This window comes from Mesoplodon densirostris, chromosome 3 (genome assembly GCF_025265405.1).
Source record: "Mesoplodon densirostris isolate mMesDen1 chromosome 3, mMesDen1 primary haplotype, whole genome shotgun sequence".
In the NCBI taxonomy this organism is placed as follows: Eukaryota; Metazoa; Chordata; class Mammalia; order Artiodactyla; family Ziphiidae; genus Mesoplodon; species Mesoplodon densirostris.
Genome location: NC_082663.1, coordinates 131542630 through 131613921, shown reverse-complemented (window position 1 = coordinate 131613921; position 71292 = coordinate 131542630). Strand labels below are relative to the sequence as shown.

Here is a 71292-nt window from a genome sequence, read left to right as displayed (position 1 = left end):
CTTAGGTATCATATCAGCTGCACTGGTCTCATCACCAGGGCTGTAATCCCTTCTACAGCATCCTGATTGTCTGGTCGCTTCTTGAACACTTACCCCAGCCCAGGTAGTCTCATCAGTTGTGGAACATCATTCACAGTTAGGAAGTCCTTCCTTCGTTGTGTCTCCCCGTGACGCCGACATGCTGATTCAAATCAGCCCAACCCGTGTAGTCACCAAAATGCAGAAGGTGTGCATCCCTTGACCCAGGAACCCCACTTCTAGGAGTCTGTCCTGCAGAGAGAGAAGCACAAGGGTATAAAATTAAAGTGTATATCATGGAGAATTGTATCAGTGCTTTCCCTGACCCTGGGACTGTTCAAGTAAAATGGAGTGGCCGTTTGACAGTGGTGCAGTAGATGGGATCTTGCATCCAATGGGAGCTTAGACTGGGTGATTTCAAAGGTTATTCTAAGTATAAGCCCTTGAGTTGCTCAGCTCCAGGAGGAGAGAGGAGCAGACAGTTCAGATCTCACTTTCTGTCATCTCTATCTTACCTGATTCTCCTCCCCTTGGCTCAGACCACAGAGCTCCACAGAGAAAGGGATCAGGATGAGGCTGGGATTCACAAGCTTCGTGACGTGACTGGACCCACAAAAAGCGCCGAAGGATCAGCAGGAGGGATGACCGTGGGCCTGGCGGGAGCCACCATCAAGGATCCAGGAGAAATCGGATCCGGCGAGGCCATTGCAGGTGCCCCCATAGATCAAGTGCAGCCGTGAAAAGCGCCGAAGTATTCAGCGGCAGGAATAACCATGGGCCTGGAGGGAGCCATTATCAAGGATCCAGGAGAAAGCGGAGCCGGCGAGGCCATTGCAGGTGCCCCCCAAGGATCAACTGCAGCCGTGAAAAGCGCCGAAGGATCAGCGGCAGGGATGACCACCGGTCTGGCGGGAGCCACCATCAAGGATCCAGGAGAAAGTGGATCCGGAGAGGCCATTGCAGGTGCCCCCCATGGATCAACTGCAGCCGTGAAAAGCACCGAAGGATCAGCGGCAGGGTTGACCATGGGCCTGGCGGGAGCCACCATCAAGGAGCCACCATCAAGGATCCTGGAGAAAGCGGATCCGGCGAGGCCATTGCAGGTGCCCACATAGTTCAAGTGCAGCCGTGAAAAGCGACGAAGTATCAGCGGCAGGAATGACCACGGGCCTGGCAGGAGCCATTATCAACGATCCAGGAGAAAGCAGATCCGGCGAGGCTATTGCAGGTTTTCCGCATGGATCAAATGCAGCCGTGAAAAGCGCCGAAGTATCAGCGGCAGAAATGACCATGGGCCTGGCTGGAGCCACCATCAAGGATCCAGGAGAAAGCGGATCTGGCAAGGCCATTGCAGGTGCCCCCCATGGATCAACTGCAGCCGTGAAAAGCGCCAAAGGATCAGCGGCAGGGTTAACCATGGGCCTGGGGGGAGCCATTATCAAGGATCCAGGAGAAAGCGGATTCGGCGAGGCCATTGCAGGTGCCCCCATAGATCAAGTGCAGCCGTGAAAAGTGCAGAAGGATCAGCGGCAGGAATGGCCATGGGCCTGGCTGGAGCCACCATCAAGGATCCAGGAGAAAGTGGATCTGGCGAGGTATTGCAGGTGCCCCCCATGGATCAACTGCAGCCGTGAAAAGCGCCGAAGTATCAGCGGCAGGGTTGACCATGGGCCTGGCGGGAGCCACCATCAAGGAGCCACCATCAAGGATCCTGGAGAAAGCAGATCCGGCGAGGCCAGTGCAGGTGCCCACATAGTTCAAGTGCAGCCGTGAAAAGTGCCGAAGTATTCAGCGGCAGGAATGACCATGGGCCTGGCAGAAGCCATTATCAAGGATCCAGGAGAAAGCGGATCCGGTGAGACCACTGCAGGTGCCCCCCATGGATTAAATGCAGCCGTGGAAAGCGCCGAAGGATCAGCGGCAGGAATGGCCATTGGCCTGGCTGGAGCCACCATCAAGGATCCAGGAGAAAGCGGATCTGGCGAGGCCATTGCAGGTGCCCCCCATGGATCAACTGGAGCCGTGACAAGTGCCAAAGGATCAGCGGCAGGGTTGACCATGGGCCTGGCGGGAGCCACCATCAAGGATCCAGGAGAAAGCGGATCCGGCGAGGACATTAGAGGTGCTGCCAGTTTATCCTTGCAGGACATGAACCTGGTCTTGGCGGATGATGCCAGCACATCCTCGACGGTGGGAGATGGTCCAGAGAGCAGCATGAGCATGGTGTTGCCAGTTGCAGTCACAACCAGCAAGCGTGCTGCTGGAAGAGCTGAAGGGAAGGTCGCAGACCCCGTGGTCTCCACCTTGCAGACTGAAGGCTACATGTCTGAACGGGATGGAAGCCAGAAGGGCTTCCACCCCAGGGATGAAGCCTGGAGAGAAAAAAAGAAAAGAAGGACACGTCTTCATCGAGGAAAAGTTCCCATCACCGCAGGACACGTGAAGGTCACCACAGGTCAGGAGGGGACAAGACCCAGAAATCATCCTCCCACTGGTCCTCATCTGGCCATGGAAACTCCAAAGTTGACAAAGGACGGGAGGACAGCTCGCAAACTGAGGAACAGCCAGTCCGCCACCAGTTCAGGGACTCTAAGTAAGACATCCAGTAAGATCCTCTCCTTCTTTAGGAGCTTCAGAGTCATTCCTGGTTCAGAAACAAGGCTCACACATGACCATTGAGAGGCAGACAAAGCCCCGGTTGGCTTCCATGTTTAGCACACATTTGCTAAAAGGGGAGAAAAAAACAAGGACATGATAAACACAAAATTCACAATACTGGATTTCTGTAGGGTAAAAAGAAGGGAGGGATGGTCTGGGAGGAAAAGCTCTTATGCAAAGCCGTATGTCCATGGGAATGTATTATCGTTTCCATTTTATTTTAACATCTCTGACATCAGGATGATTTTTATACTGCTGTCAGCCAAGTGGCAGTCACTGCCTTAGAAATATCTCAACCAATTTGTTTCACTGTTGTTTTCCTTTCAATATATGCACAAGAGATGGATGACAAAGTCTGAAAGAGATCTTTCAAGAACTATAAGATAAAGAAACTAAGGGACATAAATACTCACTATCCAGGAACACAAGAAAGGTTTAGAGATATTGTTAAGGAATAACAGAATAATCCAAAATGCTCTGTACTGATGAACTATGCAAATTATGTATGCATGTGGAAAGCGATTCTAAAAATAAAAAAAAAATCATAAATGAGATTAGGAAATCTCATTTCATACTGAGATTATGCATTTTTAAATGTCCATCATAAAAAAGTCTTTCCAATTTAAAAAAAAGTTGTAAATAAATTTCATGAGTCCATGAAAATCATTCAATTGTTAACAACAGTTGATAACAGTTGGATTAGAGTAACTGTTGATAACAGTTAACCACCGTTGGATTTGAGAAGAATGCCTCTGAGAACCATGTGTGTTTTTTGTTTTTGGGGTTTCTTTTTTTGCGGTATGCGGGCCTCTCGCTGCTGTGGCCTCTCCCATTGCGGAGCACAGGCTCCGGACGCACAGGCTCAGCGGCCACGGCTCACGGGCCCAGCGGCTCCACGGCATGTAGGATCTTCCCGGACAGGGACACGAACCCGTGTCCCCTGCATCGGCACGTGGACTCCCAACCACTGCGCCACCAGGGAAGCCCCATGTGTCTTTGTATGAACCGGGGAGTCAACTGCTAGCCTTGCAATTCTCTGCTCATTCCCTTCTGTGACAACAGGGTCTACTAGGATGGAAGTTGGGTTTCCAGTAAAACTTAGGGACTTTCTCTGCAGAGCAAATTAAGTGGTAGAGGTGGAGGAGGTGAGAAATAAGATACAGATTCTGGGAGGAGTGGTAGCTTGGGAGGATGAGAGGAAGCCCTTCTCAGTTGCTCTGGTGGGTGGCTGGAAAATCCCATCTTGTGATTTCCGATACACAAAGACCAATAGATTGTGGGGATCAATGTGTCCTTGGAGTTCACTCTTGAAGCAGTGGGTCTTGGTAAGAGGAGAGAAAGAGCCATGTTCTCTAAGACCTGAGAGGGATTTGGGGGAAGCCTTCCGGAAATGTGAAGAGTTACGGGGTAGAGGAGGGAGATAAAGGGGAACTCTTTCCCAAGCCTTTGACTCAGAGCCCCAGATTTTCACTATGCCAGAGGCTGAATCAGCCTACTTAAAACAGCTTCATCTTAGGATTCTGTACCCTTGGCTTTACCTTTTGTCTTTCTTAGCGTGTATTAGGCATTCTCACTCCCTCACCCCCAAGGACTTCTTTAACGTGAACCTAGTTAGTCCACTATGCAGGGCGTTAGCTGAGCAGACCCATAGTTGACACAGTTTACACCTCCAGTGCAGTAGTAAAGTGGAGGTGGGGACTTGCCCACCGCAACGTGCCCTGCCTGGCACTTTCTCTGGATTTCCTTTTCCATCTTGACAGTTCATCAAGAGACACGTGCACAGATACCTACGTATTTCAAAGCAACAGGCATCTTCCTCTGGAGGGAGACATCAATTTGGGTAGCAAGTCAGTACACCCTATCAGATCAAGGCCAATATTTTGGACAGCAATATTCATCACCATGGTAGCAATTCTGCAGCTGCAAGTGCAATAAGGCAATGGATGGTTGATTACAGACTGACCAATGTCCCAAACTTCAAGTCTGGCAACACACATACATACTAGAAAGGGTTTTTTTTCCCTACAGCAAAATAAGGTCCTTCACAGGATTGTTGAAGACGTGCTATGGTGGGAGGCATATTGAAGGCAGTGTCGTGGCTGGCACAGCAAGCGTGATGTGATGCTGGGGAACACAGCAGGGGCCACGCCATGCAAGGCTTTGAGGTCCATTTAAAGGATTTTGATTTCTGACCTTGGAGGGATGCAAAGCCATGATATGTTTTCAATAGGGGAGTGGCCTGATCAAATGTGCACTTTGTGGAGGGTACTGTGGTTTCTGTGAAAAGAAGTATTTGGCTGGGGGGGTTGTTAATATGGGACTTTATGTGACTTCCTATTTTTGGCCACAGGATCTATATAATGAGGAGATTGGAGAGTATGTTTTGAAAGACACCGTTCCATTTGAAATATCCACGTGGGGTGCATTTCTTCAACGAAGGACTTGTGGCCCCAGCTGCTGGGGGTGCATCCCACAGAAAGCCTTCAGCTGGCAGTGAGTTTGGAAATTGCCTGGGTTCCTCACCCGAGGTGCACGGCAAGAAATGATTGACGTGGAGTGTGAAGGTCAGGCCATCGTAGCCCAACACAGACCCTCTCGGAAGGGTCACTCCAGTTCAAGAGCTCAGCTTCGGGCTTCCCTGGTGGCGCAGTGGTTGGGAGTCCGCCTGCCGACACAGGGGACACGGGTTCGTGCCCCGGTCCGGGAGGACCCCACATGCCGCGGAGCGGCTGGGCCCGTGAGCCATGGCTCCGGAGCCTGTGCTCCGCAACGAGAGAGGCCACAACAGTGAGAGGCCCGCGTACCGCCAAAAAAAAAAAAAAAAAGCAGGGGTCAAGGAGGGAAGGATTGGGAGTTTGGGATTAGCAGATACAAACTACAGGATGGATAAACAGCACGGTCCTACTGTAGAGCACAGAGAACTATATTCAGTATCCTGTGATAAACCATAATGGAAAAGAATATGAAAAAGAATGTATGTATACAAAAAACTGAATCAGAAATTAACAGAAGAAATTAACACAACACAAATTAACACAACATTGTAAATCAACTATACATCAATAAAAAAGAAGAAGGAAAAGAAAAAAAATACAAACCAAGTTTGGGTTCCCTTTGTGGGGAGGGAGCATGCAGAAGAGGGGCTGGCAGGGTTCTATTTCTTGCTCTGGGTGGCAGCTACAAGGGTGTTCACTTTCTTGTTACTCATTAAGCTATATTTATGGTTTCTGCACTTTCATGAATGTGTGTTATATTTCACAATAAAAAGTTTCTAAAACTGTAAAAAATATAAATATAAATGTAAATATAAACAAAAGTTAGCCTCCTTGAAAAGAGAAAATGGGTGAGAAAATTCTCCATATCCTGGAAATGACAGTACCAATGGGACTCTGACAGGTAGCACTCTTTCTAAGTTCCTGCCAGCACTGTGTTATATACGCTGGGGGCACAGAGAACAGCAATTCCCATAGGATGCCTGCCCTTAGCAAGGACACAGTCCACTTCCAGGATTTTATCCCCAGGACATCATTCAGCAGAAGCACGAAGATGATCCCTGCAGGGAGATTTGTAACAACAACAAGACTGGAAACCACCCAGATATTTACAAAAGCAGGAGGGTTTTCTCAACCTTTTGATTACAAAGACTATCCAGCCTACCCACACCTATACCCTGGCAGGGTCAGCCTGTTCCCTATGGACATGGTGGTTGGTTTAGGGGGAGGCTGGTGAGCCTGCCCCAAGGGGGTGGGGACTTGGAGGCTCAACCAAGGGGTGTGCGATGTGATGGTGACGGGTCACAAAGGACTTGCGGTATAAATATGGTCGGGCCAAGAGACTCTGGCAGAGTCCTGCAGGGAGGTGACGAGTTGCTTTCGTTCCCTCTCTCTCTCCGAGACTCAATTTGTGGCTGGTGGCTCTGTCTTGAACGAAGAGAGCCATGAGCAGTGGGAGTTCACCTCATTACATGGCCAATAGCTACTGTTCAGTGGGGGTGTTGAGGACCTCCATGGGGGTCCTGCAACGACAACTGTACGAGGGAGGAGAGTATGACATTTTCAAGTACGCTCCCATGTTTGAGAGCGACTTTATCCAGGTCAGCAAGGAAGGAGAACTGATTGACCTAGACAACCGCGTCCGAAGGGTGACTGTGGGCGTCGCATCCACCAGCCCCCTCTTCCCACTACCTGACGTCATGCTGCTGGCCCGAACAACGAAAGTCTGTGAAGAGCATGTCAGATGCGCCCGGATCACCAAGGGGAGAGGTTGCAAGCCCGTGAAGACCCTAGAGCTCACCAGGCTGCTTCCCTTGAAGTTTGTCAAGATCTCCATCCACAACCGTGAGAAACAGCAGCTGTGCCTGAATCTTGCTACCGGCCGTACTTTCTATCTGCAGCTGTGCCCCTCTTCCGATGCACAAAAAGACCTCTTTTCCCATTGGGAAAAGCTTGTCTATATCCTGAGACCACCGGTAGTCAGTTACAGCAGTACCCCGATGCTCCAAACTGGAGATGCAGCGACTACAGAGGATGCCAAAATCCTAGTGGGAAGCACCCACAGAGACTCAAGAACACGGGGCAGGGTGCTTTGGGAGAGCAGGGCAAAGCTGGTCCTTCATAGCCTTTGGTGCTCTCTGAGACTGGCCTGGGAAATACCTTCTATTGTTGAAAAGGGTCAGGGACAAACGAGCTATCACTATGGGATTCACCACACTGGAGAGGTTCCGAGTGCTTCTCCACCTTGTCCCACAGGGCTGAATTTCAGAGAGACCTTAGGTATCATATCAGCTGCACTGGTCTCATCACCAGGGCTGTAATCCCTTCTACAGCATCCTGATTGTCTGGTCGCTTCTTGAACACTTACCCCAGCCCAGGTAGTCTCATCAGTTGTGGAACATCATTCACAGTTAGGAAGTCCTTCCTTCGTTGTGTCTCCCCGTGACGCCGACATGCTGATTCAAATCAGCCCAACCCGTGTAGTCACCAAAATGCAGAAGGTGTGCATCCCTTGACCCAGGAACCCCACTTCTAGGAGTCTGTCCTGCAGAGAGAGAAGCACAAGGGTATAAAATTAAAGTGTATATCATGGAGAATTGTATCAGTGCTTTCCCTGACCCTGGGACTGTTCAAGTAAAATGGAGTGGCCGTTTGACAGTGGTGCAGTAGATGGGATCTTGCATCCAATGGGAGCTTAGACTGGGTGATTTCAAAGGTTATTCTAAGTATAAGCCCTTGAGTTGCTCAGCTCCAGGAGGAGAGAGGAGCAGACAGTTCAGATCTCACTTTCTGTCATCTCTATCTTACCTGATTCTCCTCCCCTTGGCTCAGACCACAGAGCTCCACAGAGAAAGGGATCAGGATGAGGCTGGGATTCACAAGCTTCGTGACGTGACTGGACCCACAAAAAGCGCCGAAGGATCAGCAGGAGGGATGACCGTGGGCCTGGCGGGAGCCACCATCAAGGATCCAGGAGAAATCGGATCCGGCGAGGCCATTGCAGGTGCCCCCATAGATCAAGTGCAGCCGTGAAAAGCGCCGAAGTATTCAGCGGCAGGAATAACCATGGGCCTGGAGGGAGCCATTATCAAGGATGCAGGAGAAAGCGGAGCCGGCGAGGCCATTGCAGGTGCCCCCCAAGGATCAACTGCAGCCGTGAAAAGCGCCGAAGGATCAGCGGCAGGGATGACCACCGGTCTGGCGGGAGCCACCATCAAGGATCCAGGAGAAAGTGGATCCGGAGAGGCCATTGCAGGTGCCCCCCATGGATCAACTGCAGCCGTGAAAAGCACCGAAGGATCAGCGGCAGGGTTGACCATGGGCCTGGCGGGAGCCACCATCAAGGAGCCACCATCAAGGATCCTGGAGAAAGCGGATCCGGCGAGGCCATTGCAGGTGCCCACATAGTTCAAGTGCAGCCGTGAAAAGCGACGAAGTATCAGCGGCAGGAATGACCACGGGCCTGGCAGGAGCCATTATCAACGATCCAGGAGAAAGCAGATCCGGCGAGGCTATTGCAGGTTTTCCGCATGGATCAAATGCAGCCGTGAAAAGCGCCGAAGTATCAGCGGCAGAAATGACCATGGGCCTGGCTGGAGCCACCATCAAGGATCCAGGAGAAAGCGGATCTGGCAAGGCCATTGCAGGTGCCCCCCATGGATCAACTGCAGCCGTGAAAAGCGCCAAAGGATCAGCGGCAGGGTTAACCATGGGCCTGGGGGGAGCCATTATCAAGGATCCAGGAGAAAGCGGATTCGGCGAGGCCATTGCAGGTGCCCCCATAGATCAAGTGCAGCCGTGAAAAGTGCAGAAGGATCAGCGGCAGGAATGGCCATGGGCCTGGCTGGAGCCACCATCAAGGATCCAGGAGAAAGTGGATCTGGCGAGGTATTGCAGGTGCCCCCCATGGATCAACTGCAGCCGTGAAAAGCGCCGAAGGATCAGCGGCAGGGTTGACCATGGGCCTGGCGGGAGCCACCATCAAGGAGCCACCATCAAGGATCCTGGAGAAAGCAGATCCGGCGAGGCCAGTGCAGGTGCCCACATAGTTCAAGTGCAGCCGTGAAAAGTGCCGAAGTATTCAGCGGCAGGAATGACCATGGGCCTGGCAGAAGCCATTATCAAGGATCCAGGAGAAAGCGGATCCGGTGAGACCACTGCAGGTGCCCCCCATGGATTAAATGCAGCCGTGGAAAGCGCCGAAGGATCAGCGGCAGGAATGGCCATTGGCCTGGCTGGAGCCACCATCAAGGATCCAGGAGAAAGCGGATCTGGCGAGGCCATTGCAGGTGCCCCCCATGGATTAAATGCAGCCGTGGAAAGCGCCGAAGGAGCAGCGGCAGGGTTGACCATGGGCCTGGCGGGAGCCACCATCAAGGATCCAGGAGAAAGCGGATCCGGCGAGGACATTACAGGTGCTGCCAGTTTATCCTTGCAGGACATGAACCTGGTCTTGGCGGATGATGCCAGCACATCCTCGACGGTGGGAGATGGTCCAGAGAGCAGCATGAGCATGGTGTTGCCAGTTGCAGTCACAACCAGCAAGCGTGCTGCTGGAAGAGCTGAAGGGAAGGTCGCAGACCCCGTGGTCTCCACCTTGCAGACTGAAGGCTACATGTCTGAACGGGATGGAAGCCAGAAGGGCTTCCACCCCAGGGATGAAGCCTGGAGAGAAAAAAAGAAAAGAAGGACACGTCTTCATCGAGGAAAAGTTCCCATCACCGCAGGACACGTGAAGGTCACCACAGGTCAGGAGGGGACAAGACCCAGAAATCATCCTCCCACTGGTCCTCATCTGGCCATGGAAACTCCAAAGTTGACAAAGGACGGGAGGACAGCTCGCAAACTGAGGAACAGCCAGTCCGCCACCAGTTCAGGGACTCTAAGTAAGACATCCAGTAAGATCCTCTCCTTCTTTAGGAGCTTCAGAGTCATTCCTGGTTCAGAAACAAGGCTCACACATGACCATTGAGAGGCAGACAAAGCCCCGGTTGGCTTCCATGTTTAGCACACATTTGCTAAAAGGGGAGAAAAAAACAAGGACATGATAAACACAAAATTCACAATACTGGATTTCTGTAGGGTAAAAAGAAGGGAGGGATGGTCTGGGAGGAAAAGCTCTTATGCAAAGCCGTATGTCCATGGGAATGTATTATCGTTTCCATTTTATTTTAACATCTCTGACATCAGGATGATTTTTATACTGCTGTCAGCCAAGTGGCAGTCACTGCCTTAGAAATATCTCAACCAATTTGTTTCACTGTTGTTTTCCTTTCAATATATGCACAAGAGATGGATGACAAAGTCTGAAACATATCTTTCAAGAACTATAAGATAAAGAAACTAAGGGACATAAATACTCACTATCCAGGAACACAAGAAAGGTTTAGAGATATTGTTAAGGAATAACAGAATAATCCAAAATGCTCTGTACTGATGAACTATGCAAATTATGTATGCATGTGGAAAGCGATTCTAAAAATAAAAAAAAAATCATAAATGAGATTAGGAAATCTCATTTCATACTGAGATTATGCATTTTTAAATGTCCATCATAAAAAAGTCTTTCCAATTTAAAAAAAAGTTGTAAATAAATTTCATGAGTCCATGAAAATCATTCAATTGTTAACAACAGTTGATAACAGTTGGATTAGAGTAACTGTTGATAACAGTTAACCACCGTTGGATTTGAGAAGAATGCCTCTGAGAACCATGTGTGTTTTTTGTTTTTGGGGTTTCTTTTTTTGCGGTATGCGGGCCTCTCGCTGCTGTGGCCTCTCCCATTGCGGAGCACAGGCTCCGGACGCACAGGCTCAGCGGCCACGGCTCACGGGCCCAGCGGCTCCACGGCATGTAGGATCTTCCCGGACAGGGACACGAACCCGTGTCCCCTGCATCGGCACGTGGACTCCCAACCACTGCGCCACCAGGGAAGCCCCATGTGTCTTTGTATGAACCGGGGAGTCAACTGCTAGCCTTGCAATTCTCTGCTCATTCCCTTCTGTGACAACAGGGTCTACTAGGATGGAAGTTGGGTTTCCAGTAAAACTTAGGGACTTTCTCTGCAGAGCAAATTAAGTGGTAGAGGTGGAGGAGGTGAGAAATAAGATACAGATTCTGGGAGGAGTGGTAGCTTGGGAGGATGAGAGGAAGCCCTTCTCAGTTGCTCTGGTGGGTGGCTGGAAAATCCCATCTTGTGATTTCCGATACACAAAGACCAATAGATTGTGGGGATCAATGTGTCCTTGGAGTTCACTCTTGAAGCAGTGGGTCTTGGTAAGAGGAGAGAAAGAGCCATGTTCTCTAAGACCTGAGAGGGATTTGGGGGAAGCCTTCCGGAAATGTGAAGAGTTACGGGGTAGAGGAGGGAGATAAAGGGGAACTCTTTCCCAAGCCTTTGACTCAGAGCCCCAGATTTTCACTATGCCAGAGGCTGAATCAGCCTACTTAAAACAGCTTCATCTTAGGATTCTGTACCCTTGGCTTTACCTTTTGTCTTTCTTAGCGTGTATTAGGCATTCTCACTCCCTCACCCCCAAGGACTTCTTTAACGTGAACCTAGTTAGTCCACTATGCAGGGCGTTAGCTGAGCAGACCCATAGTTGACACAGTTTACACCTCCAGTGCAGTAGTAAAGTGGAGGTGGGGACTTGCCCACCGCAACGTGCCCTGCCTGGCACTTTCTCTGGATTTCCTTTTCCATCTTGACAGTTCATCAAGAGACACGTGCACAGATACCTACGTATTTCAAAGCAACAGGCATCTTCCTCTGGAGGGAGACATCAATTTGGGTAGCAAGTCAGTACACCCTATCAGATCAAGGCCAATATTTTGGACAGCAATATTCATCACCATGGTAGCAATTCTGCAGCTGCAAGTGCAATAAGGCAATGGATGGTTGATTACAGACTGACCAATGTCCCAAACTTCAAGTCTGGCAACACACATACATACTAGAAAGGGTTTTTTTTCCCTACAGCAAAATAAGGTCCTTCACAGGATTGTTGAAGACGTGCTATGGTGGGAGGCATATTGAAGGCAGTGTCGTGGCTGGCACAGCAAGCGTGATGTGATGCTGGGGAACACAGCAGGGGCCACGCCATGCAAGGCTTTGAGGTCCATTTAAAGGATTTTGATTTCTGACCTTGGAGGGATGCAAAGCCATGATATGTTTTCAATAGGGGAGTGGCCTGATCAAATGTGCACTTTGTGGAGGGTACTGTGGTTTCTGTGAAAAGAAGTATTTGGCTGGGGGGGTTGTTAATATGGGACTTTATGTGACTTCCTATTTTTGGCCACAGGATCTATATAATGAGGAGATTGGAGAGTATGTTTTGAAAGACACCGTTCCATTTGAAATATCCACGTGGGGTGCATTTCTTCAACGAAGGACTTGTGGCCCCAGCTGCTGGGGGTGCATCCCACAGAAAGCCTTCAGCTGGCAGTGAGTTTGGAAATTGCCTGGGTTCCTCACCCGAGGTGCACGGCAAGAAATGATTGACGTGGAGTGTGAAGGTCAGGCCATCGTAGCCCAACACAGACCCTCTCGGAAGGGTCACTCCAGTTCAAGAGCTCAGCTTCGGGCTTCCCTGGTGGCGCAGTGGTTGGGAGTCCGCCTGCCGACACAGGGGACACGGGTTCGTGCCCCGGTCCGGGAGGACCCCACATGCCGCGGAGCGGCTGGGCCCGTGAGCCATGGCTCCGGAGCCTGTGCTCCGCAACGAGAGAGGCCACAACAGTGAGAGGCCCGCGTACCGCCAAAAAAAAAAAAAAAAAGCAGGGGTCAAGGAGGGAAGGATTGGGAGTTTGGGATTAGCAGATACAAACTACAGGATGGATAAACAGCACGGTCCTACTGTAGAGCACAGAGAACTATATTCAGTATCCTGTGATAAACCATAATGGAAAAGAATATGAAAAAGAATGTATGTATACAAAAAACTGAATCAGAAATTAACAGAAGAAATTAACACAACACAAATTAACACAACATTGTAAATCAACTATACATCAATAAAAAAGAAGAAGGAAAAGAAAAAAAATACAAACCAAGTTTGGGTTCCCTTTGTGGGGAGGGAGCATGCAGAAGAGGGGCTGGCAGGGTTCTATTTCTTGCTCTGGGTGGCAGCTACAAGGGTGTTCACTTTCTTGTTACTCATTAAGCTATATTTATGGTTTCTGCACTTTCATGAATGTGTGTTATATTTCACAATAAAAAGTTTCTAAAACTGTAAAAAATATAAATATAAATGTAAATATAAACAAAAGTTAGCCTCCTTGAAAAGAGAAAATGGGTGAGAAAATTCTCCATATCCTGGAAATGACAGTACCAATGGGACTCTGACAGGTAGCACTCTTTCTAAGTTCCTGCCAGCACTGTGTTATATACGCTGGGGGCACAGAGAACAGCAATTCCCATAGGATGCCTGCCCTTAGCAAGGACACAGTCCACTTCCAGGATTTTATCCCCAGGACATCATTCAGCAGAAGCACGAAGATGATCCCTGCAGGGAGATTTGTAACAACAACAAGACTGGAAACCACCCAGATATTTACAAAAGCAGGAGGGTTTTCTCAACCTTTTGATTACAAAGACTATCCAGCCTACCCACACCTATACCCTGGCAGGGTCAGCCTGTTCCCTATGGACATGGTGGTTGGTTTAGGGGGAGGCTGGTGAGCCTGCCCCAAGGGGGTGGGGACTTGGAGGCTCAACCAAGGGGTGTGCGATGTGATGGTGACGGGTCACAAAGGACTTGCGGTATAAATATGGTCGGGCCAAGAGACTCTGGCAGAGTCCTGCAGGGAGGTGACGAGTTGCTTTCATTCCCTCTCTCTCTCCGAGACTCAATTTGTGGCTGGTGGCTCTGTCTTGAACGAAGAGAGCCATGAGCAGTGGGAGTTCACCTCATTACATGGCCAATAGCTACTGTTCAGTGGGGGTGTTGAGGACCTCCATGGGGGTCCTGCAACGACAACTGTACGAGGGAGGAGAGTATGACATTTTCAAGTACGCTCCCATGTTTGAGAGCGACTTTATCCAGGTCAGCAAGGAAGGAGAACTGATTGACCTAGACAACCGCGTCCGAAGGGTGACTGTGGGCGTCGCATCCACCAGCCCCCTCTTCCCACTACCTGACGTCATGCTGCTGGCCCGAACAACGAAAGTCTGTGAAGAGCATGTCAGATGCGCCCGGATCACCAAGGGGAGAGGTTGCAAGCCCGTGAAGACCCTAGAGCTCACCAGGCTGCTTCCCTTGAAGTTTGTCAAGATCTCCATCCACAACCGTGAGAAACAGCAGCTGTGCCTGAATCTTGCTACCGGCCGTACTTTCTATCTGCAGCTGTGCCCCTCTTCCGATGCACAAAAAGACCTCTTTTCCCATTGGGAAAAGCTTGTCTATATCCTGAGACCACCGGTAGTCAGTTACAGCAGTACCCCGATGCTCCAAACTGGAGATGCAGCGACTACAGAGGATGCCAAAATCCTAGTGGGAAGCACCCACAGAGACTCAAGAACACGGGGCAGGGTGCTTTGGGAGAGCAGGGCAAAGCTGGTCCTTCATAGCCTTTGGTGCTCTCTGAGACTGGCCTGGGAAATACCTTCTATTGTTGAAAAGGGTCAGGGACAAACGAGCTATCACTATGGGATTCACCACACTGGAGAGGTTCCGAGTGCTTCTCCACCTTGTCCCACAGGGCTGAATTTCAGAGAGACCTTAGGTATCATATCAGCTGCACTGGTCTCATCACCAGGGCTGTAATCCCTTCTACAGCATCCTGATTGTCTGGTCGCTTCTTGAACACTTACCCCAGCCCAGGTAGTCTCATCAGTTGTGGAACATCATTCACAGTTAGGAAGTCCTTCCTTCGTTGTGTCTCCCCGTGACGCCGACATGCTGATTCAAATCAGCCCAACCCGTGTAGTCACCAAAATGCAGAAGGTGTGCATCCCTTGACCCAGGAACCCCACTTCTAGGAGTCTGTCCTGCAGAGAGAGAAGCACAAGGGTATAAAATTAAAGTGTATATCATGGAGAATTGTATCAGTGCTTTCCCTGACCCTGGGACTGTTCAAGTAAAATGGAGTGGCCGTTTGACAGTGGTGCAGTAGATGGGATCTTGCATCCAATGGGAGCTTAGACTGGGTGATTTCAAAGGTTATTCTAAGTATAAGCCCTTGAGTTGCTCAGCTCCAGGAGGAGAGAGGAGCAGACAGTTCAGATCTCACTTTCTGTCATCTCTATCTTACCTGATTCTCCTCCCCTTGGCTCAGACCACAGAGCTCCACAGAGAAAGGGATCAGGATGAGGCTGGGATTCACAAGCTTCGTGACGTGACTGGACCCACAAAAAGCGCCGAAGGATCAGCAGGAGGGATGACCGTGGGCCTGGCGGGAGCCACCATCAAGGATCCAGGAGAAATCGGATCCGGCGAGGCCATTGCAGGTGCCCCCATAGATCAAGTGCAGCCGTGAAAAGCGCCGAAGTATTCAGCGGCAGGAATAACCATGGGCCTGGAGGGAGCCATTATCAAGGATGCAGGAGAAAGCGGAGCCGGCGAGGCCATTGCAGGTGCCCCCCAAGGATCAACTGCAGCCGTGAAAAGCGCCGAAGGATCAGCGGCAGGGATGACCACCGGTCTGGCGGGAGCCACCATCAAGGATCCAGGAGAAAGTGGATCCGGAGAGGCCATTGCAGGTGCCCCCCATGGATCAACTGCAGCCGTGAAAAGCACCGAAGGATCAGCGGCAGGGTTGACCATGGGCCTGGCGGGAGCCACCATCAAGGAGCCACCATCAAGGATCCTGGAGAAAGCGGATCCGGCGAGGCCATTGCAGGTGCCCACATAGTTCAAGTGCAGCCGTGAAAAGCGACGAAGTATCAGCGGCAGGAATGACCACGGGCCTGGCAGGAGCCATTATCAACGATCCAGGAGAAAGCAGATCCGGCGAGGCTATTGCAGGTTTTCCGCATGGATCAAATGCAGCCGTGAAAAGCGCCGAAGTATCAGCGGCAGAAATGACCATGGGCCTGGCTGGAGCCACCATCAAGGATCCAGGAGAAAGCGGATCTGGCAAGGCCATTGCAGGTGCCCCCCATGGATCAACTGCAGCCGTGAAAAGCGCCAAAGGATCAGCGGCAGGGTTAACCATGGGCCTGGGGGGAGCCATTATCAAGGATCCAGGAGAAAGCGGATTCGGCGAGGCCATTGCAGGTGCCCCCATAGATCAAGTGCAGCCGTGAAAAGTGCAGAAGGATCAGCGGCAGGAATGGCCATGGGCCTGGCTGGAGCCACCATCAAGGATCCAGGAGAAAGTGGATCTGGCGAGGTATTGCAGGTGCCCCCCATGGATCAACTGCAGCCGTGAAAAGCGCCGAAGGATCAGCGGCAGGGTTGACCATGGGCCTGGCGGGAGCCACCATCAAGGAGCCACCATCAAGGATCCTGGAGAAAGCAGATCCGGCGAGGCCAGTGCAGGTGCCCACATAGTTCAAGTGCAGCCGTGAAAAGTGCCGAAGTATTCAGCGGCAGGAATGACCATGGGCCTGGCAGAAGCCATTATCAAGGATCCAGGAGAAAGCGGATCCGGTGAGACCACTGCAGGTGCCCCCCATGGATTAAATGCAGCCGTGGAAAGCGCCGAAGGATCAGCGGCAGGAATGGCCATTGGCCTGGCTGGAGCCACCATCAAGGATCCAGGAGAAAGCGGATCTGGCGAGGCCATTGCAGGTGCCCCCCATGGATTAAATGCAGCCGTGGAAAGCGCCGAAGGAGCAGCGGCAGGGTTGACCATGGGCCTGGCGGGAGCCACCATCAAGGATCCAGGAGAAAGCGGATCCGGCGAGGACATTACAGGTGCTGCCAGTTTATCCTTGCAGGACATGAACCTGGTCTTGGCGGATGATGCCAGCACATCCTCGACGGTGGGAGATGGTCCAGAGAGCAGCATGAGCATGGTGTTGCCAGTTGCAGTCACAACCAGCAAGCGTGCTGCTGGAAGAGCTGAAGGGAAGGTCGCAGACCCCGTGGTCTCCACCTTGCAGACTGAAGGCTACATGTCTGAACGGGATGGAAGCCAGAAGGGCTTCCACCCCAGGGATGAAGCCTGGAGAGAAAAAAAGAAAAGAAGGACACGTCTTCATCGAGGAAAAGTTCCCATCACCGCAGGACACGTGAAGGTCACCACAGGTCAGGAGGGGACAAGACCCAGAAATCATCCTCCCACTGGTCCTCATCTGGCCATGGAAACTCCAAAGTTGACAAAGGACGGGAGGACAGCTCGCAAACTGAGGAACAGCCAGTCCGCCACCAGTTCAGGGACTCTAAGTAAGACATCCAGTAAGATCCTCTCCTTCTTTAGGAGCTTCAGAGTCATTCCTGGTTCAGAAACAAGGCTCACACATGACCATTGAGAGGCAGACAAAGCCCCGGTTGGCTTCCATGTTTAGCACACATTTGCTAAAAGGGGAGAAAAAAACAAGGACATGATAAACACAAAATTCACAATACTGGATTTCTGTAGGGTAAAAAGAAGGGAGGGATGGTCTGGGAGGAAAAGCTCTTATGCAAAGCCGTATGTCCATGGGAATGTATTATCGTTTCCATTTTATTTTAACATCTCTGACATCAGGATGATTTTTATACTGCTGTCAGCCAAGTGGCAGTCACTGCCTTAGAAATATCTCAACCAATTTGTTTCACTGTTGTTTTCCTTTCAATATATGCACAAGAGATGGATGACAAAGTCTGAAACATATCTTTCAAGAACTATAAGATAAAGAAACTAAGGGACATAAATACTCACTATCCAGGAACACAAGAAAGGTTTAGAGATATTGTTAAGGAATAACAGAATAATCCAAAATGCTCTGTACTGATGAACTATGCAAATTATGTATGCATGTGGAAAGCGATTCTAAAAATAAAAAAAAAATCATAAATGAGATTAGGAAATCTCATTTCATACTGAGATTATGCATTTTTAAATGTCCATCATAAAAAAGTCTTTCCAATTTAAAAAAAAGTTGTAAATAAATTTCATGAGTCCATGAAAATCATTCAATTGTTAACAACAGTTGATAACAGTTGGATTAGAGTAACTGTTGATAACAGTTAACCACCGTTGGATTTGAGAAGAATGCCTCTGAGAACCATGTGTGTTTTTTGTTTTTGGGGTTTCTTTTTTTGCGGTATGCGGGCCTCTCGCTGCTGTGGCCTCTCCCATTGCGGAGCACAGGCTCCGGACGCACAGGCTCAGCGGCCACGGCTCACGGGCCCAGCGGCTCCACGGCATGTAGGATCTTCCCGGACAGGGACACGAACCCGTGTCCCCTGCATCGGCACGTGGACTCCCAACCACTGCGCCACCAGGGAAGCCCCATGTGTCTTTGTATGAACCGGGGAGTCAACTGCTAGCCTTGCAATTCTCTGCTCATTCCCTTCTGTGACAACAGGGTCTACTAGGATGGAAGTTGGGTTTCCAGTAAAACTTAGGGACTTTCTCTGCAGAGCAAATTAAGTGGTAGAGGTGGAGGAGGTGAGAAATAAGATACAGATTCTGGGAGGAGTGGTAGCTTGGGAGGATGAGAGGAAGCCCTTCTCAGTTGCTCTGGTGGGTGGCTGGAAAATCCCATCTTGTGATTTCCGATACACAAAGACCAATAGATTGTGGGGATCAATGTGTCCTTGGAGTTCACTCTTGAAGCAGTGGGTCTTGGTAAGAGGAGAGAAAGAGCCATGTTCTCTAAGACCTGAGAGGGATTTGGGGGAAGCCTTCCGGAAATGTGAAGAGTTACGGGGTAGAGGAGGGAGATAAAGGGGAACTCTTTCCCAAGCCTTTGACTCAGAGCCCCAGATTTTCACTATGCCAGAGGCTGAATCAGCCTACTTAAAACAGCTTCATCTTAGGATTCTGTACCCTTGGCTTTACCTTTTGTCTTTCTTAGCGTGTATTAGGCATTCTCACTCCCTCACCCCCAAGGACTTCTTTAACGTGAACCTAGTTAGTCCACTATGCAGGGCGTTAGCTGAGCAGACCCATAGTTGACACAGTTTACACCTCCAGTGCAGTAGTAAAGTGGAGGTGGGGACTTGCCCACCGCAACGTGCCCTGCCTGGCACTTTCTCTGGATTTCCTTTTCCATCTTGACAGTTCATCAAGAGACACGTGCACAGATACCTACGTATTTCAAAGCAACAGGCATCTTCCTCTGGAGGGAGACATCAATTTGGGTAGCAAGTCAGTACACCCTATCAGATCAAGGCCAATATTTTGGACAGCAATATTCATCACCATGGTAGCAATTCTGCAGCTGCAAGTGCAATAAGGCAATGGATGGTTGATTACAGACTGACCAATGTCCCAAACTTCAAGTCTGGCAACACACATACATACTAGAAAGGGTTTTTTTTCCCTACAGCAAAATAAGGTCCTTCACAGGATTGTTGAAGACGTGCTATGGTGGGAGGCATATTGAAGGCAGTGTCGTGGCTGGCACAGCAAGCGTGATGTGATGCTGGGGAACACAGCAGGGGCCACGCCATGCAAGGCTTTGAGGTCCATTTAAAGGATTTTGATTTCTGACCTTGGAGGGATGCAAAGCCATGATATGTTTTCAATAGGGGAGTGGCCTGATCAAATGTGCACTTTGTGGAGGGTACTGTGGTTTCTGTGAAAAGAAGTATTTGGCTGGGGGGGTTGTTAATATGGGACTTTATGTGACTTCCTATTTTTGGCCACAGGATCTATATAATGAGGAGATTGGAGAGTATGTTTTGAAAGACACCGTTCCATTTGAAATATCCACGTGGGGTGCATTTCTTCAACGAAGGACTTGTGGCCCCAGCTGCTGGGGGTGCATCCCACAGAAAGCCTTCAGCTGGCAGTGAGTTTGGAAATTGCCTGGGTTCCTCACCCGAGGTGCACGGCAAGAAATGATTGACGTGGAGTGTGAAGGTCAGGCCATCGTAGCCCAACACAGACCCTCTCGGAAGGGTCACTCCAGTTCAAGAGCTCAGCTTCGGGCTTCCCTGGTGGCGCAGTGGTTGGGAGTCCGCCTGCCGACACAGGGGACACGGGTTCGTGCCCCGGTCCGGGAGGACCCCACATGCCGCGGAGCGGCTGGGCCCGTGAGCCATGGCTCCGGAGCCTGTGCTCCGCAACGAGAGAGGCCACAACAGTGAGAGGCCCGCGTACCGCCAAAAAAAAAAAAAAAAAGCAGGGGTCAAGGAGGGAAGGATTGGGAGTTTGGGATTAGCAGATACAAACTACAGGATGGATAAACAGCACGGTCCTACTGTAGAGCACAGAGAACTATATTCAGTATCCTGTGATAAACCATAATGGAAAAGAATATGAAAAAGAATGTATGTATACAAAAAACTGAATCAGAAATTAACAGAAGAAATTAACACAACACAAATTAACACAACATTGTAAATCAACTATACATCAATAAAAAAGAAGAAGGAAAAGAAAAAAAATACAAACCAAGTTTGGGTTCCCTTTGTGGGGAGGGAGCATGCAGAAGAGGGGCTGGCAGGGTTCTATTTCTTGCTCTGGGTGGCAGCTACAAGGGTGTTCACTTTCTTGTTACTCATTAAGCTATATTTATGGTTTCTGCACTTTCATGAATGTGTGTTATATTTCACAATAAAAAGTTTCTAAAACTGTAAAAAATATAAATATAAATGTAAATATAAACAAAAGTTAGCCTCCTTGAAAAGAGAAAATGGGTGAGAAAATTCTCCATATCCTGGAAATGACAGTACCAATGGGACTCTGACAGGTAGCACTCTTTCTAAGTTCCTGCCAGCACTGTGTTATATACGCTGGGGGCACAGAGAACAGCAATTCCCATAGGATGCCTGCCCTTAGCAAGGACACAGTCCACTTCCAGGATTTTATCCCCAGGACATCATTCAGCAGAAGCACGAAGATGATCCCTGCAGGGAGATTTGTAACAACAACAAGACTGGAAACCACCCAGATATTTACAAAAGCAGGAGGGTTTTCTCAACCTTTTGATTACAAAGACTATCCAGCCTACCCACACCTATACCCTGGCAGGGTCAGCCTGTTCCCTATGGACATGGTGGTTGGTTTAGGGGGAGGCTGGTGAGCCTGCCCCAAGGGGGTGGGGACTTGGAGGCTCAACCAAGGGGTGTGCGATGTGATGGTGACGGGTCACAAAGGACTTGCGGTATAAATATGGTCGGGCCAAGAGACTCTGGCAGAGTCCTGCAGGGAGGTGACGAGTTGCTTTCATTCCCTCTCTCTCTCCGAGACTCAATTTGTGGCTGGTGGCTCTGTCTTGAACGAAGAGAGCCATGAGCAGTGGGAGTTCACCTCATTACATGGCCAATAGCTACTGTTCAGTGGGGGTGTTGAGGACCTCCATGGGGGTCCTGCAACGACAACTGTACGAGGGAGGAGAGTATGACATTTTCAAGTACGCTCCCATGTTTGAGAGCGACTTTATCCAGGTCAGCAAGGAAGGAGAACTGATTGACCTAGACAACCGCGTCCGAAGGGTGACTGTGGGCGTCGCATCCACCAGCCCCCTCTTCCCACTACCTGACGTCATGCTGCTGGCCCGAACAACGAAAGTCTGTGAAGAGCATGTCAGATGCGCCCGGATCACCAAGGGGAGAGGTTGCAAGCCCGTGAAGACCCTAGAGCTCACCAGGCTGCTTCCCTTGAAGTTTGTCAAGATCTCCATCCACAACCGTGAGAAACAGCAGCTGTGCCTGAATCTTGCTACCGGCCGTACTTTCTATCTGCAGCTGTGCCCCTCTTCCGATGCACAAAAAGACCTCTTTTCCCATTGGGAAAAGCTTGTCTATATCCTGAGACCACCGGTAGTCAGTTACAGCAGTACCCCGATGCTCCAAACTGGAGATGCAGCGACTACAGAGGATGCCAAAATCCTAGTGGGAAGCACCCACAGAGACTCAAGAACACGGGGCAGGGTGCTTTGGGAGAGCAGGGCAAAGCTGGTCCTTCATAGCCTTTGGTGCTCTCTGAGACTCGCCTGGGAAATACCTTCTATTGTTGAAAAGGGTCAGGGACAAACGAGCTATCACTATGGGATTCACCACACTGGAGAGGTTCCGAGTGCTTCTCCACCTTGTCCCACAGGGCTGAATTTCAGAGAGACCTTAGGTATCATATCAGCTGCACTGGTCTCATCACCAGGGCTGTAATCCCTTCTACAGCATCCTGATTGTCTGGTCGCTTCTTGAACACTTACCCCAGCCCAGGTAGTCTCATCAGTTGTGGAACATCATTCACAGTTAGGAAGTCCTTCCTTCGTTGTGTCTCCCCGTGACGCCGACATGCTGATTCAAATCAGCCCAACCCGTGTAGTCACCAAAATGCAGAAGGTGTGCATCCCTTGACCCAGGAACCCCACTTCTAGGAGTCTGTCCTGCAGAGAGAGAAGCACAAGGGTATAAAATTAAAGTGTATATCATGGAGAATTGTATCAGTGCTTTCCCTGACCCTGGGACTGTTCAAGTAAAATGGAGTGGCCGTTTGACAGTGGTGCAGTAGATGGGATCTTGCATCCAATGGGAGCTTAGACTGGGTGATTTCAAAGGTTATTCTAAGTATAAGCCCTTGAGTTGCTCAGCTCCAGGAGGAGAGAGGAGCAGACAGTTCAGATCTCACTTTCTGTCATCTCTATCTTACCTGATTCTCCTCCCCTTGGCTCAGACCACAGAGCTCCACAGAGAAAGGGATCAGGATGAGGCTGGGATTCACAAGCTTCGTGACGTGACTGGACCCACAAAAAGCGCCGAAGGATCAGCAGGAGGGATGACCGTGGGCCTGGCGGGAGCCACCATCAAGGATCCAGGAGAAATCGGATCCGGCGAGGCCATTGCAGGTGCCCCCATAGATCAAGTGCAGCCGTGAAAAGCGCCGAAGTATTCAGCGGCAGGAATAACCATGGGCCTGGAGGGAGCCATTATCAAGGATGCAGGAGAAAGCGGAGCCGGCGAGGCCATTGCAGGTGCCCCCCAAGGATCAACTGCAGCCGTGAAAAGCGCCGAAGGATCAGCGGCAGGGATGACCACCGGTCTGGCGGGAGCCACCATCAAGGATCCAGGAGAAAGTGGATCCGGAGAGGCCATTGCAGGTGCCCCCCATGGATCAACTGCAGCCGTGAAAAGCACCGAAGGATCAGCGGCAGGGTTGACCATGGGCCTGGCGGGAGCCACCATCAAGGAGCCACCATCAAGGATCCTGGAGAAAGCGGATCCGGCGAGGCCATTGCAGGTGCCCACATAGTTCAAGTGCAGCCGTGAAAAGCGACGAAGTATCAGCGGCAGGAATGACCACGGGCCTGGCAGGAGCCATTATCAACGATCCAGGAGAAAGCAGATCCGGCGAGGCTATTGCAGGTTTTCCGCATGGATCAAATGCAGCCGTGAAAAGCGCCGAAGTATCAGCGGCAGAAATGACCATGGGCCTGGCTGGAGCCACCATCAAGGATCCAGGAGAAAGCGGATCTGGCAAGGCCATTGCAGGTGCCCCCCATGGATCAACTGCAGCCGTGAAAAGCGCCAAAGGATCAGTGGCAGGGTTAACCATGGGCCTGGGGGGAGCCATTATCAAGGATCCAGGAGAAAGCGGATTCGGCGAGGCCATTGCAGGTGCCCCCATAGATCAAGTGCAGCCGTGAAAAGTGCAGAAGGATCAGAGGCAGGAATGGCCATGGGCCTGGCTGGAGCCACCATCAAGGATCCAGGAGAAAGTGGATCTGGCGAGGTATTGCAGGTGCCCCCCATGGATCAACTGCAGCCGTGAAAAGCGCCGAAGGATCAGCGGCAGGGTTGACCATGGGCCTGGCGGGAGCCACCATCAAGGAGCCACCATCAAGGATCCTGGAGAAAGCAGATCCGGCGAGGCCATTGCAGGTGCCCACATAGTTCAAGTGCAGCCGTGAAAAGTGCCGAAGTATTCAGTGGCAGGAATGACCATGGGCCTGGCAGAAGCCATTATCAAGGATCCAGGAGAAAGCGGATCCGGTGAGACCACTGCAGGTGCCCCCCATGGATTAAATGCAGCCGTGGAAAGCGCCGAAGGATCAGCGGCAGGAATGGCCATTGGCCTGGCTGGAGCCACCATCAAGGATCCAGGAGAAAGCGGATCTGGCGAGGCCATTGCAGGTGCCCCCCATGGATCAACTGGAGCCGTGACAAGTGCCAAAGGATCAGCGGCAGGGTTGACCATGGGCCTGGCGGGAGCCACCATCAAGGATCCAGGAGAAAGCGGATCCGGCGAGGACATTAGAGGTGCTGCCAGTTTATCCTTGCAGGACATGAACCTGGTCTTGGCGGATGATGCCAGCACATCCTCGACGGTGGGAGATGGTCCAGAGAGCAGCATGAGCATGGTGTTGCCAGTTGCAGTCACAACCAGCAAGCGTGCTGCTGGAAGAGCTGAAGGGAAGGTCGCAGACCCCGTGGTCTCCACCTTGCAGACTGAAGGCTACATGTCTGAACGGGATGGAAGCCAGAAGGGCTTCCACCCCAGGGATGAAGCCTGGAGAGAAAAAAAGAAAAGAAGGACACGTCTTCATCGAGGAAAAGTTCCCATCACCGCAGGACACGTGAAGGTCACCACAGGTCAGGAGGGGACAAGACCCAGAAATCATCCTCCCACTGGTCCTCATCTGGCCATGGAAACTCCAAAGTTGACAAAGGACGGGAGGACAGCTCGCAAACTGAGGAACAGCCAGTCCGCCACCAGTTCAGGGACTCTAAGTAAGACATCCAGTAAGATCCTCTCCTTCTTTAGGAGCTTCAGAGTCATTCCTGGTTCAGAAACAAGGCTCACACATGACCATTGAGAGGCAGACAAAGCCCCGGTTGGCTTCCATGTTTAGCACACATTTGCTAAAAGGGGAGAAAAAAACAAGGACATGATAAACACAAAATTCACAATACTGGATTTCTGTAGGGTAAAAAGAAGGGAGGGATGGTCTGGGAGGAAAAGCTCTTATGCAAAGCCATATGTCCATGGGAATGTATTATCGTTTCCATTTTATTTTAACATCTCTGACATCAGGATGATTTTTATACTGCTGTCAGCCAAGTGGCAGTCACTGCCTTAGAAATATCTCAACCAATTTGTTTCACTGTTGTTTTCCTTTCAATATATGCACAAGAGATGGATGACAAAGTCTGAAACATATCTTTCAAGAACTATAAGATAAAGAAACTAAGGGACATAAATACTCACTATCCAGGAACACAAGAAAGGTTTAGAGATATTGTTAAGGAATAACAGAATAATCCAAAATGCTCTGTACTGATGAACTATGCAAATTATGTATGCATGTGGAAAGCGATTCTAAAAATAAAAAAAAAATCATAAATGAGATTAGGAAATCTCATTTCATACTGAGATTATGCATTTTTAAATGTCCATCATAAAAAAGTCTTTCCAATTTAAAAAAAAGTTGTAAATAAATTTCATGAGTCCATGAAAATCATTCAATTGTTAACAACAGTTGATAACAGTTGGATTAGAGTAACTGTTGATAACAGTTAACCACCGTTGGATTTGAGAAGAATGCCTCTGAGAACCATGTGTGTTTTTTGTTTTTGGGGTTTCTTTTTTTGCGGTATGCGGGCCTCTCGCTGCTGTGGCCTCTCCCATTGCGGAGCACAGGCTCCGGACGCACAGGCTCAGCGGCCACGGCTCACGGGCCCAGCGGCTCCACGGCATGTAGGATCTTCCCGGACAGGGACACGAACCCGTGTCCCCTGCATCGGCACGTGGACTCCCAACCACTGCGCCACCAGGGAAGCCCCATGTGTCTTTGTATGAACCGGGGAGTCAACTGCTAGCCTTGCAATTCTCTGCTCATTCCCTTCTGTGACAACAGGGTCTACTAGGATGGAAGTTGGGTTTCCAGTAAAACTTAGGGACTTTCTCTGCAGAGCAAATTAAGTGGTAGAGGTGGAGGAGGTGAGAAATAAGATACAGATTCTGGGAGGAGTGGTAGCTTGGGAGGATGAGAGGAAGCCCTTCTCAGTTGCTCTGGTGGGTGGCTGGAAAATCCCATCTTGTGATTTCCGATACACAAAGACCAATAGATTGTGGGGATCAATGTGTCCTTGGAGTTCACTCTTGAAGCAGTGGGTCTTGGTAAGAGGAGAGAAAGAGCCATGTTCTCTAAGACCTGAGAGGGATTTGGGGGAAGCCTTCCGGAAATGTGAAGAGTTACGGGGTAGAGGAGGGAGATAAAGGGGAACTCTTTCCCAAGCCTTTGACTCAGAGCCCCAGATTTTCACTATGCCAGAGGCTGAATCAGCCTACTTAAAACAGCTTCATCTTAGGATTCTGTACCCTTGGCTTTACCTTTTGTCTTTCTTAGCGTGTATTAGGCATTCTCACTCCCTCACCCCCAAGGACTTCTTTAACGTGAACCTAGTTAGTCCACTATGCAGGGCGTTAGCTGAGCAGACCCATAGTTGACACAGTTTACACCTCCAGTGCAGTAGTAAAGTGGAGGTGGGGACTTGCCCACCGCAACGTGCCCTGCCTGGCACTTTCTCTGGATTTCCTTTTCCATCTTGACAGTTCATCAAGAGACACGTGCACAGATACCTACGTATTTCAAAGCAACAGGCATCTTCCTCTGGAGGGAGACATCAATTTGGGTAGCAAGTCAGTACACCCTATCAGATCAAGGCCAATATTTTGGACAGCAATATTCATCACCATGGTAGCAATTCTGCAGCTGCAAGTGCAATAAGGCAATGGATGGTTGATTACAGACTGACCAATGTCCCAAACTTCAAGTCTGGCAACACACATACATACTAGAAAGGGTTTTTTTTCCCTACAGCAAAATAAGGTCCTTCACAGGATTGTTGAAGACGTGCTATGGTGGGAGGCATATTGAAGGCAGTGTCGTGGCTGGCACAGCAAGCGTGATGTGATGCTGGGGAACACAGCAGGGGCCACGCCATGCAAGGCTTTGAGGTCCATTTAAAGGATTTTGATTTCTGACCTTGGAGGGATGCAAAGCCATGATATGTTTTCAATAGGGGAGTGGCCTGATCAAATGTGCACTTTGTGGAGGGTACTGTGGTTTCTGTGAAAAGAAGTATTTGGCTGGGGGGGTTGTTAATATGGGACTTTATGTGACTTCCTATTTTTGGCCACAGGATCTATATAATGAGGAGATTGGAGAGTATGTTTTGAAAGACACCGTTCCATTTGAAATATCCACGTGGGGTGCATTTCTTCAACGAAGGACTTGTGGCCCCAGCTGCTGGGGGTGCATCCCACAGAAAGCCTTCAGCTGGCAGTGAGTTTGGAAATTGCCTGGGTTCCTCACCCGAGGTGCACGGCAAGAAATGATTGACGTGGAGTGTGAAGGTCAGGCCATCGTAGCCCAACACAGACCCTCTCGGAAGGGTCACTCCAGTTCAAGAGCTCAGCTTCGGGCTTCCCTGGTGGCGCAGTGGTTGGGAGTCCGCCTGCCGACACAGGGGACACGGGTTCGTGCCCCGGTCCGGGAGGACCCCACATGCCGCGGAGCGGCTGGGCCCGTGAGCCATGGCTCCGGAGCCTGTGCTCCGCAACGAGAGAGGCCACAACAGTGAGAGGCCCGCGTACCGCCAAAAAAAAAAAAAAAAAGCAGGGGTCAAGGAGGGAAGGATTGGGAGTTTGGGATTAGCAGATACAAACTACAGGATGGATAAACAGCACGGTCCTACTGTAGAGCACAGAGAACTATATTCAGTATCCTGTGATAAACCATAATGGAAAAGAATATGAAAAAGAATGTATGTATACAAAAAACTGAATCAGAAATTAACAGAAGAAATTAACACAACACAAATTAACACAACATTGTAAATCAACTATACATCAATAAAAAAGAAGAAGGAAAAGAAAAAAAATACAAACCAAGTTTGGGTTCCCTTTGTGGGGAGGGAGCATGCAGAAGAGGGGCTGGCAGGGTTCTATTTCTTGCTCTGGGTGGCAGCTACAAGGGTGTTCACTTTCTTGTTACTCATTAAGCTATATTTATGGTTTCTGCACTTTCATGAATGTGTGTTATATTTCACAATAAAAAGTTTCTAAAACTGTAAAAAATATAAATATAAATGTAAATATAAACAAAAGTTAGCCTCCTTGAAAAGAGAAAATGGGTGAGAAAATTCTCCATATCCTGGAAATGACAGTACCAATGGGACTCTGACAGGTAGCACTCTTTCTAAGTTCCTGCCAGCACTGTGTTATATACGCTGGGGGCACAGAGAACAGCAATTCCCATAGGATGCCTGCCCTTAGCAAGGACACAGTCCACTTCCAGGATTTTATCCCCAGGACATCATTCAGCAGAAGCACGAAGATGATCCCTGCAGGGAGATTTGTAACAACAACAAGACTGGAAACCACCCAGATATTTACAAAAGCAGGAGGGTTTTCTCAACCTTTTGATTACAAAGACTATCCAGCCTACCCACACCTATACCCTGGCAGGGTCAGCCTGTTCCCTATGGACATGGTGGTTGGTTTAGGGGGAGGCTGGTGAGCCTGCCCCAAGGGGGTGGGGACTTGGAGGCTCAACCAAGGGGTGTGCGATGTGATGGTGACGGGTCACAAAGGACTTGCGGTATAAATATGGTCGGGCCAAGAGACTCTGGCAGAGTCCTGCAGGGAGGTGACGAGTTGCTTTCGTTCCCTCTCTCTCTCCGAGACTCAATTTGTGGCTGGTGGCTCTGTCTTGAACGAAGAGAGCCATGAGCAGTGGGAGTTCACCTCATTACATGGCCAATAGCTACTGTTCAGTGGGGGTGTTGAGGACCTCCAAGGGGGTCCTGCAACGACAACTGTACGAGGGAGGAGAGTATGACATTTTCAAGTACGCTCCCATGTTTGAGAGCGACTTTATCCAGGTCAGCAAGGAAGGAGAACTGATTGACCTAGACAACCGCGTCCGAAGGGTGACTGTGGGCGTCGCATCCACCAGCCCCCTCTTCCCACTACCTGACGTCATGCTGCTGGCCCGAACAACGAAAGTCTCTGAAGAGCATGTCAGATGCGCCGGGATCACCAAGGGGAGAGGTTGCAAGCCCGTGAAGACCCTAGAGCTCACCAGGCTGCTTCCCTTGAAGTTTGTCAAGATCTCCATCCACAACCGTGAGAAACAGCAGCTGTGCCTGAATCTTGCTACCGGCCGTACTTTCTATCTGCAGCTGTGCCCCTCTTCCGATGCACAAAAAGACCTCTTTTCCCATTGGGAAAAGCTTGTCTATATCCTGAGAACACCGGTAGACAGTTACAGCAGTACCCCGATGCTCCAAACTGGAGATGCAGCGACTACAGAGGATGCCAAAATCCTAGTGGGAAGCACCCACAGAGACTCAAGAACACGGGGCAGGGTGCTTTGGGAGAGCAGGGCAAAGCTGGTCCTTCATAGCCTTTGGTGCTCTCTGAGACTCGCCTGGGAAATACCTTCTATTGTTGAAAAGGGTCAGGGACAAACGAGCTATCACTATGGGATTCACCACACTGGAGAGGTTCCGAGTGCTTCTCCACCTTGTCCCACAGGGCTGAATTTCAGAGAGACCTTAGGTATCATATCAGCTGCACTGGTCTCATCACCAGGGCTGTAATCCCTTCTACAGCATCCTGATTGTCTGGTCGCTTCTTGAACACTTACCCCAGCCCAGGTAGTCTCATCAGTTGTGGAACATCATTCACAGTTAGGAAGTCCTTCCTTCGTTGTGTCTCCCCGTGACGCCGACATGCTGATTCAAATCAGCCCAACCCGTGTAGTCACCAAAATGCAGAAGGTGTGCATCCCTTGACCCAGGAACCCCACTTCTAGGAGTCTGTCCTGCAGAGAGAGAAGCACAAGGGTATAAAATTAAAGTGTATATCATGGAGAATTGTATCAGTGCTTTCCCTGACCCTGGGACTGTTCAAGTAAAATGGAGTGGCCGTTTGACAGTCGTGCAATAGATGGGATCTTGCATCCAACGGGAGCTTAGACTGCGTGATTTCAAAGGTTATTCTAAGTATAAGCCCCTGAGTTGCTCACCTCCAGGATGACAGAGGAGCAGACAGTTCAGATCTCACTTTCTGTCATCTCTATCTTACCTGATTCTCCTCCCCTTGGTTCAGACCACAGAGCTCCACAGAGAAAGGGATCAGGATGAGGCTGGGATTCACAAGCTTCGTGACGTGACTGGACCCACAAAAAGCGCCGAAGGATCAGCAGGAGGGATGACCGTGGGCCTGGCGGGAGCCACCATCAAGGATCCAGGAGAAAGCGGATCCGGCGAGGCCATTGCAGGTGCCCCCCTAGATCAAGTGCAGCCGTGAAAAGCAACGAAGTATTCAGCAGCAGGAATGACCACGGGCCTGGCGGGAGACATTATCAAGGATCCAGGAGAAAGTGGATCCGGCGAGGCCATTGCAGGTGCCCCCCATGGATCAACTGCAGCCGAGAAAAGCGCCGAAGGATCAGCGGCAGGGATGACCACCGGTCTGGCGGGAGCCACCATCAAGGATCCAGGAGAAAGCGGATCTGGCAAGGCCATTGCAGGTGACCCCCATGGATCAACTGCAGCCGTGAAAAGCGCCAAAGGATCAGCGGCAGGGTTAACCATGGGCCTGGGGGGAGCCATTATCAAGGATCCAGGAGAAAGCGGATTCGGCGAGGCCATTGCAGGTGCCCCCATAGATCAAGTGCAGCCGTGAAAAGTGCAGAAGGATCAGTGGCAGGAATGGCCATGGGCCTGGCTGGAGCCACCATCAAGGATCCAGGAGAAAGTGGATCTGGCGAGGTATTGCAGGTGCCCCCCATGGATCAACTGCAGCCGTGAAAAGCGCCGAAGGATCAGCGGCAGGGTTGACCATGGGCCTGGCGGGAGGCACCATCAAGGAGCCACCATCAAGGATCCTGGAGAAAGCAGATCCGGCGAGGCCATTGCAGGTGCCCACATAGTTCAAGTGCAGCCGTGAAAAGCGCCGAAGTATCAGCGGCAGGAATGACCATGGGCCTGGCGGGAGCCATTATCAAGGATCCAGGAGAAAGCAGATCTGGCGAGGCTATTGCAGGTTTCCCTCATGGATCAAATGCAGCCGTGAAAAGCGCCGAAGTATCAGCGGCAGAAATGACCATGGGCCTGGCTGGAGCCACCATCAAGGATCCAGGAGAAAGCGGATCCGGCGAGGCCATTGCAGGTGCCCCCCATGGATCAACTGCAGCCGTGAAAAGCACCAAAGGATCAGCGGCAGGGTTAACCATGGGCCTGGGGGGAGCCATTATCAAGGATCCAGGAGAAAGCGGATCCAGCGAGGCCATTGCAGGTGCCCCCATAGATCAAGTGCAGCCGTGAAAAGTGCCGAAGTATTCAGCGGCAGGAATGACCATGGGCCTGGCGGAAGCCATTATCAAGGATCCAGGAGAAAGCGGATCCGGTGAGACCACTGCAGGTGCCCCCCATGGATTAAATGCATTCGTGGAAAGCGCCGAAGGATCAGTGGCAGGAATGGCCATTGGCCTGGCTGGAGCCACCATCAAGGATCCAGGAGAAAGCGGATCTGGCGAGGCCATTGCAGGTGCCCCCCATGGATCAACTGCAGCCGTGACAAGTGCCAAAGGATCAGCGGCAGGGTTGACCATGGGCCTGGCGGGAGCCACCATCAAGGATCCAGGAGAAAGCGGATCCGGCGAGGACATTACAGGTGCTGCCAGTTTATCCTTGCAGGACATGAACCTGGTCTTGGCGGATGATGCCAGCACATCCTCGACGGTGGGAGATGGTCCAGAGAGCAGCATGAGCATGGTGTTGCCAGTTGCAGTCACAACCAGCAAGCGTGCTGCTGGAAGAGCTGAAGGGAAGGTCGCAGACCCCGTGGTCTCCACCTTGCAGACTGAAGGCTACATGTCTGAACGGGATGGAAGCCAGAAGGGCTTCCACCCCAGGGATGAAGCCTGGAGAGAAAAAAAGAAAAGAAGGACACGTCTTCATCGAGGAAAAGTTCCCATCACCGCAGGACACGTGAAGGTCACCACAGGACAGGAGGGGACAAGACCCAGAAATCATCCTCCCACTGGTCCTCATCTGGCCATGGAAACTCCAAAGTTGACAAAGGACGGGAGGACAGCTCGCAAACTGAGGAACAGCCAGTCCGCCACCAGTTCAGGGACTCTAAGTAAGACATCCAGTAAGATCCTCTCCTTCTTTAGGAGCTTCAGAGTCATTCCTGGTTCAGAAACAAGGCTCACACATGACCACTGAGAGGCAGACAAAGCCCCGGTTGGCTTCCATGTTTAGCACACATTTGCTAAAAGGGGAGAAAAAAACAAGGACATGATAAACACAAAATTCACAATACTGGATTTCTGTAGGGTAAAAAGAAGGGAGGGATGGTCTGGGAGGAAAAGCTCTTATGCAAAGCCGTATGTCCATGGGAATGTATTATCGTTTCCATTTTATTTTAACATCTCTGACATCAGGATGATTTTTATACTGCTGTCAGCCAAGTGGCAGTCACTGCCTTAGAAATATCTCAACCAATTTGTTTCACTGTTGTTTTCCTTTCAATATATGCACAAGAGATGGATGACAAAGTCTGAAAGAGATCTTTCAAGAACTATAAGATAAAGAAACTAAGGGACATAAATACTCACTATCCAGGAACACAAGAAAGGTTTAGAGGTATTGTTAAGGAATAACAGAATAATCCAAAATGCTCTGTACTGATGAACTATGCAAATTATGTATGCATGTGGAAAGCGATTCTAAAAATAAAAAAATCATAAATGAGATTATGAAATCTCATTTCATACTGAGATTATGCATTCTTAAATGCCCATCATAAAAAAGTCTTTCCAATTTAAAAAAAAGTTGTAAATAAATTTCATGAGTCCATGAAAATCATTCAATTGTTAACAACAGTTGATAACAGTTGGATTAGAGTAACTGTTGATAACAGTTAACCACCGTTGGATTTGAGAAGAATGCCTCTGAGAACCATGTGTGTTTTTTGTTTTTGGGGTTTCTTTTTTTGCGGTATGCGGGCCTCTCGCTGCTGTGGCCTCTCCCATTGCGGAGCACAGGCTCCGGACGCACAGGCTCAGCGGCCATGGCTCACGGGCCCAGCGGCTCCACGGCATGTAGGATCTTCCCGGACAGGGACACGAACCCGTGTCCCCTGCATCGGCACGTGGACTCCCAACCACTGCGCCACCAGGGAAGCCCCATGTGTCTTTGTATGAACCGGGGAGTCAACTGCTAGCCTTGCAATTCTCTGCTCATTCCCTTCTGTGACAACAGGGTCTACTAGGATGGAAGTTGGGTTTCCAGTAAAACTTAGGGACTTTCTCTGCAGAGCAAATTAAGTGGTAGAGGTGGAGGAGGTGAGAAATAAGATACGGATTCTGGGAGGAGTGGTAGCTTGGGAGGATGAGAGGAAGCCCTTCTCAGTTGCTCTGGTGGGTGGCTGGAAAATCCCATCTTGTGATTTCCGATACACAAAGACCAATAGATTGCGGGGATCAGTGTGTCCTTGGAGTTCACTCTTGAAGCACTGGGTCTTGGTAAGAGGAGAGAAAGAGCCATGTTCTCTAAGACCTGAGAGGGATTTGGGGGAAGCCTTCCGGAAATGTGAGGAGTTACGGGGTAGAGGAGGGAGATAAAGGGGAACTCTTTCCCAAGCCTTTGACTCAGAGCCCCACATTTTCACTATGCCAGAGGCTGAATCAGCCTACTTAAAACAGCTTCATCTTAGGATTCTGTACCCTTGGCTTTACCTTTTGTCTTTCTTAGCGTGTATTAGGCATTCTCACTCCCTCACCCCAAAGGACTTCTTTAACGTGAACCTAGTTAGTCCACTATGCAGGGCGTTCGCTGAGCAGACCCACAGTTTACACAGTTTACACCTCCAGTGCAGTAGTAAAGTGGAGGTGGGGACTTGCCCACCGCAACATGCCCTGCCTGGCACTTTCTCTGGATTTCCTTTTCTATCTTGACAGTTCATCAAGAGACACGTGCACAGATACCTACGTATTTCAAAGCAACAGGCATCTTCCTCTGGAGGGAGACATCAATTTGGGTAGCAAGTCAGTACACCCTATCAGATCAAGGCCAATATTTTGGACAGCAATATTCATCACCATGGTAGCAATTCTGCAGCTGCAAGTGCAATGAGGCAATGGATGGTTGATTACAAACTGACCAATGTCCCAAACTTCAAGTCTGGCAACACACATACATACTAGAAAGGGTTTTTTTTCCCTACAGCAAAATAAGGTCCTTCACAGGATTGTTGAAGACGTGCTATGGTGGGAGGCATATTGAAGGCAGTGTCGTGGCTGGCACAGCAAGCGTGATGTGATGCTGGGGAACACAGCAGGGGCCACGCCATGCAAGGCTTTGAGGTCCATTTAAAGGATTTTGATTTCTGACCTTGGAGGGATGCAAAGCCATGATATGTTTTCAATAGGGGAGTGGCCTGATCAAATGTGCACTTTGTGGAGGGTACTGTGGTTTCTGTGAAAAGAAGTATTTGGCTGGGGGGGTTGTTAATATGGGACTTTATGTGACTTCCTATTTTTGGCCACAGGATCTATATAATGAGGAGATTGGAGAGTATGTTTTGAAAGACACCGTTCCATTTGAAATATCCACGTGGGGTGCATTTCTTCAACGAAGGACTTGTGGCCCCAGCTGCTGGGGGTGCATCCCACAGAAAGCCTTCAGCTGGCAGTGAGTTTGGAAATTGCCTGGGTTCCTCACCCGAGGTGCACGGCAAGAAATGATTGACGTGGAGTGTGAAGGTCAGGCCATCGTAGCCCAACACAGACCCTCTCGGAAGGGTCACTCCAGTTCAAGAGCTCAGCTTCGGGCTTCCCTGGTGGCGCAGTGGTTGGGAGTCCGCCTGCCGACACAGGGGACACGGGTTCGTGCCCCGGTCCGGGAGGACCCCACATGCCACGGAGCGGCTGGGCCCGTGAGCCATGGCTCCGGAGCCTGTGCTCCGCAACGAGAGAGGCCACAACAGTGAGAGGCCCACGTACCGCAAAAAAAAAAAAAAAAAAAAAAAAAAGCAGGGGTCAAGGAGGGAAGGATTGGGAGTTTGGGATTAGCAGATACAAACTACAGGATGGATAAACAGCACGGTCCTACTGTAGAGCACAGAGAACTATATTCAGTATCCTGTGATAAACCATAATGGAAAAGAATATGAAAAAGAATGTATGTATACAAAAAACTGAATCAGAAATTAACAGAAGAAATTAACACAACACAAATTAACACAACATTGTAAATCAACTATACATCAATAAAAAAGAAGAAGGAAAAGAAAAAAAATACAAACCAAGTTTGGGTTCCCTTTGTGGGGAGGGAGCATGCAGAAGAGGGGCTGGCAGGGTTCTATTTCTTGCTCTGGGTGGCAGCTACAAGGGTGTTCACTTTCTTGTTACTCATTAAGCTATATTTATGGTTTCTGCACTTTCATGAATGTGTGTTATATTTCACAATAAAAAGTTTCTAAAACTGTAAAAAATATAAATATAAATGTAAATATAAACAAAAGTTAGCCTCCTTGAAAAGAGAAAATGGGTGAGAAAATTCTCCATATCCTGGAAATGACAGTACCAATGGGACTCTGACAGGTAGCACTCTTTCTAAGTTCCTGCCAGCACTGTGTTATATACGCTGGGGGCACAGAGAACAGCAATTCCCATAGGATGCCTGCCCTTAGCAAGGACACAGTCCACTTCCAGGATTTTATCCCCAGGACATCATTCAGCAGAAGCACGAAGATGATCCCTGCAGGGAGATTTGTAACAACAACAAGACTGGAAACCACCCAGATATTTACAAAAGCAGGAGGGTTTTCTCAACCTTTTGATTACAAAGACTATCCAGCCTACCCACACCTATACCCTGGCAGGGTCAGCCTGTTCCCTATGGACATGGTGGTTGGTTTAGGGGGAGGCTGGTGAGCCTGCCCCAAGGGGGTGGGGACTTGGAGGCTCAACCAAGGGGTGTGCGATGTGATGGTGACGGGTCACAAAGGACTTGTGGTATAAATATGGTCGGGCCAAGAGACTCTGGCAGAGTCCTGCAGGGAGGTGACGAGTTGCTTTCGTTCCCTCTCTCTCTCCGAGACTCAATTTGTGGCTGGTGGCTCTGTCTTGAACGAAGAGAGCCATGAGCAGTGGGAGTTCACCTCATTACATGGCCAATAGCTACTGTTCAGTGGGGGTGTTGAGGACCTCCATGGGGGTCCTGCAACGACAACTGTACGAGGGAGGAGAGTATGACATTTTCAAGTACGCTCCCATGTTTGAGAGCGACTTTATCCAGGTCAGCAAGGAAGGAGAACTGATTGACCTAGACAACCGCGTCCGAAGGGTGACTGTGGGCGTCGCATCCACCAGCCCCCTCTTCCCACTACCTGACGTCATGCTGCTGGCCCAAACAACGAAAGTCTGTGACGAGCATGTCAGATGCGCCGGGATCACCAAGGGGAGAGGTTGCAAGCCCCTGAAGACCCTAGAGCTCACCAGGCTGCTTCCCTTAAAGTTTGTCAAGATCTCCATCCACAACCGTGAGAAACAGCAGCTGTGCCTGAATCTTGCTACCGGCCGTACTTTCTATCTGCAGCTGTGCCCCTCTTCCGATGCACAAAAAGACCTCTTTTCCCATTGGGAAAAGCTTGTCTATATCCTGAGACCACCGGTAGTCAGTTACAGCAGTACCCCGATGCTCCAAACTGGAGATGCAGCGACTACAGAGGATGCCAAAATCCTAGTGGGAAGCACCCACAGAGACTCAAGAACCCGGGGCAGGGTGCTTTGGGAGAGCAGGGCCTTCATAGCCTTTGGTGCTCTCTGAGACTCGCCTGGGAAATACCTTCTATTGTTGAAAAGGGTCAGGGACAAACGAGCTATCACTATGGGATTCACCACACTGGAGAGGTTCCGAGTGCTTCTCCACCTTGTCCCACAGGGCTGAATTTCAGAGAGACCTTAGGTATCATATCAGCTGCACTGGTCTCATCACCAGGGCTGTAATCCCTTCTACAGCATCCTGATTGTCTGGTCGCTTCTTGAACACTTACCCCAGCCCAGGTAGTCTCATCAGTTGTGGAACATCATTCACAGTTAGGAAGTCCTTCCTTCGTTGTGTCTCCCCGTGACGCCGACATGCTGATTCAAATCAGCCCAACCCGTGTAGTCACCAAAATGCAGAAGGTGTGCATCCCTTGACCCAGGAACCCCACTTCTAGGAGTCTGTCCTGCAGAGAGAGAAGCACAAGGGTATAAAATTAAAGTGTATATCATGGAGAATTGTATCAGTGCTTTCCCTGACCCTGGGACTGTTCAAGTAAAATGGAGTGGCCGTTTGACAGTCGTGCAATAGATGGGATCTTGCATCCAACGGGAGCTTAGACTGCGTGATTTCAAAGGTTATTCTAAGTATAAGCCCCTGAGTTGCTCACCTCCAGGATGACAGAGGAGCAGACAGTTCAGATCTCACTTTCTGTCATCTCTATCTTACCTGATTCTCCTCCCCTTGGTTCAGACCACAGAGCTCCACAGAGAAAGGGATCAGGATGAGGCTGGGATTCACAAGCTTCGTGACGTGACTGGACCCACAAAAAGCGCCGAAGGATCAGCAGGAGGGATGACCGTGGGCCTGGCGGGAGCCACCATCAAGGATCCAGGAGAAAGCGGATCCGGCGAGGCCATTGCAGGTGCCCCCCTAGATCAAGTGCAGCCGTGAAAAGCAACGAAGTATTCAGCAGCAGGAATGACCACGGGCCTGGCGGGAGACATTATCAAGGATCCAGGAGAAAGTGGATCCGGCGAGGCCATTGCAGGTGCCCCCCATGGATCAACTGCAGCCGAGAAAAGCGCCGAAGGATCAGCGGCAGGGATGACCACCGGTCTGGCGGGAGCCACCATCAAGGATCCAGGAGAAAGCGGATCTGGCAAGGCCATTGCAGGTGACCCCCATGGATCAACTGCAGCCGTGACAAGTGCCAAAGGATCAGCGGCAGGGTTGACCATGGGCCTGGCGGGAGCCACCATCAAGGATCCAGGAGAAAGCGGATCCGGCGAGGACATTACAGGTGCTGCCAGTTTATCCTTGCAGGACATGAACCTGGTCTTGGCGGATGATGCCAGCACATCCTCGACGGTGGGAGATGGTCCAGAGAGCAGCATGAGCATGGTGTTGCCAGTTGCAGTCACAACCAGCAAGCGTGCTGCTGGAAGAGCTGAAGGGAAGGTCGCAGACCCCGTGGTCTCCACCTTGCAGACTGAAGGCTACATGTCTGAACGGGATGGAAGCCAGAAGGGCTTCCACCCCAGGGATGAAGCCTGGAGAGAAAAAAAGAAAAGAAGGACACGTCTTCATCGAGGAAAAGTTCCCATCACCGCAGGACACGTGAAGGTCACCACAGGACAGGAGGGGACAAGACCCAGAAATCATCCTCCCACTGGTCCTCATCTGGCCATGGAAACTCCAAAGTTGACAAAGGACGGGAGGACAGCTCGCAAACTGAGGAACAGCCAGTCCGCCACCAGTTCAGGGACTCTAAGTAAGACATCCAGTAAGATCCTCTCCTTCTTTAGGAGCTTCAGAGTCATTCCTGGTTCAGAAACAAGGCTCACACATGACCACTGAGAGGCAGACAAAGCCCCGGTTGGCTTCCATGTTTAGCACACATTTGCTAAAAGGGGAGAAAAAAACAAGGACATGATAAACACAAAATTCACAATACTGGATTTCTGTAGGGTAAAAAGAAGGGAGGGATGGTCTGGGAGGAAAAGCTCTTATGCAAAGCCGTATGTCCATGGGAATGTATTATCGTTTCCATTTTATTTTAACATCTCTGACATCAGGATGATTTTTATACTGCTGTCAGCCAAGTGGCAGTCACTGCCTTAGAAATATCTCAACCAATTTGTTTCACTGTTGTTTTCCTTTCAATATATGCACAAGAGATGGATGACAAAGTCTGAAAGAGATCTTTCAAGAACTATAAGATAAAGAAACTAAGGGACATAAATACTCACTATCCAGGAACACAAGAAAGGTTTAGAGGTATTGTTAAGGAATAACAGAATAATCCAAAATGCTCTGTACTGATGAACTATGCAAATTATGTATGCATGTGGAAAGCGATTCTAAAAATAAAAAAATCATAAATGAGATTATGAAATCTCATTTCATACTGAGATTATGCATTCTTAAATGCCCATCATAAAAAAGTCTTTCCAATTTAAAAAAAAGTTGTAAATAAATTTCATGAGTCCATGAAAATCATTCAATTGTTAACAACAGTTGATAACAGTTGGATTAGAGTAACTGTTGATAACAGTTAACCACCGTTGGATTTGAGAAGAATGCCTCTGAGAACCATGTGTGTTTTTTGTTTTTGGGGTTTCTTTTTTTGCGGTATGCGGGCCTCTCGCTGCTGTGGCCTCTCCCATTGCGGAGCACAGGCTCCGGACGCACAGGCTCAGCGGCCATGGCTCACGGGCCCAGCGGCTCCACGGCATGTAGGATCTTCCCGGACAGGGACACGAACCCGTGTCCCCTGCATCGGCACGTGGACTCCCAACCACTGCGCCACCAGGGAAGCCCCATGTGTCTTTGTATGAACCGGGGAGTCAACTGCTAGCCTTGCAATTCTCTGCTCATTCCCTTCTGTGACAACAGGGTCTACTAGGATGGAAGTTGGGTTTCCAGTAAAACTTAGGGACTTTCTCTGCAGAGCAAATTAAGTGGTAGAGGTGGAGGAGGTGAGAAATAAGATACGGATTCTGGGAGGAGTGGTAGCTTGGGAGGATGAGAGGAAGCCCTTCTCAGTTGCTCTGGTGGGTGGCTGGAAAATCCCATCTTGTGATTTCCGATACACAAAGACCAATAGATTGCGGGGATCAGTGTGTCCTTGGAGTTCACTCTTGAAGCACTGGGTCTTGGTAAGAGGAGAGAAAGAGCCATGTTCTCTAAGACCTGAGAGGGATTTGGGGGAAGCCTTCCGGAAATGTGAGGAGTTACGGGGTAGAGGAGGGAGATAAAGGGGAACTCTTTCCCAAGCCTTTGACTCAGAGCCCCACATTTTCACTATGCCAGAGGCTGAATCAGCCTACTTAAAACAGCTTCATCTTAGGATTCTGTACCCTTGGCTTTACCTTTTGTCTTTCTTAGCGTGTATTAGGCATTCTCACTCCCTCACCCCAAAGGACTTCTTTAACGTGAACCTAGTTAGTCCACTATGCAGGGCGTTCGCTGAGCAGACCCACAGTTTACACAGTTTACACCTCCAGTGCAGTAGTAAAGTGGAGGTGGGGACTTGCCCACCGCAACATGCCCTGCCTGGCACTTTCTCTGGATTTCCTTTTCTATCTTGACAGTTCATCAAGAGACACGTGCACAGATACCTACGTATTTCAAAGCAACAGGCATCTTCCTCTGGAGGGAGACATCAATTTGGGTAGCAAGTCAGTACACCCTATCAGATCAAGGCCAATATTTTGGACAGCAATATTCATCACCATGGTAGCAATTCTGCAGCTGCAAGTGCAATGAGGCAATGGATGGTTGATTACAAACTGACCAATGTCCCAAACTTCAAGTCTGGCAACACACATACATACTAGAAAGGGTTTTTTTTCCCTACAGCAAAATAAGGTCCTTCACAGGATTGTTGAAGACGTGCTATGGTGGGAGGCATATTGAAGGCAGTGTCGTGGCTGGCACAGCAAGCGTGATGTGATGCTGGGGAACACAGCAGGGGCCACGCCATGCAAGGCTTTGAGGTCCATTTAAAGGATTTTGATTTCTGACCTTGGAGGGATGCAAAGCCATGATATGTTTTCAATAGGGGAGTGGCCTGATCAAATGTGCACTTTGTGGAGGGTACTGTGGTTTCTGTGAAAAGAAGTATTTGGCTGGGGGGGTTGTTAATATGGGACTTTATGTGACTTCCTATTTTTGGCCACAGGATCTATATAATGAGGAGATTGGAGAGTATGTTTTGAAAGACACCGTTCCATTTGAAATATCCACGTGGGGTGCATTTCTTCAACGAAGGACTTGTGGCCCCAGCTGCTGGGGGTGCATCCCACAGAAAGCCTTCAGCTGGCAGTGAGTTTGGAAATTGCCTGGGTTCCTCACCCGAGGTGCACGGCAAGAAATGATTGACGTGGAGTGTGAAGGTCAGGCCATCGTAGCCCAACACAGACCCTCTCGGAAGGGTCACTCCAGTTCAAGAGCTCAGCTTCGGGCTTCCCTGGTGGCGCAGTGGTTGGGAGTCCGCCTGCCGACACAGGGGACACGGGTTCGTGCGTTCGTGCCCCGGTCCGGGAGGACCCCACATGCCACGGAGCGGCTGGGCCCGTGAGCCATGGCTCCGGAGCCTGTGCTCCGCAACGAGAGAGGCCACAACAGTGAGAGGCCCACGTACCGCAAAAAAAAAAAAAAAAAAAAAAAAAGCAGGGGTCAAGGAGGAAGGATTGGGAGTTTGGATTAGCAGATACAAACTACAGGATGGATAAACAGCACGGTCCTACTGTAGAGCACAGAGAACTATATTCAGTATCCTGTGATAAACCATAATGGAAAAGAATATGAAAAAGAATGTATGTATACAAAAAACTGAATCAGAAATTAACAGAAGAAATTAACACAACACAAATTAACACAACATTGTAAATCAACTATACATCAATAAAAAGAAGAAGGAAAAGAAAAAAAATACAAACCAAGTTTGGTTCCCTTTGTGGGAGGGAGCATGCAGAAGAGGGGCTGGCAGGGTTCTATTTCTTGCTCTGGGTGGCAGCTACAAGGGTGTTCACTTTCTTGTTACTCATTAAGCTATATTTATGGTTTCTGCACTTTCATGAATGTGTGTTATATTTCACAATAAAAGTTTCTAAAACTGTAAAAAATATAATATAAATGTAAATATAAACAAAAGTTAGCCTCCTTGAAAAGAGAAAATGGGTGAGAAAATTCTCCATATCCTGGAAATGACAGTACCAATGGGACTCTGACAGGTAGCACTCTTTCTAAGTTCCTGCCAGCACTGTGTTATATACGCTGGGGGCACAGAGAACAGCAATTCCCATAGGATGCCTGCCCTTAGCAAGGACACAGTCCACTTCCAGGATTTTATCCCCAGGACATCATTCAGCAGAAGCACGAAGATGATCCCTGCAGGGAGATTTGTAACAACAACAAGACTGGAAACCACCCAGATATTTACAAAAGCAGGAGGGTTTTCTCAACCTTTTGATTACAAAGACTATCCAGCCTACCCACACCTATACCCTGGCAGGGTCAGCCTGTTCCCTATGGACATGGTGGTTGGTTTAGGGGGAGGCTGGTGAGCCTGCCCCAAGGGGGTGGGGACTTGGAGGCTCAACCAAGGGGTGTGCGATGTGATGGTGACGGGTCACAAAGGACTTGTGGTATAAATATGGTCGGGCCAAGAGACTCTGGCAGAGTCCTGCAGGGAGGTGACGAGTTGCTTTCGTTCCCTCTCTCTCTCCGAGACTCAATTTGTGGCTGGTGGCTCTGTCTTGAACGAAGAGAGCCATGAGCAGTGGGAGTTCACCTCATTACATGGCCAATAGCTACTGTTCAGTGGGGGTGTTGAGGACCTCCATGGGGGTCCTGCAACGACAACTGTACGAGGGAGGAGAGTATGACATTTTCAAGTACGCTCCCATGTTTGAGAGCGACTTTATCCAGGTCAGCAAGGAAGGAGAACTGATTGACCTAGACAACCGCGTCCGAAGGGTGACTGTGGGCGTCGCATCCACCAGCCCCCTCTTCCCACTACCTGACGTCATGCTGCTGGCCCAAACAACGAAAGTCTGTGACGAGCATGTCAGATGCGCCGGGATCACCAAGGGGAGAGGTTGCAAGCCCCTGAAGACCCTAGAGCTCACCAGGCTGCTTCCCTTGAAGTTTGTCAAGATCTCCATCCACAACCGTGAGAAACAGCAGCTGTGCCTGAATCTTGCTACCGGCCGTACTTTCTATCTGCAGCTGTGCCCCTCTTCCGATGCACAAAAAGACCTCTTTTCCCATTGGGAAAAGCTTGTCTATATCCTGAGACCACCGGTAGTCAGTTACAGCAGTACCCCGATGCTCCAAACTGGAGATGCAGCGACTACAGAGGATGCCAAAATCCTAGTGGGAAGCACCCACAGAGACTCAAGAACCCGGGGCAGGGTGCTTTGGGAGAGCAGGGCCTTCATAGCCTTTGGTGCTCTCTGAGACTCGCCTGGGAAATACCTTCTATTGTTGAAAAGGGTCAGGGACAAACGAGCTATCACTATGGGATTCACCACACTGGAGAGGTTCCGAGTGCTTCTCCACCTTGTCCCACAGGGCTGAATTTCAGAGAGACCTTAGGTATCATATCAGCTGCACTGGTCTCATCACCAGGGCTGTAATCCCTTCTACAGCATCCTGATTGTCTGGTCGCTTCTTGAACACTTACCCCAGCCCAGGTAGTCTCATCAGTTGTGGAACATCATTCACAGTTAGGAAGTCCTTCCTTCGTTGTGTCTCCCCGTGACGCCGACATGCTGATTCAAATCAGCCCAACCCGTGTAGTCACCAAAATGCAGAAGGTGTGCATCCCTTGACCCAGGAACCCCACTTCTAGGAGTCTGTCCTGCAGAGAGAGAAGCACAAGGGTATAAAATTAAAGTGTATATCATGGAGAATTGTATCAGTGCTTTCCCTGACCCTGGGACTGTTCAAGTAAAATGGAGTGGCCGTTTGACAGTCGTGCAATAGATGGGATCTTGCATCCAACGGGAGCTTAGACTGCGTGATTTCAAAGGTTATTCTAAGTATAAGCCCCTGAGTTGCTCACCTCCAGGATGACAGAGGAGCAGACAGTTCAGATCTCACTTTCTGTCATCTCTATCTTACCTGATTCTCCTCCCCTTGGTTCAGACCACAGAGCTCCACAGAGAAAGGGATCAGGATGAGGCTGGGATTCACAAGCTTCGTGACGTGACTGGACCCACAAAAAGCGCCGAAGGATCAGCAGGAGGGATGACCGTGGGCCTGGCGGGAGCCACCATCAAGGATCCAGGAGAAAGCGGATCCGGCGAGGCCATTGCAGGTGCCCCCCTAGATCAAGTGCAGCCGTGAAAAGCAACGAAGTATTCAGCAGCAGGAATGACCATGGGCCTGGCGGGAGACATTATCAAGGATCCAGGAGAAAGTGGATCCGGCGAGGCCATTGCAGGTGCCCCCCATGGATCAACTGCAGCCGAGAAAAGCGCCGAAGGATCAGCGGCAGGGATGACCACCGGTCTGGCGGGAGCCACCATCAAGGATCCAGGAGAAAGCGGATCTGGCAAGGCCATTGCAGGTGACCCCCATGGATCAACTGCAGCCGTGAAAAGCGCCAAAGGATCAGCGGCAGGGTTAACCATGGGCCTGGGGGGAGCCATTATCAAGGATCCAGGAGAAAGCGGATTCGGCGAGGCCATTGCAGGTGCCCCCATAGATCAAGTGCAGCCGTGAAAAGTGCAGAAGGATCAGTGGCAGGAATGGCCATGGGCCTGGCTGGAGCCACCATCAAGGATCCAGGAGAAAGTGGATCTGGCGAGGTATTGCAGGTGCCCCCCATGGATCAACTGCAGCCGTGAAAAGCGCCGAAGGATCAGCGGCAGGGTTGACCATGGGCCTGGCGGGAGGCACCATCAAGGAGCCACCATCAAGGATCCTGGAGAAAGCAGATCCGGCGAGGCCATTGCAGGTGCCCACATAGTTCAAGTGCAGCCGTGAAAAGCGCCGAAGTATCAGCGGCAGGAATGACCATGGGCCTGGCGGGAGCCATTATCAAGGATCCAGGAGAAAGCAGATCTGGCGAGGCTATTGCAGGTTTCCCTCATGGATCAAATGCAGCCGTGAAAAGCGCCGAAGTATCAGCGGCAGAAATGACCATGGGCCTGGCTGGAGCCACCATCAAGGATCCAGGAGAAAGCGGATCCGGCGAGGCCATTGCAGGTGCCCCCCATGGATCAACTGCAGCCGTGAAAAGCACCAAAGGATCAGCGGCAGGGTTAACCATGGGCCTGGGGGGAGCCATTATCAAGGATCCAGGAGAAAGCGGATCCAGCGAGGCCATTGCAGGTGCCCCCATAGATCAAGTGCAGCCGTGAAAAGTGCCGAAGTATTCAGCGGCAGGAATGACCATGGGCCTGGCGGAAGCCATTATCAAGGATCCAGGAGAAAGCGGATCCGGTGAGACCACTGCAGGTGCCCCCCATGGATTAAATGCATTCGTGGAAAGCGCCGAAGGATCAGTGGCAGGAATGGCCATTGGCCTGGCTGGAGCCACCATCAAGGATCCAGGAGAAAGCGGATCTGGCGAGGCCATTGCAGGTGCCCCCCATGGATCAACTGCAGCCGTGACAAGTGCCAAAGGATCAGCGGCAGGGTTGACCATGGGCCTGGCGGGAGCCACCATCAAGGATCCAGGAGAAAGCGGATCCGGCGAGGACATTACAGGTGCTGCCAGTTTATCCTTGCAGGACATGAACCTGGTCTTGGCGGATGATGCCAGCACATCCTCGACGGTGGGAGATGGTCCAGAGAGCAGCATGAGCATGGTGTTGCCAGTTGCAGTCACAACCAGCAAGCGTGCTGCTGGAAGAGCTGAAGGGAAGGTCGCAGACCCCGTGGTCTCCACCTTGCAGACTGAAGGCTACATGTCTGAACGGGATGGAAGCCAGAAGGGCTTCCACCCCAGGGATGAAGCCTGGAGAGAAAAAAAGAAAAGAAGGACACGTCTTCATCGAGGAAAAGTTCCCATCACCGCAGGACACGTGAAGGTCACCACAGGACAGGAGGGGACAAGACCCAGAAATCATCCTCCCACTGGTCCTCATCTGGCCATGGAAACTCCAAAGTTGACAAAGGACGGGAGGACAGCTCGCAAACTGAGGAACAGCCAGTCCGCCACCAGTTCAGGGACTCTAAGTAAGACATCCAGTAAGATCCTCTCCTTCTTTAGGAGCTTCAGAGTCATTCCTGGTTCAGAAACAAGGCTCACACATGACCACTGAGAGGCAGACAAAGCCCCGGTTGGCTTCCATGTTTAGCACACATTTGCTAAAAGGGGAGAAAAAAACAAGGACATGATAAACACAAAATTCACAATACTGGATTTCTGTAGGGTAAAAAGAAGGGAGGGATGGTCTGGGAGGAAAAGCTCTTATGCAAAGCCGTATGTCCATGGGAATGTATTATCGTTTCCATTTTATTTTAACATCTCTGACATCAGGATGATTTTTATACTGCTGTCAGCCAAGTGGCAGTCACTGCCTTAGAAATATCTCAACCAATTTGTTTCACTGTTGTTTTCCTTTCAATATATGCACAAGAGATGGATGACAAAGTCTGAAAGAGATCTTTCAAGAACTATAAGATAAAGAAACTAAGGGACATAAATACTCACTATCCAGGAACACAAGAAAGGTTTAGAGGTATTGTTAAGGAATAACAGAATAATCCAAAATGCTCTGTACTGATGAACTATGCAAATTATGTATGCATGTGGAAAGCGATTCTAAAAATAAAAAAATCATAAATGAGATTATGAAATCTCATTTCATACTGAGATTATGCATTCTTAAATGCCCATCATAAAAAAGTCTTTCCAATTTAAAAAAAAGTTGTAAATAAATTTCATGAGTCCATGAAAATCATTCAATTGTTAACAACAGTTGATAACAGTTGGATTAGAGTAACTGTTGATAACAGTTAACCACCGTTGGATTTGAGAAGAATGCCTCTGAGAACCATGTGTGTTTTTTGTTTTTGGGGTTTCTTTTTTTGCGGTATGCGGGCCTCTCGCTGCTGTGGCCTCTCCCATTGCGGAGCACAGGCTCCGGACGCACAGGCTCAGCGGCCATGGCTCACGGGCCCAGCGGCTCCACGGCATGTAGGATCTTCCCGGACAGGGACACGAACCCGTGTCCCCTGCATCGGCACGTGGACTCCCAACCACTGCGCCACCAGGGAAGCCCCATGTGTCTTTGTATGAACCGGGGAGTCAACTGCTAGCCTTGCAATTCTCTGCTCATTCCCTTCTGTGACAACAGGGTCTACTAGGATGGAAGTTGGGTTTCCAGTAAAACTTAGGGACTTTCTCTGCAGAGCAAATTAAGTGGTAGAGGTGGAGGAGGTGAGAAATAAGATACGGATTCTGGGAGGAGTGGTAGCTTGGGAGGATGAGAGGAAGCCCTTCTCAGTTGCTCTGGTGGGTGGCTGGAAAATCCCATCTTGTGATTTCCGATACACAAAGACCAATAGATTGCGGGGATCAGTGTGTCCTTGGAGTTCACTCTTGAAGCACTGGGTCTTGGTAAGAGGAGAGAAAGAGCCATGTTCTCTAAGACCTGAGAGGGATTTGGGGGAAGCCTTCCGGAAATGTGAGGAGTTACGGGGTAGAGGAGGGAGATAAAGGGGAACTCTTTCCCAAGCCTTTGACTCAGAGCCCCACATTTTCACTATGCCAGAGGCTGAATCAGCCTACTTAAAACAGCTTCATCTTAGGATTCTGTACCCTTGGCTTTACCTTTTGTCTTTCTTAGCGTGTATTAGGCATTCTCACTCCCTCACCCCAAAGGACTTCTTTAACGTGAACCTAGTTAGTCCACTATGCAGGGCGTTCGCTGAGCAGACCCACAGTTTACACAGTTTACACCTCCAGTGCAGTAGTAAAGTGGAGGTGGGGACTTGCCCACCGCAACATGCCCTGCCTGGCACTTTCTCTGGATTTCCTTTTCTATCTTGACAGTTCATCAAGAGACACGTGCACAGATACCTACGTATTTCAAAGCAACAGGCATCTTCCTCTGGAGGGAGACATCAATTTGGGTAGCAAGTCAGTACACCCTATCAGATCAAGGCCAATATTTTGGACAGCAATATTCATCACCATGGTAGCAATTCTGCAGCTGCAAGTGCAATGAGGCAATGGATGGTTGATTACAAACTGACCAATGTCCCAAACTTCAAGTCTGGCAACACACATACATACTAGAAAGGGTTTTTTTTCCCTACAGCAAAATAAGGTCCTTCACAGGATTGTTGAAGACGTGCTATGGTGGGAGGCATATTGAAGGCAGTGTCGTGGCTGGCACAGCAAGCGTGATGTGATGCTGGGGAACACAGCAGGGGCCACGCCATGCAAGGCTTTGAGGTCCATTTAAAGGATTTTGATTTCTGACCTTGGAGGGATGCAAAGCCATGATATGTTTTCAATAGGGGAGTGGCCTGATCAAATGTGCACTTTGTGGAGGGTACTGTGGTTTCTGTGAAAAGAAGTATTTGGCTGGGGGGGTTGTTAATATGGGACTTTATGTGACTTCCTATTTTTGGCCACAGGATCTATATAATGAGGAGATTGGAGAGTATGTTTTGAAAGACACCGTTCCATTTGAAATATCCACGTGGGGTGCATTTCTTCAACGAAGGACTTGTGGCCCCAGCTGCTGGGGGTGCATCCCACAGAAAGCCTTCAGCTGGCAGTGAGTTTGGAAATTGCCTGGGTTCCTCACCCGAGGTGCACGGCAAGAAATGATTGACGTGGAGTGTGAAGGTCAGGCCATCGTAGCCCAACACAGACCCTCTCGGAAGGGTCACTCCAGTTCAAGAGCTCAGCTTCGGGCTTCCCTGGTGGCGCAGTGGTTGGGAGTCCGCCTGCCGACACAGGGGACACGGGTTCGTGCCCCGGTCCGGGAGGACCCCACATGCCACGGAGCGGCTGGGCCCGTGAGCCATGGCTCCGGAGCCTGTGCTCCGCAACGAGAGAGGCCACAACAGTGAGAGGCCCACGTACCGCAAAAAAAAAAAAAAAAAAAAAAAAAAGCAGGGGTCAAGGAGGGAAGGATTGGGAGTTTGGGATTAGCAGATACAAACTACAGGATGGATAAACAGCACGGTCCTACTGTAGAGCACAGAGAACTATATTCAGTATCCTGTGATAAACCATAATGGAAAAGAATATGAAAAAGAATGTATGTATACAAAAAACTGAATCAGAAATTAACAGAAGAAATTAACACAACACAAATTAACACAACATTGTAAATCAACTATACATCAATAAAAAAGAAGAAGGAAAAGAAAAAAAATACAAACCAAGTTTGGGTTCCCTTTGTGGGGAGGGAGCATGCAGAAGAGGGGCTGGCAGGGTTCTATTTCTTGCTCTGGGTGGCAGCTACAAGGGTGTTCACTTTCTTGTTACTCATTAAGCTATATTTATGGTTTCTGCACTTTCATGAATGTGTGTTATATTTCACAATAAAAAGTTTCTAAAACTGTAAAAAATATAAATATAAATGTAAATATAAACAAAAGTTAGCCTCCTTGAAAAGAGAAAATGGGTGAGAAAATTCTCCATATCCTGGAAATGACAGTACCAATGGGACTCTGACAGGTAGCACTCTTTCTAAGTTCCTGCCAGCACTGTGTTATATACGCTGGGGGCACAGAGAACAGCAATTCCCATAGGATGCCTGCCCTTAGCAAGGACACAGTCCACTTCCAGGATTTTATCCCCAGGACATCATTCAGCAGAAGCACGAAGATGATCCCTGCAGGGAGATTTGTAACAACAACAAGACTGGAAACCACCCAGATATTTACAAAAGCAGGAGGGTTTTCTCAACCTTTTGATTACAAAGACTATCCAGCCTACCCACACCTATACCCTGGCAGGGTCAGCCTGTTCCCTATGGACATGGTGGTTGGTTTAGGGGGAGGCTGGTGAGCCTGCCCCAAGGGGGTGGGGACTTGGAGGCTCAACCAAGGGGTGTGCGATGTGATGGTGACGGGTCACAAAGGACTTGCGGTATAAATATGGTCGGGCCAAGAGACTCTGGCAGAGTCCTGCAGGGAGGTGACGAGTTGCTTTCGTTCCCTCTCTCTCTCCGAGACTCAATTTGTGGCTGGTGGCTCTGTCTTGAACGAAGAGAGCCATGAGCAGTGGGAGTTCACCTCATTACATGGCCAATAGCTACTGTTCAGTGGGGGTGTTGAGGACCTCCATGGGGGTCCTGCAACGACAACTGTACGAGGGAGGAGAGTATGACATTTTCAAGTACGCTCCCATGTTTGAGAGCGACTTTATCCAGGTCAGCAAGGAAGGAGAACTGATTGACCTAGACAACCGCGTCCGAAGGGTGACTGTGGGCGTCGCATCCACCAGCCCCCTCTTCCCACTACCTGACGTCATGCTGCTGGCCCAAACAACGAAAGTCTGTGACGAGCATGTCAGATGCGCCGGGATCACCAAGGGGAGAGGTTGCAAGCCCCTGAAGACCCTAGAGCTCACCAGGCTGCTTCCCTTGAAGTTTGTCAAGATCTCCATCCACAACCGTGAGAAACAGCAGCTGTGCCTGAATCTTGCTACCGGCCGTACTTTCTATCTGCAGCTGTGCCCCTCTTCCGATGCACAAAAAGACCTCTTTTCCCATTGGGAAAAGCTTGTCTATATCCTGAGACCACCGGTAGTCAGTTACAGCAGTACCCCGATGCTCCAAACTGGAGATGCAGCGACTACAGAGGATGCCAAAATCCTAGTGGGAAGCACCCACAGAGACTCAAGAACACGGGGCAGGGTGCTTTGGGAGAGCAGGGCCTTCATAGCCTTTGGTGCTCTCTGAGACTCGCCTGGGAAATACCTTCTATTGTTGAAAAGGGTCAGGGACAAACGAGCTATCACTATGGGATTCACCACACTGGAGAGGTTCCGAGTGCTTCTCCACCTTGTCCCACAGGGCTGAATTTCAGAGAGACCTTAGGTATCATATCAGCTGCACTGGTCTCATCACCAGGGCTGTAATCCCTTCTACAGCATCCTGATTGTCTGGTCGCTTCTTGAACACTTACCCCAGCCCAGGTAGTCTCATCAGTTGTGGAACATCATTCACAGTTAGGAAGTCCTTCCTTCGTTGTGTCTCCCCGTGACGCCGACATGCTGATTCAAATCAGCCCAACCCGTGTAGTCACCAAAATGCAGAAGGTGTGCATCCCTTGACCCAGGAACCCCACTTCTAGGAGTCTGTCCTGCAGAGAGAGAAGCACAAGGGTATAAAATTAAAGTGTATATCATGGAGAATTGTATCAGTGCTTTCCCTGACCCTGGGACTGTTCAAGTAAAATGGAGTGGCCGTTTGACAGTCGTGCAATAGATGGGATCTTGCATCCAACGGGAGCTTAGACTGCGTGATTTCAAAGGTTATTCTAAGTATAAGCCCCTGAGTTGCTCACCTCCAGGATGACAGAGGAGCAGACAGTTCAGATCTCACTTTCTGTCATCTCTATCTTACCTGATTCTCCTCCCCTTGGTTCAGACCACAGAGCTCCACAGAGAAAGGGATCAGGATGAGGCTGGGATTCACAAGCTTCGTGACGTGACTGGACCCACAAAAAGCGCCGAAGGATCAGCAGGAGGGATGACCGTGGGCCTGGCGGGAGCCACCATCAAGGATCCAGGAGAAAGCGGATCCGGCGAGGCCATTGCAGGTGCCCCCCTAGATCAAGTGCAGCCGTGAAAAGCAACGAAGTATTCAGCAGCAGGAATGACCACGGGCCTGGCGGGAGACATTATCAAGGATCCAGGAGAAAGTGGATCCGGCGAGGCCATTGCAGGTGCCCCCCATGGATCAACTGCAGCCGAGAAAAGCGCCGAAGGATCAGCGGCAGGGATGACCACCGGTCTGGCGGGAGCCACCATCAAGGATCCAGGAGAAAGCGGATCTGGCAAGGCCATTGCAGGTGACCCCCATGGATCAACTGCAGCCGTGAAAAGCGCCAAAGGATCAGCGGCAGGGTTAACCATGGGCCTGGGGGGAGCCATTATCAAGGATCCAGGAGAAAGCGGATTCGGCGAGGCCATTGCAGGTGCCCCCATAGATCAAGTGCAGCCGTGAAAAGTGCAGAAGGATCAGTGGCAGGAATGGCCATGGGCCTGGCTGGAGCCACCATCAAGGATCCAGGAGAAAGTGGATCTGGCGAGGTATTGCAGGTGCCCCCCATGGATCAACTGCAGCCGTGAAAAGCGCCGAAGGATCAGCGGCAGGGTTGACCATGGGCCTGGCGGGAGGCACCATCAAGGAGCCACCATCAAGGATCCTGGAGAAAGCAGATCCGGCGAGGCCATTGCAGGTGCCCACATAGTTCAAGTGCAGCCGTGAAAAGCGCCGAAGTATCAGCGGCAGGAATGACCATGGGCCTGGCGGGAGCCATTATCAAGGATCCAGGAGAAAGCAGATCTGGCGAGGCTATTGCAGGTTTCCCTCATGGATCAAATGCAGCCGTGAAAAGCGCCGAAGTATCAGCGGCAGAAATGACCATGGGCCTGGCTGGAGCCACCATCAAGGATCCAGGAGAAAGCGGATCCGGCGAGGCCATTGCAGGTGCCCCCCATGGATCAACTGCAGCCGTGAAAAGCACCAAAGGATCAGCGGCAGGGTTAACCATGGGCCTGGGGGGAGCCATTATCAAGGATCCAGGAGAAAGCGGATCCAGCGAGGCCATTGCAGGTGCCCCCATAGATCAAGTGCAGCCGTGAAAAGTGCCGAAGTATTCAGCGGCAGGAATGACCATGGGCCTGGCGGAAGCCATTATCAAGGATCCAGGAGAAAGCGGATCCGGTGAGACCACTGCAGGTGCCCCCCATGGATTAAATGCATTCGTGGAAAGCGCCGAAGGATCAGTGGCAGGAATGGCCATTGGCCTGGCTGGAGCCACCATCAAGGATCCAGGAGAAAGCGGATCTGGCGAGGCCATTGCAGGTGCCCCCCATGGATCAACTGCAGCCGTGACAAGTGCCAAAGGATCAGCGGCAGGGTTGACCATGGGCCTGGCGGGAGCCACCATCAAGGATCCAGGAGAAAGCGGATCCGGCGAGGACATTACAGGTGCTGCCAGTTTATCCTTGCAGGACATGAACCTGGTCTTGGCGGATGATGCCAGCACATCCTCGACGGTGGGAGATGGTCCAGAGAGCAGCATGAGCATGGTGTTGCCAGTTGCAGTCACAACCAGCAAGCGTGCTGCTGGAAGAGCTGAAGGGAAGGTCGCAGACCCCGTGGTCTCCACCTTGCAGACTGAAGGCTACATGTCTGAACGGGATGGAAGCCAGAAGGGCTTCCACCCCAGGGATGAAGCCTGGAGAGAAAAAAAGAAAAGAAGGACACGTCTTCATCGAGGAAAAGTTCCCATCACCGCAGGACACGTGAAGGTCACCACAGGACAGGAGGGGACAAGACCCAGAAATCATCCTCCCACTGGTCCTCATCTGGCCATGGAAACTCCAAAGTTGACAAAGGACGGGAGGACAGCTCGCAAACTGAGGAACAGCCAGTCCGCCACCAGTTCAGGGACTCTAAGTAAGACATCCAGTAAGATCCTCTCCTTCTTTAGGAGCTTCAGAGTCATTCCTGGTTCAGAAACAAGGCTCACACATGACCACTGAGAGGCAGACAAAGCCCCGGTTGGCTTCCATGTTTAGCACACATTTGCTAAAAGGGGAGAAAAAAACAAGGACATGATAAACACAAAATTCACAATACTGGATTTCTGTAGGGTAAAAAGAAGGGAGGGATGGTCTGGGAGGAAAAGCTCTTATGCAAAGCCGTATGTCCATGGGAATGTATTATCGTTTCCATTTTATTTTAACATCTCTGACATCAGGATGATTTTTATACTGCTGTCAGCCAAGTGGCAGTCACTGCCTTAGAAATATCTCAACCAATTTGTTTCACTGTTGTTTTCCTTTCAATATATGCACAAGAGATGGATGACAAAGTCTGAAAGAGATCTTTCAAGAACTATAAGATAAAGAAACTAAGGGACATAAATACTCACTATCCAGGAACACAAGAAAGGTTTAGAGGTATTGTTAAGGAATAACAGAATAATCCAAAATGCTCTGTACTGATGAACTATGCAAATTATGTATGCATGTGGAAAGCGATTCTAAAAATAAAAAAATCATAAATGAGATTATGAAATCTCATTTCATACTGAGATTATGCATTCTTAAATGCCCATCATAAAAAAGTCTTTCCAATTTAAAAAAAAGTTGTAAATAAATTTCATGAGTCCATGAAAATCATTCAATTGTTAACAACAGTTGATAACAGTTGGATTAGAGTAACTGTTGATAACAGTTAACCACCGTTGGATTTGAGAAGAATGCCTCTGAGAACCATGTGTGTTTTTTGTTTTTGGGGTTTCTTTTTTTGCGGTATGCGGGCCTCTCGCTGCTGTGGCCTCTCCCATTGCGGAGCACAGGCTCCGGACGCACAGGCTCAGCGGCCATGGCTCACGGGCCCAGCGGCTCCACGGCATGTAGGATCTTCCCGGACAGGGACACGAACCCGTGTCCCCTGCATCGGCACGTGGACTCCCAACCACTGCGCCACCAGGGAAGCCCCATGTGTCTTTGTATGAACCGGGGAGTCAACTGCTAGCCTTGCAATTCTCTGCTCATTCCCTTCTGTGACAACAGGGTCTACTAGGATGGAAGTTGGGTTTCCAGTAAAACTTAGGGACTTTCTCTGCAGAGCAAATTAAGTGGTAGAGGTGGAGGAGGTGAGAAATAAGATACGGATTCTGGGAGGAGTGGTAGCTTGGGAGGATGAGAGGAAGCCCTTCTCAGTTGCTCTGGTGGGTGGCTGGAAAATCCCATCTTGTGATTTCCGATACACAAAGACCAATAGATTGCGGGGATCAGTGTGTCCTTGGAGTTCACTCTTGAAGCACTGGGTCTTGGTAAGAGGAGAGAAAGAGCCATGTTCTCTAAGACCTGAGAGGGATTTGGGGGAAGCCTTCCGGAAATGTGAGGAGTTACGGGGTAGAGGAGGGAGATAAAGGGGAACTCTTTCCCAAGCCTTTGACTCAGAGCCCCACATTTTCACTATGCCAGAGGCTGAATCAGCCTACTTAAAACAGCTTCATCTTAGGATTCTGTACCCTTGGCTTTACCTTTTGTCTTTCTTAGCGTGTATTAGGCATTCTCACTCCCTCACCCCAAAGGACTTCTTTAACGTGAACCTAGTTAGTCCACTATGCAGGGCGTTCGCTGAGCAGACCCACAGTTTACACAGTTTACACCTCCAGTGCAGTAGTAAAGTGGAGGTGGGGACTTGCCCACCGCAACATGCCCTGCCTGGCACTTTCTCTGGATTTCCTTTTCTATCTTGACAGTTCATCAAGAGACACGTGCACAGATACCTACGTATTTCAAAGCAACAGGCATCTTCCTCTGGAGGGAGACATCAATTTGGGTAGCAAGTCAGTACACCCTATCAGATCAAGGCCAATATTTTGGACAGCAATATTCATCACCATGGTAGCAATTCTGCAGCTGCAAGTGCAATGAGGCAATGGATGGTTGATTACAAACTGACCAATGTCCCAAACTTCAAGTCTGGCAACACACATACATACTAGAAAGGGTTTTTTTTCCCTACAGCAAAATAAGGTCCTTCACAGGATTGTTGAAGACGTGCTATGGTGGGAGGCATATTGAAGGCAGTGTCGTGGCTGGCACAGCAAGCGTGATGTGATGCTGGGGAACACAGCAGGGGCCACGCCATGCAAGGCTTTGAGGTCCATTTAAAGGATTTTGATTTCTGACCTTGGAGGGATGCAAAGCCATGATATGTTTTCAATAGGGGAGTGGCCTGATCAAATGTGCACTTTGTGGAGGGTACTGTGGTTTCTGTGAAAAGAAGTATTTGGCTGGGGGGGTTGTTAATATGGGACTTTATGTGACTTCCTATTTTTGGCCACAGGATCTATATAATGAGGAGATTGGAGAGTATGTTTTGAAAGACACCGTTCCATTTGAAATATCCACGTGGGGTGCATTTCTTCAACGAAGGACTTGTGGCCCCAGCTGCTGGGGGTGCATCCCACAGAAAGCCTTCAGCTGGCAGTGAGTTTGGAAATTGCCTGGGTTCCTCACCCGAGGTGCACGGCAAGAAATGATTGACGTGGAGTGTGAAGGTCAGGCCATCGTAGCCCAACACAGACCCTCTCGGAAGGGTCACTCCAGTTCAAGAGCTCAGCTTCGGGCTTCCCTGGTGGCGCAGTGGTTGGGAGTCCGCCTGCCGACACAGGGGACACGGGTTCGTGCCCCGGTCCGGGAGGACCCCACATGCCACGGAGCGGCTGGGCCCGTGAGCCATGGCTCCGGAGCCTGTGCTCCGCAACGAGAGAGGCCACAACAGTGAGAGGCCCACGTACCGCAAAAAAAAAAAAAAAAAAAAAAAAAAAGCAGGGGTCAAGGAGGGAAGGATTGGGAGTTTGGGATTAGCAGATACAAACTACAGGATGGATAAACAGCACGGTCCTACTGTAGAGCACAGAGAACTATATTCAGTATCCTGTGATAAACCATAATGGAAAAGAATATGAAAAAGAATGTATGTATACAAAAAACTGAATCAGAAATTAACAGAAGAAATTAACACAACACAAATTAACACAACATTGTAAATCAACTATACATCAATAAAAAAGAAGAAGGAAAAGAAAAAAAATACAAACCAAGTTTGGGTTCCCTTTGTGGGGAGGGAGCATGCAGAAGAGGGGCTGGCAGGGTTCTATTTCTTGCTCTGGGTGGCAGCTACAAGGGTGTTCACTTTCTTGTTACTCATTAAGCTATATTTATGGTTTCTGCACTTTCATGAATGTGTGTTATATTTCACAATAAAAAGTTTCTAAAACTGTAAAAAATATAAATATAAATGTAAATATAAACAAAAGTTAGCCTCCTTGAAAAGAGAAAATGGGTGAGAAAATTCTCCATATCCTGGAAATGACAGTACCAATGGGACTCTGACAGGTAGCACTCTTTCTAAGTTCCTGCCAGCACTGTGTTATATACGCTGGGGGCACAGAGAACAGCAATTCCCATAGGATGCCTGCCCTTAGCAAGGACACAGTCCACTTCCAGGATTTTATCCCCAGGACATCATTCAGCAGAAGCACGAAGATGATCCCTGCAGGGAGATTTGTAACAACAACAAGACTGGAAACCACCCAGATATTTACAAAAGCAGGAGGGTTTTCTCAACCTTTTGATTACAAAGACTATCCAGCCTACCCACACCTATACCCTGGCAGGGTCAGCCTGTTCCCTATGGACATGGTGGTTGGTTTAGGGGGAGGCTGGTGAGCCTGCCCCAAGGGGGTGGGGACTTGGAGGCTCAACCAAGGGGTGTGCGATGTGATGGTGACGGGTCACAAAGGACTTGCGGTATAAATATGGTCGGGCCAAGAGACTCTGGCAGAGTCCTGCAGGGAGGTGACGAGTTGCTTTCGTTCCCTCTCTCTCTCCGAGACTCAATTTGTGGCTGGTGGCTCTGTCTTGAACGAAGAGAGCCATGAGCAGTGGGAGTTCACCTCATTACATGGCCAATAGCTACTGTTCAGTGGGGGTGTTGAGGACCTCCATGGGGGTCCTGCAACGACAACTGTACGAGGGAGGAGAGTATGACATTTTCAAGTACGCTCCCATGTTTGAGAGCGACTTTATCCAGGTCAGCAAGGAAGGAGAACTGATTGACCTAGACAACCGCGTCCGAAGGGTGACTGTGGGCGTCGCATCCACCAGCCCCCTCTTCCCACTACCTGACGTCATGCTGCTGGCCCAAACAACGAAAGTCTGTGACGAGCATGTCAGATGCGCCGGGATCACCAAGGGGAGAGGTTGCAAGCCCCTGAAGACCCTAGAGCTCACCAGGCTGCTTCCCTTGAAGTTTGTCAAGATCTCCATCCACAACCGTGAGAAACAGCAGCTGTGCCTGAATCTTGCTACCGGCCGTACTTTCTATCTGCAGCTGTGCCCCTCTTCCGATGCACAAAAAGACCTCTTTTCCCATTGGGAAAAGCTTGTCTATATCCTGAGACCACCGGTAGTCAGTTACAGCAGTACCCCGATGCTCCAAACTGGAGATGCAGCGACTACAGAGGATGCCAAAATCCTAGTGGGAAGCACCCACAGAGACTCAAGAACACGGGGCAGGGTGCTTTGGGAGAGCAGGGCCTTCATAGCCTTTGGTGCTCTCTGAGACTCGCCTGGGAAATACCTTCTATTGTTGAAAAGGGTCAGGGACAAACGAGCTATCACTATGGGATTCACCACACTGGAGAGGTTCCGAGTGCTTCTCCACCTTGTCCCACAGGGCTGAATTTCAGAGAGACCTTAGGTATCATATCAGCTGCACTGGTCTCATCACCAGGGCTGTAATCCCTTCTACAGCATCCTGATTGTCTGGTCGCTTCTTGAACACTTACCCCAGCCCAGGTAGTCTCATCAGTTGTGGAACATCATTCACAGTTAGGAAGTCCTTCCTTCGTTGTGTCTCCCCGTGACGCCGACATGCTGATTCAAATCAGCCCAACCCGTGTAGTCACCAAAATGCAGAAGGTGTGCATCCCTTGACCCAGGAACCCCACTTCTAGGAGTCTGTCCTGCAGAGAGAGAAGCACAAGGGTATAAAATTAAAGTGTATATCATGGAGAATTGTATCAGTGCTTTCCCTGACCCTGGGACTGTTCAAGTAAAATGGAGTGGCCGTTTGACAGTCGTGCAATAGATGGGATCTTGCATCCAACGGGAGCTTAGACTGCGTGATTTCAAAGGTTATTCTAAGTATAAGCCCCTGAGTTGCTCACCTCCAGGATGACAGAGGAGCAGACAGTTCAGATCTCACTTTCTGTCATCTCTATCTTACCTGATTCTCCTCCCCTTGGTTCAGACCACAGAGCTCCACAGAGAAAGGGATCAGGATGAGGCTGGGATTCACAAGCTTCGTGACGTGACTGGACCCACAAAAAGCGCCGAAGGATCAGCAGGAGGGATGACCGTGGGCCTGGCGGGAGCCACCATCAAGGATCCAGGAGAAAGCGGATCCGGCGAGGCCATTGCAGGTGCCCCCCTAGATCAAGTGCAGCCGTGAAAAGCAACGAAGTATTCAGCAGCAGGAATGACCATGGGCCTGGCGGGAGACATTATCAAGGATCCAGGAGAAAGTGGATCCGGCGAGGCCATTGCAGGTGCCCCCCATGGATCAACTGCAGCCGAGAAAAGCGCCGAAGGATCAGCGGCAGGGATGACCACCGGTCTGGCGGGAGCCACCATCAAGGATCCAGGAGAAAGCGGATCTGGCAAGGCCATTGCAGGTGACCCCCATGGATCAACTGCAGCCGTGAAAAGCGCCAAAGGATCAGCGGCAGGGTTAACCATGGGCCTGGGGGGAGCCATTATCAAGGATCCAGGAGAAAGCGGATTCGGCGAGGCCATTGCAGGTGCCCCCATAGATCAAGTGCAGCCGTGAAAAGTGCAGAAGGATCAGTGGCAGGAATGGCCATGGGCCTGGCTGGAGCCACCATCAAGGATCCAGGAGAAAGTGGATCTGGCGAGGTATTGCAGGTGCCCCCCATGGATCAACTGCAGCCGTGAAAAGCGCCGAAGGATCAGCGGCAGGGTTGACCATGGGCCTGGCGGGAGGCACCATCAAGGAGCCACCATCAAGGATCCTGGAGAAAGCAGATCCGGCGAGGCCATTGCAGGTGCCCACATAGTTCAAGTGCAGCCGTGAAAAGCGCCGAAGTATCAGCGGCAGGAATGACCATGGGCCTGGCGGGAGCCATTATCAAGGATCCAGGAGAAAGCAGATCTGGCGAGGCTATTGCAGGTTTCCCTCATGGATCAAATGCAGCCGTGAAAAGCGCCGAAGTATCAGCGGCAGAAATGACCATGGGCCTGGCTGGAGCCACCATCAAGGATCCAGGAGAAAGCGGATCCGGCGAGGCCATTGCAGGTGCCCCCCATGGATCAACTGCAGCCGTGAAAAGCACCAAAGGATCAGCGGCAGGGTTAACCATGGGCCTGGGGGGAGCCATTATCAAGGATCCAGGAGAAAGCGGATCCAGCGAGGCCATTGCAGGTGCCCCCATAGATCAAGTGCAGCCGTGAAAAGTGCCGAAGTATTCAGCGGCAGGAATGACCATGGGCCTGGCGGAAGCCATTATCAAGGATCCAGGAGAAAGCGGATCCGGTGAGACCACTGCAGGTGCCCCCCATGGATTAAATGCATTCGTGGAAAGCGCCGAAGGATCAGTGGCAGGAATGGCCATTGGCCTGGCTGGAGCCACCATCAAGGATCCAGGAGAAAGCGGATCTGGCGAGGCCATTGCAGGTGCCCCCCATGGATCAACTGCAGCCGTGACAAGTGCCAAAGGATCAGCGGCAGGGTTGACCATGGGCCTGGCGGGAGCCACCATCAAGGATCCAGGAGAAAGCGGATCCGGCGAGGACATTACAGGTGCTGCCAGTTTATCCTTGCAGGACATGAACCTGGTCTTGGCGGATGATGCCAGCACATCCTCGACGGTGGGAGATGGTCCAGAGAGCAGCATGAGCATGGTGTTGCCAGTTGCAGTCACAACCAGCAAGCGTGCTGCTGGAAGAGCTGAAGGGAAGGTCGCAGACCCCGTGGTCTCCACCTTGCAGACTGAAGGCTACATGTCTGAACGGGATGGAAGCCAGAAGGGCTTCCACCCCAGGGATGAAGCCTGGAGAGAAAAAAAGAAAAGAAGGACACGTCTTCATCGAGGAAAAGTTCCCATCACCGCAGGACACGTGAAGGTCACCACAGGACAGGAGGGGACAAGACCCAGAAATCATCCTCCCACTGGTCCTCATCTGGCCATGGAAACTCCAAAGTTGACAAAGGACGGGAGGACAGCTCGCAAACTGAGGAACAGCCAGTCCGCCACCAGTTCAGGGACTCTAAGTAAGACATCCAGTAAGATCCTCTCCTTCTTTAGGAGCTTCAGAGTCATTCCTGGTTCAGAAACAAGGCTCACACATGACCATTGAGAGGCAGACAAAGCCCCGGTTGGCTTCCATGTTTAGCACACATTTGCTAAAAGGGGAGAAAAAAACAAGGACATGATAAACACAAAATTCACAATACTGGATTTCTGTAGGGTAAAAAGAAGGGAGGGATGGTCTGGGAGGAAAAGCTCTTATGCAAAGCCGTATGTCCATGGGAATGTATTATCGTTTCCATTTTATTTTAACATCTCTGACATCAGGATGATTTTTATACTGCTGTCAGCCAAGTGGCAGTCACTGCCTTAGAAATATCTCAACCAATTTGTTTCACTGTTGTTTTCCTTTCAATATATGCACAAGAGATGGATGACAAAGTCTGAAAGAGATCTTTCAAGAACTATAAGATAAAGAAACTAAGGGACATAAATACTCACTATCCAGGAACACAAGAAAGGTTTAGAGGTATTGTTAAGGAATAACAGAATAATCCAAAATGCTCTGTACTGATGAACTATGCAAATTATGTATGCATGTGGAAAGCGATTCTAAAAATAAAAAAAATCATAAATGAGATTATGAAATCTCATTTCATACTGAGATTATGCATTCTTAAATGCCCATCATAAAAAAGTCTTTCCAATTTAAAAAAAAGTTGTAAATAAATTTCATGAGTCCATGAAAATCATTCAATTGTTAACAACAGTTGATAACAGTTGGATTAGAGTAACTGTTGATAACAGTTAACCACCGTTGGATTTGAGAAGAATGCCTCTGAGAACCATGTGTGTTTTTTGTTTTTGGGGTTTCTTTTTTTGCGGTATGCGGGCCTCTCACTGCTGTGGCCTCTCCCATTGCGGAGCACAGGCTCCGGACGCACAGGCTCAGCGGCCATGGCTCACGGGCCCAGCGGCTCCACGGCATGTAGGATCTTCCCGGACAGGGACACGAACCCGTGTCCCCTGCATCGGCAGGTGGACTCCCAACCACTGCGCCACCAGGGAAGCCCCATGTGTCTTTGTATGAACCGGGGAGTCATCTGCTAGCCTTGCAATTCTCTGCTCATTCCCTTCTGTGACAACAGGGTCTACTAGGATGGAAGTTGGGTTTCCAGTAAAACTTAGGGACTTTCTCTGCAGAGCAAATTAAGTGGTAGAGGTGGAGGAGGTGAGAAATAAGATACGGATTCTGGGAGGAGTGGTAGCTTGGGAGGATGAGAGGAAGCCCTTCTCAGTTGCTCTGGTGGGTGGCTGGAAAATCCCATCTTGTGATTTCCGATACACAAAGACCAATAGATTGCGGGGATCAATGTGTCCTTGGAGTTCACTCTTGAAGCACTGGGTCTTGGTAAGAGGAGAGAAAGAGCCATGTTCTCTAAGACCTGAGAGGGATTTGGGGGAAGCCTTCCGGAAATGTGAGGAGTTACGGGGTAGAGGAGGGAGATAAAGGGGAACTCTTTCCCAAGCCTTTGACTCAGAGCCCCACATTTTCACTATGCCAGAGGCTGAATCAGCCTACTTAAAACAGCTTCATCTTAGGATTCTGTACCCTTGGCTTTACCTTTTGTCTTTCTTAGCGTGTATTAGGCATTCTCACTCCCTCACCCCAAAGGACTTCTTTAACGTGAACCTAGTTAGTCCACTATGCAGGGCGTTCGCTGAGCAGACCCACAGTTTACACAGTTTACACCTCCAGTGCAGTAGTAAAGTGGAGGTGGGGACTTGCCCACCGCAACATGCCCTGCCTGGCACTTTCTCTGGATTTCCTTTTCTATCTTGACAGTTCATCAAGAGACACGTGCACAGATACCTACGTATTTCAAAGCAACAGGCATCTTCCTCTGGAGGGAGACATCAATTTGGGTAGCAAGTCAGTACACCCTATCAGATCAAGGCCAATATTTTGGACAGCAATATTCATCACCATGGTAGCAATTCTGCAGCTGCAAGTGCAATGAGGCAATGGATGGTTGATTACAAACTGACCAATGTCCCAAACTTCAAGTCTGGCAACACACATACATACTAGAAAGGGTTTTTTTTCCCTACAGCAAAATAAGGTCCTTCACAGGATTGTTGAAGACGTGCTATGGTGGGAGGCATATTGAAGGCAGTGTCGTGGCTGGCACAGCAAGCGTGATGTGATGCTGGGGAACACAGCAGGGGCCACGCCATGCAAGGCTTTGAGGTCCATTTAAAGGATTTTGATTTCTGACCTTGGAGGGATGCAAAGCCATGATATGTTTTCAATAGGGGAGTGGCCTGATCAAATGTGCACTTTGTGGAGGGTACTGTGGTTTCTGTGAAAAGAAGTATTTGGCTGGGGGGGTTGTTAATATGGGACTTTATGTGACTTCCTATTTTTGGCCACAGGATCTATATAATGAGGAGATTGGAGAGTATGTTTTGAAAGACACCGTTCCATTTGAAATATCCACGTGGGGTGCATTTCTTCAACGAAGGACTTGTGGCCCCAGCTGCTGGGGGTGCATCCCACAGAAAGCCTTCAGCTGGCAGTGAGTTTGGAAATTGCCTGGGTTCCTCACCCGAGGTGCACGGCAAGAAATGATTGACGTGGAGTGTGAAGGTCAGGCCATCGTAGCCCAACACAGACCCTCTCGGAAGGGTCACTCCAGTTCAAGAGCTCAGCTTCGGGCTTCCCTGGTGGCGCAGTGGTTGGGAGTCCGCCTGCCGACACAGGGGACACGGGTTCGTGCCCCGGTCCGGGAGGACCCCACATGCCACGGAGCGGCTGGGCCCGTGAGCCATGGCTCCGGAGCCTGTGCTCCGCAACGAGAGAGGCCACAACAGTGAGAGGCCCACGTACCGCAAAAAAAAAAAAAAAAAAAAAAAAAAGCAGGGGTCAAGGAGGGAAGGATTGGGAGTTTGGGATTAGCAGATACAAACTACAGGATGGATAAACAGCACGGTCCTACTGTAGAGCACAGAGAACTATATTCAGTATCCTGTGATAAACCATAATGGAAAAGAATATGAAAAAGAATGTATGTATACAAAAAACTGAATCAGAAATTAACAGAAGAAATTAACACAACACAAATTAACACAACATTGTAAATCAACTATACATCAATAAAAAAGAAGAAGGAAAAGAAAAAAAATACAAACCAAGTTTGGGTTCCCTTTGTGGGGAGGGAGCATGCAGAAGAGGGGCTGGCAGGGTTCTATTTCTTGCTCTGGGTGGCAGCTACAAGGGTGTTCACTTTCTTGTTACTCATTAAGCTATATTTATGGTTTCTGCACTTTCATGAATGTGTGTTATATTTCACAATAAAAAGTTTCTAAAACTGTAAAAAATATAAATATAAATGTAAATATAAACAAAAGTTAGCCTCCTTGAAAAGAGAAAATGGGTGAGAAAATTCTCCATATCCTGGAAATGACAGTACCAATGGGACTCTGACAGGTAGCACTCTTTCTAAGTTCCTGCCAGCACTGTGTTATATACGCTGGGGGCACAGAGAACAGCAATTCCCATAGGATGCCTGCCCTTAGCAAGGACACAGTCCACTTCCAGGATTTTATCCCCAGGACATCATTCAGCAGAAGCACGAAGATGATCCCTGCAGGGAGATTTGTAACAACAACAAGACTGGAAACCACCCAGATATTTACAAAAGCAGGAGGGTTTTCTCAACCTTTTGATTACAAAGACTATCCAGCCTACCCACACCTATACCCTGGCAGGGTCAGCCTGTTCCCTATGGACATGGTGGTTGGTTTAGGGGGAGGCTGGTGAGCCTGCCCCAAGGGGGTGGGGACTTGGAGGCTCAACCAAGGGGTGTGCGATGTGATGGTGACGGGTCACAAAGGACTTGCGGTATAAATATGGTCGGGCCAAGAGACTCTGGCAGAGTCCTGCAGGGAGGTGACGAGTTGCTTTCGTTCCCTCTCTCTCTCCGAGACTCAATTTGTGGCTGGTGGCTCTGTCTTGAACGAAGAGAGCCATGAGCAGTGGGAGTTCACCTCATTACATGGCCAATAGCTACTGTTCAGTGGGGGTGTTGAGGACCTCCATGGGGGTCCTGCAACGACAACTGTACGAGGGAGGAGAGTATGACATTTTCAAGTACGCTCCCATGTTTGAGAGCGACTTTATCCAGGTCAGCAAGGAAGGAGAACTGATTGACCTAGACAACCGCGTCCGAAGGGTGACTGTGGGCGTCGCATCCACCAGCCCCCTCTTCCCACTACCTGACGTCATGCTGCTGGCCCAAACAACGAAAGTCTGTGACGAGCATGTCAGATGCGCCGGGATCACCAAGGGGAGAGGTTGCAAGCCCCTGAAGACCCTAGAGCTCACCAGGCTGCTTCCCTTGAAGTTTGTCAAGATCTCCATCCACAACCGTGAGAAACAGCAGCTGTGCCTGAATCTTGCTACCGGCCGTACTTTCTATCTGCAGCTGTGCCCCTCTTCCGATGCACAAAAAGACCTCTTTTCCCATTGGGAAAAGCTTGTCTATATCCTGAGACCACCGGTAGTCAGTTACAGCAGTACCCCGATGCTCCAAACTGGAGATGCAGCGACTACAGAGGATGCCAAAATCCTAGTGGGAAGCACCCACAGAGACTCAAGAACCCGGGGCAGGGTGCTTTGGGAGAGCAGGGCCTTCATAGCCTTTGGTGCTCTCTGAGACTCGCCTGGGAAATACCTTCTATTGTTGAAAAGGGTCAGGGACAAACGAGCTATCACTATGGGATTCACCACACTGGAGAGGTTCCGAGTGCTTCTCCACCTTGTCCCACAGGGCTGAATTTCAGAGAGACCTTAGGTATCATATCAGCTGCACTGGTCTCATCACCAGGGCTGTAATCCCTTCTACAGCATCCTGATTGTCTGGTCGCTTCTTGAACACTTACCCCAGCCCAGGTAGTCTCATCAGTTGTGGAACATCATTCACAGTTAGGAAGTCCTTCCTTCGTTGTGTCTCCCCGTGACGCCGACATGCTGATTCAAATCAGCCCAACCCGTGTAGTCACCAAAATGCAGAAGGTGTGCATCCCTTGACCCAGGAACCCCACTTCTAGGAGTCTGTCCTGCAGAGAGAGAAGCACAAGGGTATAAAATTAAAGTGTATATCATGGAGAATTGTATCAGTGCTTTCCCTGACCCTGGGACTGTTCAAGTAAAATGGAGTGGCCGTTTGACAGTCGTGCAATAGATGGGATCTTGCATCCAACGGGAGCTTAGACTGCGTGATTTCAAAGGTTATTCTAAGTATAAGCCCCTGAGTTGCTCACCTCCAGGATGACAGAGGAGCAGACAGTTCAGATCTCACTTTCTGTCATCTCTATCTTACCTGATTCTCCTCCCCTTGGTTCAGACCACAGAGCTCCACAGAGAAAGGGATCAGGATGAGGCTGGGATTCACAAGCTTCGTGACGTGACTGGACCCACAAAAAGCGCCGAAGGATCAGCAGGAGGGATGACCGTGGGCCTGGCGGGAGCCACCATCAAGGATCCAGGAGAAAGCGGATCCGGCGAGGCCATTGCAGGTGCCCCCCTAGATCAAGTGCAGCCGTGAAAAGCAACGAAGTATTCAGCAGCAGGAATGACCACGGGCCTGGCGGGAGACATTATCAAGGATCCAGGAGAAAGTGGATCCGGCGAGGCCATTGCAGGTGCCCCCCATGGATCAACTGCAGCCGAGAAAAGCGCCGAAGGATCAGCGGCAGGGATGACCACCGGTCTGGCGGGAGCCACCATCAAGGATCCAGGAGAAAGCGGATCTGGCAAGGCCATTGCAGGTGACCCCCATGGATCAACTGCAGCCGTGAAAAGCGCCAAAGGATCAGCGGCAGGGTTAACCATGGGCCTGGGGGGAGCCATTATCAAGGATCCAGGAGAAAGCGGATTCGGCGAGGCCATTGCAGGTGCCCCCATAGATCAAGTGCAGCCGTGAAAAGTGCAGAAGGATCAGTGGCAGGAATGGCCATGGGCCTGGCTGGAGCCACCATCAAGGATCCAGGAGAAAGTGGATCTGGCGAGGTATTGCAGGTGCCCCCCATGGATCAACTGCAGCCGTGAAATGCATCGAAGGATCAGCGGCAGGGATGTCCATTGGCCTGGCTGGAGCCACCATCAAGGATCCAGGAGAAAGCAGATCTGGCAAGGCCATTGCAGGTGCCCCCCATGGATCAACTGCAGCCGTGAAAAGCGCCAAAGGATCAGCGGCAGGGTTAACCATGGGCCTGGGGGGAGCCATTATCAAGGATCCAGGAGAAAGCGGATTCGGCGAGGCCATTGCAGGTGCCCCCATAGATCAAGTGCAGCCGTGAAAAGTGCAGAAGGATCAGCGGCAGGAATGGCCATGGGCCTGGCTGGAGCCACCATCAAGGATCCAGGAGAAAGTGGATCTGGCGAGGTATTGCAGGTGCCCCCCATGGATCAACTGCAGCCGTGAAAAGCGCCGAAGGATCAGCGGCAGGGTTGACCATGGGCCTGGCGGGAGCCACCATCAAGGAGCCACCATCAAGGATCCTGGAGAAAGCAGATCCGGCGAGGCCATTGCAGGTGCCCACATAGTTCAAGTGCAGCCGTGAAAAGCGCCGAAGTATCAGCGGCAGGAATGACCATGGGCCTGGCGGGAGCCATTATCAAGGATCCAGGAGAAAGCAGATCTGGCGAGGCTATTGCAGGTTTCCCTCATGGATCAAATGCAGCCGTGAAAAGCGCCGAAGTATCAGCGGCAGAAATGACCATGGGCCTGGCTGGAGCCACCATCAAGGATCCAGGAGAAAGCGGATCCGGCGAGGCCATTGCAGGTGCCCCCCATGGATCAACTGCAGCCGTGAAAAGCGCCAAAGGATCAGCGGCAGGGTTAACCATGGGCCTGGGGGGAGCCATTATCAAGGATCCAGGAGAAAGCGGATCCAGCGAGGCCATTGAAGGTGCCCCCATAGATCAAGTGCAGCCGTGAAAAGTGCCGAAGTATTCAGCGGCAGGAATGACCATGGGCCTGGCGGAAGCCATTATCAAGGATCCAGGAGAAAGCGGATCCGGTGAGACCACTGCAGGTGCCCCCCATGGATTAAATGCAGCCGTGGAAAGCGCCGAAGGATCAGCGGCAGGAATGGCCATTGGCCTGGCTGGAGCCACCATCAAGGATCCAGGAGAAAGCGGATCTGGCGAGGCCATTGCAGGTGCCCCCCATGGATCAACTGCAGCCGTGACAAGTGCCAAAGGATCAGCGGCAGGGTTGACCATGGGCCTGGCGGGAGCCACCATCAAGGATCCAGGAGAAAGCGGATCCGGCGAGGACATTACAGGTGCTGCCAGTTTATCCTTGCAGGACATGAACCTGGTCTTGGCGGATGATGCCAGCACATCCTCGACGGTGGGAGATGGTCCAGAGAGCAGCATGAGCATGGTGTTGCCAGTTGCAGTCACAACCAGCAAGCGTGCTGCTGGAAGAGCTGAAGGGAAGGTCGCAGACCCCGTGGTCTCCACCTTGCAGACTGAAGGCTACATGTCTGAACGGGATGGAAGCCAGAAGGGCTTCCACCCCAGGGATGAAGCCTGGAGAGAAAAAAAGAAAAGAAGGACACGTCTTCATCGAGGAAAAGTTCCCATCACCGCAGGACACGTGAAGGTCACCACAGGACAGGAGGGGACAAGACCCAGAAATCATCCTCCCACTGGTCCTCATCTGGCCATGGAAACTCCAAAGTTGACAAAGGACGGGAGGACAGCTCGCAAACTGAGGAACAGCCAGTCCGCCACCAGTTCAGGGACTCTAAGTAAGACATCCAGTAAGATCCTCTCCTTCTTTAGGAGCTTCAGAGTCATTCCTGGTTCAGAAACAAGGCTCACACATGACCACTGAGAGGCAGACAAAGCCCCGGTTGGCTTCCATGTTTAGCACACATTTGCTAAAAGGGGAGAAAAAAACAAGGACATGATAAACACAAAATTCACAATACTGGATTTCTGTAGGGTAAAAAGAAGGGAGGGATGGTCTGGGAGGAAAAGCTCTTATGCAAAGCCGTATGTCCATGGGAATGTATTATCGTTTCCATTTTATTTTAACATCTCTGACATCAGGATGATTTTTATACTGCTGTCAGCCAAGTGGCAGTCACTGCCTTAGAAATATCTCAACCAATTTGTTTCACTGTTGTTTTCCTTTCAATATATGCACAAGAGATGGATGACAAAGTCTGAAAGAGATCTTTCAAGAACTATAAGATAAAGAAACTAAGGGACATAAATACTCACTATCCAGGAACACAAGAAAGGTTTAGAGGTATTGTTAAGGAATAACAGAATAATCCAAAATGCTCTGTACTGATGAACTATGCAAATTATGTATGCATGTGGAAAGCGATTCTAAAAATAAAAAAAATCATAAATGAGATTATGAAATCTCATTTCATACTGAGATTATGCATTCTTAAATGTCCATCATAAAAAAGTCTTTCCAATTTAAAAAAAAGTTGTAAATAAATTTCATGAGTCCATGAAAATCATTCAATTGTTAACAACAGTTGATAACATTTGGATTAGAGTAACTGTTGATAACAGTTAACCACCGTTGGATTTGAGAAGAATGCCTCTGAGAACCATGTGTGTTTTTTGTTTTTGGGGTTTCTTTTTTTGCGGTATGCGGGCCTCTCGCTGCTGTGGCCTCTCCCATTGCGGAGCACAGGCTCCGGACGCACAGGCTCAGCGGCCATGGCTCACGGGCCCAGCGGCTCCACGGCATGTAGGATCTTCCCGGACAGGGACACGAACCCGTGTCCCCTGCATCGGCACGTGGACTCCCAACCACTGCGCCACCAGGGAAGCCCCATGTGTCTTTGTATGAACCGGGGAGTCAACTGCTAGCCTTGCAATTCTCTGCTCATTCCCTTCTGTGACAACAGGGTCTACTAGGATGGAAGTTGGGTTTCCAGTAAAACTTAGGGACTTTCTCTGCAGAGCAAATTAAGTGGTAGAGGTGGAGGAGGTGAGAAATAAGATACGGATTCTGGGAGGAGTGGTAGCTTGGGAGGATGAGAGGAAGCCCTTCTCAGTTGCTCTGGTGGGTGGCTGGAAAATCCCATCTTGTGATTTCCGATACACAAAGACCAATAGATTGTGGGGATCAATGTGTCCTTGGAGTTCACTCTTGAAGCAGTGGGTCTTGGTAAGAGGAGAGAAAGAGCCATGTTCTCTAAGACCTGAGAGGGATTTGGGGGAAGCCTTCCGGAAATGTGAGGAGTTACGGGGTAGAGGAGGGAGATAAAGGGGAACTCTTTCCCAAGCCTTTGACTCAGAGCCCCACATTTTCACTATGCCAGAGGCTGAATCAGCCTACTTAAAACAGCTTCATCTTAGGATTCTGTACCCTTGGCTTTACCTTTTGTCTTTCTTAGCGTGTATTAGGCATTCTCACTCCCTCACCCCAAAGGACTTCTTTAACGTGAACCTAGTTAGTCCACTATGCAGGGCGTTCGCTGAGCAGACCCACAGTTTACACAGTTTACACCTCCAGTGCAGTAGTAAAGTGGAGGTGGGGACTTGCCCACCGCAACATGCCCTGCCTGGCACTTTCTCTGGATTTCCTTTTCTATCTTGACAGTTCATCAAGAGACACGTGCACAGATACCTACGTATTTCAAAGCAACAGGCATCTTCCTCTGGAGGGAGACATCAATTTGGGTAGCAAGTCAGTACACCCTATCAGATCAAGGCCAATATTTTGGACAGCAATATTCATCACCATGGTAGCAATTCTGCAGCTGCAAGTGCAATGAGGCAATGGATGGTTGATTACAAACTGACCAATGTCCCAAACTTCAAGTCTGGCAACACACATACATACTAGAAAGGGTTTTTTTTCCCTACAGCAAAATAAGGTCCTTCACAGGATTGTTGAAGACGTGCTATGGTGGGAGGCATATTGAAGGCAGTGTCGTGGCTGGCACAGCAAGCGTGATGTGATGCTGGGGAACACAGCAGGGGCCACGCCATGCAAGGCTTTGAGGTCCATTTAAAGGATTTTGATTTCTGACCTTGGAGGGATGCAAAGCCATGATATGTTTTCAATAGGGGAGTGGCCTGATCAAATGTGCACTTTGTGGAGGGTACTGTGGTTTCTGTGAAAAGAAGTATTTGGCTGGGGGGGTTGTTAATATGGGACTTTATGTGACTTCCTATTTTTGGCCACAGGATCTATATAATGAGGAGATTGGAGAGTATG

General features: G+C 50.0%; 4 protein-coding genes and 2 pseudogenes across 4 annotated transcripts; all 6 read left to right on the top strand.

Moving 5' to 3' along the window:
* The window catches only part of LOC132486895 (Golgi-associated RAB2 interactor protein 3-like), a 3509-nt pseudogene extending 830 nt beyond the window's left edge, over nt 1-2679 (top strand).
* A 3934-nt stretch (nt 2680-6613) lies between these two features.
* Nucleotides 6614-7183, top strand: LOC132485547 (Golgi-associated RAB2B interactor protein 3-like; the record flags this gene model as incomplete). The annotated part of the gene is made up of 1 exon (XM_060092082.1): nt 6614-7183. A coding segment is annotated over exon 1 (570 nt), but the record flags the coding sequence as incomplete, so codon positions are not given.
* Nucleotides 7184-14056: 6873 nt separating this feature from the next.
* LOC132485546 (Golgi-associated RAB2B interactor protein 3-like) lies at nt 14057-14626 on the top strand (the record flags this gene model as incomplete). The annotated part of the gene is made up of 1 exon (XM_060092081.1): nt 14057-14626. A coding segment is annotated over exon 1 (570 nt), but the record flags the coding sequence as incomplete, so codon positions are not given.
* A 6873-nt stretch (nt 14627-21499) lies between these two features.
* LOC132486894 (Golgi-associated RAB2 interactor protein 3-like) lies at nt 21500-25008 on the top strand (annotated as a pseudogene).
* An 11368-nt stretch (nt 25009-36376) lies between these two features.
* Nucleotides 36377-38569, top strand: LOC132485545 (Golgi-associated RAB2 interactor protein 3-like; the record flags this gene model as incomplete). The annotated part of the gene is made up of 3 exons (XM_060092080.1): nt 36377-36979; nt 37754-37832; nt 38022-38569. Coding segments are annotated over exons 1-3 (1230 nt in total), but the record flags the coding sequence as incomplete, so codon positions are not given.
* A 26510-nt stretch (nt 38570-65079) lies between these two features.
* Nucleotides 65080-66495, top strand: LOC132486053 (Golgi-associated RAB2 interactor protein 3-like; the record flags this gene model as incomplete). Its single annotated transcript, XM_060092730.1, has 2 exons — nt 65080-65658; nt 66433-66495. Coding segments are annotated over 2 exons (642 nt in total), but the record flags the coding sequence as incomplete, so codon positions are not given.
* Nucleotides 66496-71292: the final 4797 nt, after the last annotated feature.